Below are 72,089 nucleotides of genomic sequence, written 5' to 3' on the forward strand. Positions count from 1 at the left end.
ACAGATTCGAATATTCTTCTTTATCTCTCCAATACTTAGTATAGAAGTTGAGAACATTATGACGATTTCCATAAATTGATCATTTAAACATCTTAGTATATATATCTTTCTTGTGGTCTCTTGGTGTTACTGGATTTCACAATAAGAATTCAAATAATCAGGTGAAGCATCCAGCTTAGTGTAATAGTCAGTGTGGGTTAGCTATATCGAAAAGATCTTAGTTAAGCCGCGAATACTGTGTGATTTTTAACATTTTGTCAGGGTTTACTTGTAAGGAAAAGTATCCACAGGCCAGGTTGTCCTGACAACCCCCTGTACATAGAGCCCTTAAACTCTCGAGGACAGTATCAACTAAGCATTCGTATATATATATATATATATATATATATATATATATATGTGTGTGTGTGTGTGTGTGTTACGTACCCAATATTTAACATTTCTTTTCTTTTATTCTTTAATTTGTTTTTGTTTACAAAGGAGTCATTACTTATCAAGGCTTGGAGGCCACTCGAGGATAAGGGTTAATGAGTTAACAGTGATCAAGGGCAACATGTCATAATAACGTTAGTAGTGGAAATTTGGTAAATTGGATTACTTAAGGGGACGGTTAATCAATAATTTGTTTACGCTAGACTTGAAGACTATTAGCGGGAAAACAGGCATGCAGTTCAAACCGTATTGTAGTCAGCTGGAAAGCAGGAAAACGGAAGACAGTTCCACAGGCGTGCAGTTCTAAGAAAGAAGCTTTGTTCATAGAATCTAAGTTTAGGTTTAGTCACAGATAAAGAGTTAGGGAAATTATTGACAGTGGTTTCAGTTCGACGAGTGTTTTTCGTGAAAGTTTGGTGAGGAGGACCATAGACTGGAGCTCAGACGAGCACTTTCCATGAAAATAACGATAAAGCAGAGATAGCCTCGCAATGTCTCTTCAGTGAGGAAGTGGTTGCAAGGAAGTGAAGTTTTTAAGTATTTATTATAATCTACCATTATAAAGAAACTGTTATAACATTGGTTAAACGGTTACAAGGAAATCAGCTCACGGGGATAGAATAATGTATTAAATAAGATCACAGGGATAGAATATAAAAATGTATTAACAACAAAAATTTATTAAAAATAATATAAAAAATACATAAAAATGTATTAAAAATAATATAAAAAATGTATAAAAATGTATTAAATCAGATCACAGGGATAGAATATAAAAATCTATTAACAACAAAAATGTATTAAAAAACAATTAAAAAATGTATTAAAAATTATATAAAAAATACATAGAAATGTATTAAATAAGATCACGGGGATAGAATTAAAAATGTATTAACAACAAAAATGTATTAAAAATAATATAAAAATATGTAAAATGTTTTAAATAAGATCCTAAGGATAGAATATAAAAATGTATTAAAAATAATATAAAAAATACATAAAAATGTATTAATCAGATCACAGGGATAGAATATAAAAATGTATTAACAAGAAAAATGTATTAAAAATGACATAAAAATACAAAAAAATGTATTAAATCAGATTACGGGGATAGAATATAAAAATGTATTAACAAGAACATACTAAAAATGTTAGTCCGTTCGTTTAGCGCACGGACAAACTTTGTTGTCTTTCCGAATCTAGATCCACACATTAATGCCTTGTTTTCCTGTATTTGAGTGTGTGTGTGTGTGTGTGTGTGTGTATGTGTGTGTGTGAGTCCATTCGCTTGTAATTCCGCCACGACAGAGACAAAATGCTAGAGACGTAAATGAGGGTAATACATCACATATAAAACAAGAGTGTTAGGAGATAAAATGATATACAGTGACAGAGGGTGTGTGTGATAAATAAATAATAGTAAAATAAGATGCACATCTTATTCCAGACTAATCTAGATTTGATCTCTTTATCGCAATAGCAATAAATTGACTATGATTCTAATATATATCAATATAATTATAAAACTCTGTGAGCCATTCGGGCCTCCATCTTTGCTTGCTTGCTTGTTTGCTTGCTTGCTTGAATCTTGACATCGAAGATCGGGCGATTCCATCTTTTAAAAAGGAGTGATAGGTTAATATATATATATATATATATATATATATATATATATATATATATATATATTAGTGTTGGGACGATTAATCGGAATCGGTATCGGGAATCGAAACTTGGGGGGGGGGTATACGAATCGGTATCGAAATCGGTAAAATTTGTGCCTAATTTCCGATTCCAAAATGGATTTCTTAATATTCAAACTTAATTTTCCATTGCTTGTACTGATGATAAATCTTTATTGTTCTTAAACTATTAGTAAAAACTAAACTCCATAGATCATGATAACATCCAAATAAGTTGTAATTATTTTATTTGCGTGAAATAAACAAAACAAAACAAAATTTGAATGTTCCAGACAATTCACTAGGTAAACTGTACACGAAAGCAGATTATTTACAAGGTATCGAAAAAATTGTATAAAACTAAAGGCATATTTTGTCAAGAAAAATAATATCAAACATTATTGCTAATCAAATAAAAATGGCTTTAATCTTTAATTTATCCTTTTAATGCTTCCGTGTGAAAAACTTTTAGCATCAAATTTTTTGGATTTTACCGTTATCATTTACTTATGCTATGAAGGCCGGTCGAATGTTCAAGTATTTTTTCGCATCTACTTGCCAAATGTCTTGCTGATGCTTCACGGTGAGTTCACAGTTCAAACGAATGGGTAAGCTTTATTTTCTTGGCGCCGCTTTGTTTGATTACCGTGCCCTCTGAAATTGTTAATGTTTTATTGTATCGTTCTCTAAAAATAGTTCAAAATATACATAAATATCTCACAATAAATGCACCAAAGTCTTTGATAAAATCCACAAAAGGAAAAACATTTACATGTTTGTAAAATAAAAAAAAATATCTACATTTAAAATTAGCACCCCCCTAAATGATAATCTACTTTTTGGGGCGATATTTGTGAACTCACTAAAAACAAAATTATTTTACCATTTAGGGCAATTATTGAAAAAACATCGATTGAAAATAGGTCGTTGTACAAGAGTCTTTCTAAAAAGCGGCTTACCCTCCCCCAAATTATATTTGAAAATATATCTTAAAATGTTAAAGGTTCTTTAAAACCAAATAAAATCGATTTTTATCATTTATGAAAATGCTTTGTACTGCTGTTCTCATATGGAGTGTTCCTATTTACTTGCCTCCCCTAGAGGGTAAAGTTAGATACAAGGTCGTTTTTTTTTAATGTGGGGAATATCCAGCTCCAACAAGGGGCATTTTGAGTCGGAACAAAAATTAAAATCGCCTCAGTCTAGAAGAAATTTTCCTTCATTGAAAGAAAAGGTGAAGTGTAACACCAAAACACATATTACATTTTGTTAACGTTTCGATCGATGTAACCTCCGACTGAAATTCTGTGCAGATTCTCGAGTTTAAGAGAAAATTTTCCGAGTTTGAGAACACAAAACAGAACAATTAGTATATTAATATTTTCTTTCTAATTTGAGTGAGGGGGGCTCTTCTTAAAACAATTTCTCCCGCAAGAACTATTCTAAAATTTATTTTCAATCGACATTTAATCAGTAATTGCCCTATTTTCCAAGCTGGCCAAAATGGGCGTGTTTCTGTTTCCCTTCCTACTCTTGCCCCTTTTTCCGTTGCTTAATTTTCCTAAATTCATAAATTAAACGTAAAATGATCACCCGTCTCCAAGCCATTCTAATTATTTGCAAGCAGTTAACTAAATATTTTACCAATGACCCAAAAGCCCAATCGGCAAAATAATAAAACCCTAAATAATCGCTTTATTTTTCGTATTATCATCCGGACTTTGGGTTAGTAGTAGGAAGGGGTCTTCTCTTTTATGACTTTTTACAATGGAATATTTTATACTAGAGTTTGATCAGGAACATGAACACGGCCAAAATAAATAACAAACAAAATCCGTTACAATGGCGAATTGAATTTTCATTTTCGCAACAAAAAGTTATAACAATTGGCAAACAATTAAAACGGAAGAAAAAATTAACGATAATTTTATGAGAATACAATATTTACATGCACCCTTTTACACGTAGCTGTTAAAAATCAAATACAAACATTGCCTACAGGGTGACCCCCCCCAAAAAAGGGCCCCAACTCTAATTAGGCCCCGTTTCTTAGTGTTTTGTCCGAATGACATGAAATTTTGGTCATAACTAGTTCATTATATTTAAAACATCACATTAAAACACTAGGGTCTTTGGCCTTTTTTTTCCGTTCTACAGCATATGTTCTAGATGGCCTCCATTTAGCTCCGTGCATTTCTTGAGGTGCATCACAAAGTTGTCCATGACGTTCTTACAGACCGAATTGGTAATGGCTCTCATCTACTCCCTGATGGCTTCCTTGAGTTCCGTGATGGTTCTGGGCTTCCCTGCGTAGACTCTGTCCTTAACATAGCCCCAAAGAAAAAAAATCTGGGGGGCTTAGGTCGGGGCTATGAGATGCCCACTCCAAATCAGTCTTGAGACTGATCACTCGGCCTCCAAAGTTCTCTTTCACCCAATCTCGGGACAGGTTTGAGGTATGAGAGCTTGTTCCGTCCTACTGGAACCAAAACTTGCTCATGAGCGACGGGTAGATGGTCTTGAGCTCACTCTTGAAGATTTTGAGGACCTCCACATACCGCTCATTGGTGACTGGCACTGCTGCGCCAGATTCTTCGATGAAGATTGGTTCGATGATGCCTCTGGCCGAGATTGCAGCCCACACCGTGCACGTAGGGGAGTGCAGAGGCTAGGTGGCTACTTCATTGGGTCTGGATGACCCCCCAGAAGACACTTGTCTTGGAGTTCGCCTTTCCATCAAGATGGAAGTGGGCTTCATCTGAGGTCCAAAGGGGCTTAAGGAAACTTGGTGTCTCACCGATCTTCTCGAGCATCTTAACTGCCATAGACATCCTCTGCTTCTTGTCTGAGGCTGTAAGGGTCTGCAGTGTCTGTATTCTGTATGGGTGAGCTTCACCAGCACTCTCCTGCAAGTCTCACGGGACATGCTGAGGGACTGACTTCGCTTACGTACATAGCGTTTCGGACTCTGCTGGAGAGACTCTCTCACTCTTTGGACCAGTTCGGCTGTTCGCTTCTTGAGACGTCCCGAGTGGCTTTGACGGTTCTCCCTGGCAGCGTTGAGGTTCTCCACGGTCCCATACTTCTCGAAGTGGTACACCCAGTTCGGAATTCTGCTTTTGGATGGAGTCTTTTCACATTCGAACTGACGCATGAAACTGTCCTGGGGTTTCTTAAACAAGCCTGTCTTGTAGTAAAATTTAACACAGTGTATTCTTTGTCCCAACTTCCACTGGGGTCATGGTGTACTCACGGTATTTGATTCTACCATGTCCTTTAAAATAAGGGCAATCGGTGAATAAATAATGGAGATATCACATAAAGTGTACACGGGACCCGTTTTTTTTGGTCACTCATAATTATAAACAATAAATATAAAACGATTTAAGAATTTAAAGTGCAGGATCACTTTCACACATAAATTTAACGTAAAACAAGTGTGTTTTTCTAAAACATTCTAGTGTGTTATGGCTGTTTACTAAAAGTAAAATATTTTTTCTATTAGGGATAAATTATATGCGTTTATTTGGGGGATGCCTAGTGTTTTTTTAAAAACAATTACGCATGGTTTTACATCGTTGTCAATTGAACTTTAGTTAGTGGTAAAAGTAAAAGAATTAGAATGGCCCAGAAATTATGATTATTTTACGTTAAATTTACATCCTATTTACATTCTAAACTGAGCTCCCACTCTAAATACTAAAATGATAGCTTTTCTTTCGGTCAAGTGTCTCACGTAATCACCTCTAAAAGTATTAATCTACAGTTATTATTATTATTATTATTATTATTATTATTATTATTATTATTATTATTATTTATTTATTTATTTTTGCTGCACTTTTCTTTATTTAGGCACGCATTTACCAGGAAAAAAACGAATTACTATTTTATGATCCTTCTTACGAATGCAAAATTGTTATTTCTAGTATTTTTCGCATGCGTACCTGCTCGAATTACTATTTCGAGTTCTCCTGACCATTGTGTCTCCCAAGCTTTAGTCTGCTAAAATTTAAATCACGTAATTACGGCGTAGTGATAATAAAATAAACCATTCATTTAATTGTCGCTTGTTATGTTACCGGACTGGCGACTATTTTGTAACTATTATTATTATTATTATTATTATTATTATTATTATTGTTATTGTTATTGTTATTATTACTATTATTATTATTATTACCATTATTATTACTATTATTATTATTATTATTATTGTTATTATTATTACTATTATTATTATTGTTATTATTATCGTTATTATTATTATTACTATTATTATTATTGTTATTATTATTACTATTATTATTACTATTATTATTATTAGTATTAGGATTATTATTATTATTACTGTTATTATTATTATTACTATTATTATCAATATTATTATTACTATTATTTCTATTATTATTATTATTATTATTATTACTATTATTATTACTATTATTATTACTATTATTATTATTACTGTTATTATTATTACTATTATTATCAATATTATTATTTCTATTATTATTATTATTATTATTATTATTATTATTATTATTATTATTATTATTATTATTATTATTATTATATGCATCTCGATTTTATTTATTTTTTATTACAGCAAAGCAAATCAATTTAATAACCCAATTTTCATTTCATATATAGAGAGAAGACACCGAATAGTTAAAAAAAACACGCCTCTCCATGTTGAAAATGCCTTTCTAAAGAGTAACATTATTATGTAGAAATTCTTTCATAAAATGGGATGGGGCGTCGTGTAATATTTTCTTCTTAAATCGTTTTCTTAAATGGGTGGGGGGGGCAAATGCTGAAGTTAGATTTTTTTATGCCTTGTTCACTGTGCACTCACGGGGGACCATGCATTCTTCACTTCTTGTAATATGAAATTCACAATTCAGGACAGCATTTTAGATTTGGGATTAAAGTCAATCCAAATAGTTCATCAATAGAAGTTTTTCTCGAAGAAAAAGCTATTCGTTTCAAATGGAACCCAAAAATATAGATACGAGATTTGGTGGTGAAAAGAACTGTGCTTGATTAAAATATGTGTTAAATGTAGTCGTTAACCAGACATGATAAACCCGTGACATTTTTTTTTATTTTTACAAAGGAATCACCACTTATTAAGGCCACTCGAGGATAAGGCTTAAAGAGTTCACAGTAGTCACATAGGCAATATCATAGTAAACGTTATAAGTGGAAATTTGGTAAATTGGATTACTTAAGAGGAACGGCTCATCAAGAACTTGTTTACGTTAGACTTGAAGACAACCGTATTGTACTCAGCTTGAATGCAGGCAAGCGGAAGAGCGTTCCACAGGTGTGCGGTTCTAAGAAAGAAGCTTTATACATGGATTCTACATTTAGGTTGAGGCACAGATAAAGAGTGGGGAAAACTATTGACAATGGTTACAACTAAACAAATGTTTCTCGTGAATGTTTGGCGAGGGGGGCATGGATTGGAGCTCAGTCGAGTACTTGCCATGAAAATAACGATAAAGCAGAGACAGGCTCGTAACGTCACTTCTGTGATAAAGAGGTTGAAGGGAAGAGAAAAGGGCACCCCCCACTAGGCTACGAAGTCTATTTTGTACTCTGACAAGGCAGGATAGGCTGTTTTTAGCAGCTCCTGCCCAGATGTGGCAACAGTACTCCATCTTTGGACGTACCTGGCTCTTATATTTGTAGAGAATTGTATCATCAGTGAGATATCTACTGGATTGCTAGAAGGATGCCATCATTTTTACAGCGGCTTTGGCAACGGATTTAATGTACATGTTCTATTTTAAATCAGGAGTAAAGATCAAACCCAGAAGCTTGTCAAAACATGAAGCCTCTCCAAGACGAGAGGCATTCTTTTCAATTGATGGCATACGGGGATAAGAACGTTTATAATGTAAAAATAGAAGATTGGTTTTAAATGCATAAAAAGCAACCAGCGACTTTTTCCCCATTGTACACCATGCTCCAGATAGTACCACATGCTGGGATGAATATTTTACTTGGTTCGTTAATACCTTATTGTAATACGGCTTATTTGAACTCAAGCTGGATCATTTACATCAGGAAAGCTAACTTAGTATAGACAGTAGCTACTTTATAAAAAATGTAAGCTTTTAGGACTTTATTCCTGGTGACCGTTTTGCTCATAAGCAGAAATTAGTCTCTTCTGGATTAAAACCAATAGGCACTTCCTCTCTTTGCGATCATCATCTTTAGTTTTTAGGTTTTTACATTAAGTGGCTTCATGCAGTGTCTAGAGTAACTTCCATAAAAAAAGAAATAATGTCATGCCGAACTAAGTAATAATATTTGTAATTATTTCTCAATATATACATATATATATATATATATATATATATATATATATATATATATATATACATATATATATCAAAGAGAAACAACAAACGATAGAATATTTTGTCATATATGATTATTTTTACTTAAAAATTGCATATGATTTTCACGAAATCTTGAAAAACATGTTGGCCGATGTAACATTCCACCTTTTTTCAGGTATACATTTTGGAAAAAGGGAATTTTTCTGTCGAAACCTGGGATGTGTACGGATTATTAAAAGGAACCCTATTTTTAATTCACGAGGTAGCATGCTTTTGTTATGTCAGCCATGACCGGATAGAAGTTCTATGTAATTTTCAGTTGTATTCATTGTATCGCCCGTATTGAAGATTAAACCCTCAACCTCCAGAAAAGTGTCGCCCAGGACTGAATTGTATTAGAACTTTATCCGTTATGACACATGATCCCTGCATATTCTCGAATTTGACAGAAAAATTTTTTCTAGTCCTACAAGATACAATTGAAGAAAGTCAAAGGTTACATCGGTAGTAACATTATGATAACAAGACTGAAGATGAGAACGCAATTTCTATCTAATCCTAATGATACAAATTATCAAGCCTAATCTAAAAACAAAAATTAGAAACATCCTATATAACATTCATAGCAACGAATCATTGTATGTATGTAAACTATTCATGAGATTAGATTCTCTCACCGGCGAATCAATACGAGGATCAATTTCGTAATTCAGAATACGCTTGAACCAGAAGAATCAATTATTCTTTTTATTACGCCTTGTACGCATGCCTCAATATACCGCTTATCAGACAACCGGAAGTCGTAAATAGCCGCCATTGTACGTAATAAAGTATACTTTTCTCAGTGCCATCAGGATTCTGTTTAGTGTTTCCCGTAAGCAACCAAGCGAGAGCTGAACAATACAAACGAGGCAGATCAAAATGAACCAACAGAATCTTGCTTCCTGTTACTGATGCTCGACTGTTTATTGCTCGCTTGCTGAGGTCGACATGTTGGATTAGTCTCTGCTTTGCAAGAAGCCATATAGATTTAAGGGTATTACCCATCTTGTAGTATTGGATTTACAGCCCATTTTTATTATTCTTTGAGGTTTAATTATACACAACCAACATGGAACAAAAATATTTTGACAGTCAAATTTTACTGACAGAATTGCAACTATAGAATTCAATTAACGTTTTATAATTTCTAAGTCACACGATAACACGTTAGGTCGTATTAAATTCATATCGTTCTTAAGTATGTTGCGTATCTATGTGAATTACAGATTTTGTGCATTTTAAGATTTATGCGAATTATCCATTATTATGTAAATTTTATCGCAATAAAGTAATACAGTAATTATTAAGCAAAACTCGTCTCATGATTTCTAATTTTTTTAGATCATCATTGATAATTTGATAATCCTTATCTAGACCCCGGAGACTTGTTCCAAATTCCGTACATATTCTCGTGTTCAACAGGACACACCTAAAAACAAATGGAGATTGCATCGGCTGAAAGGTTTTGTGAATAACATCAAAGATGAAAAGAGTAATCCTAATAATTCAAAGTATATAATTTGTTCTAAGTTTGTTTTTCTTCGGATTCAAGTGATTTAAATGGCAATCATCTATTTCTATAGTGACATAAGATAACATACTTTTGTTTAGTTTTCTTTTTCAAGCTCCTCAAATATCTCCTAGACATCTGCTCTCTATATATTACAAAACCCTGGTTAGATTTTATATTTTATCTTAGTATTAACAAAGTCCTGACCTTAACATTTGACCATAACCATAAAAAATAGTGTTCACCATCCCTAGTCGGAGACCATTATCATGTCAAGTTTGGTTTTGATCGGTTCAGTGTAGGAGAGTATAATTACATAGGCTATAAACTTTGACCTTAACCTTGAAAAATGGTGTGCACCACCTCTAGGTAAGGAACCATCATCATGCCAGGTTTGCTTATGATCGGTCCAGTGATGTGGGCTATAGAAGAGTATATATACAAAGGCTATAACCTTGACCTTTGACATTAACCTTGAAAAGTGGTATGCAGTATCCCTAGGTCAGAGACCATCATCATGTCAGGCTTGATCATAGTCGATCCAATCGTGTGGGCTGTAGGAGAATATATATATACAGGCTATGACCTTGACCTTAATCTAGAAAAATGGTGTGTCCAGTCCCTAGGTGGGGGACCATCATTATACTAGGTTTGGTCCTGATCGGTTCAGTGGTTTGGGCTGTAGGAGAGTTGTACACACACACACACACACACACACATATGAAAGCTACTTCTTTATATATATATATATATATATATATATATATATATATATATATATATATATTCCCTTGGAATCCATTAGAGATAATTTAGCACTTTGTTGTTTCTGACTATAGTGGTGGACTATACTAAACTACGTATTTGAATATTCCTTGTCTAGCTCCGAACGTGTGACATCAATCACCTGTTTTTCCTAAACTAAAGACTACGTACATGCTCACTTACTGTTCTCCTTGAGGAGCATGAGGCATCTCATCGACGAACACCTTTTGGCATTTAGCCAACATCCAAATACCTGTAATGCATGTGTTGCTGATCATATTTCTCCAAACTTTCCCTGAGAAAGAGAGAGAGTAAGATAGAGAAGAGGGTTTTGCAAACTAGATTTCATAGCCAGTTTTGAACCCTTTCAAGGTACAACACGGTACTCTTGACAGCTCATTCCTAGATGTAGCAACAGTTCTGAATGTTAGGGTGTACTCGATTCTTCAATAACAATATGTTGTGAAGCTGAGGAGAGAAACGTCGTAGGAAAGACAACTAATTCCCCGGAGGAACAACCGATTAAACGATATCAGACGATAGAAACACCAATGGGTCGATATGGCGTCGGCTATAACCCGCTGGCATGTCTTGTCATCGTTGAGTCTTCATTGCGTCGTTAATGACAGGCATTCATCATGACAAGGACCGCTTATCTGTTGCTGAAAATTAATGTTTGTACAAAACAGCGAACAACGGCATTATTTATAACGATATAATTCTTTTATTTAACACTGGAGGAGCATATTTAGTTAAGACCTGTTGAGACCCGACGCGTGCCATCAATCATGTTTGCAGCCAAATTAGTATGCGTCTGTGTCATTCAGAGTGTCAGCTTCAACTATTTAAAACAATACAATTATAATATAATTCCTCTCTCGTTCAATGAAGGGAGAAACACAGAAAGACATAGATAGCTAGCTAGATAGATAGATAGAGAGGGAGAGAGAGAAAGAGAGAGAAATATATAATACAATTGAAATGGATGGCTCTCGTCTTGGGGAGGCTCCATGTTTTGACAAGCTTCTGGGATTGACCTTTACTTCTGATCTGGAATGGAACACGTACATCAAATCTGTTGCCAAGGTAGCTGGAAAAATGGTAGGATCCTTCTACTGCTCCAGAAGATATCTCACTGCTGATGCAATTCTCTATCTATATAAAAGCCAAGTACGTCCAAGGATGGAGTACTGTTGCCATATCTGGGCAGGAGCTGCTAAAAAAGCCTATCCTGCCTTGACAGAGTACAAAATAGACTTCACAGCCTAATGGGGGATGCCCTTTTCTCTTCTTATACAACCTCTCTCCCATAGAAGAGACGTTGCTGGCCTGTCTTTGTCTTATCGTTATTTTCATGGCAAGTGCTTGTCTGAGCTCCAATCTCTGCCCCCCCTTGCCAATCTTTCACTAAAAATACCCGTCTAGCTGAAACCACTGTCAGTAATTTTCCCCACTCTTTATCTGTGCCTAAATCAAAACATAGATTCCATGAACAAAGCTTCTTTCTTAGAAGTGTATGCCTGTTGAACTCTCTTCCCTTTGTCTGTTTCTCACCTGACTACAACTTGGATGTCTTCAAGTCCAGCATAAACAAGTTCCTGATAAACCGCCCCCTTAAGTAAGACATTTAATCAGATCTCCATTACTAACGATTACTACGATATTGTCCCATTGATTACTGTACACGCAATAACCCTTATCCCCGAGTGGCCGCCGGGCCTTGATAAGTGGCGATTTCCATGTAAAAAAAACAAACTTGTACATTGTTTAGTTTTTGTAGGCCTTGATGACGAGTTCTTTTACGTTTTGCCGTTCGCATTCTGGGTCTTAGATCGTTTTGACACAACCGAGCCAGTCAAACCTGATTGATATATTCTAACGTTTTGAAAATTACACAGCAACTCTCCACAATGTGCATAACTAGTTGTGCACAATGTAGACGCCCTCAGCTCCACTAAAAGGGTGCTTCTTCATTGTGCCACACTTACACAGATAGAAAATTACGTAAGGAGTGATATACTTTCTGGGGCAATAGAATGATCTAACTGTTTTCCATTGGAAAAGGATCTGACGTAAGTGAAAAAGAAAACAAAGAAAACGTATGGACAGGTTAGAAAGGTCCTGTCAACCTTTTTGAAGAGTAGACATTATTACTTTTTACGGTTTGATTATAACGGAAAACAAACAGGTCAATCTCTAAAGATTTTTACCCTTCTAATGTTTAGTGTCTTTTCTATAATGGTTTTCAAATTGTAAATTGCTATAGAAATTTCCGAGACTAAATTTGGATTCTTTGTCAAAATACCAAAATCACTTTCACTACAACTATCGAATCTCTCCCTCTCTATCTGTCTGTCTGTCTGTCTGTCTGTCTCTCTCTCTCTCTCTCTCTCTCTCTCTATATATATATATATATATATATATATACGTATGTAACAAATACTGACTCAACAATTCAGGTGCTATAATTTCTTAATTTTGCCCTTGTTTAGACAATGCTTAGACCATTTTTACAAAGCAAACAGAAAAACATTGGGGTGAAAAAAATACAACATATAATGTTACCAAAAGCAAGACAAGGTACTCCTCCACCAATCACGGCAAGTCCGCTGTGTTTTAACCGACTCAAAAACGTTTATTGTCCTGAAAAGAATAGCAGTTCCAAGTCTGCCGAGTTAGAACGAAAAAAAAAAATGGCGACCCACTTTCTCCTGAATTGTCTCACTTAGAGCCAGTGGTGGAATGGGGAAAATGTAGTTTGTTGCTTTTCATGCCTCTAAAAGTAAGACTCCATCTTTTTACAACCAACACTTGGATCTGAACTTATTTCCAGTCCAAATAAATGTTTCTCTCTTCAAGTTTCCCCTTGTTGATAAGCTTTTAGGATTCACTTACACCCTGGACCTAACATGGAAGTCTTAAATCGAATCTACTGGAAAAAAATGCTCGATTAATTTTATCTGTAATAAAAGTACCTAGTTCCTGATGCGGTCCTATACCGATATAAATTCCTTTTTAGATAGAGTACTGCTGTCATATATTTGAATGCCTCATCGGACACATTCTTTCTTGTCGTGGCAGAGTAAAAAATTGACTTAGCAATTTAGTGAGAGATGATCTTTTTCTCGTCGCTATGCCCCCTTTCTGACATAATAGATGCTGTTAATATCTCTCTGGTGTATCGTTATTGTTAGTATGTGTGCTTTTCGGAGCTCTAGTCCATGCCCCAGTAAAACATTCATTACAAGACTTAACCCAGCCTTTTCTTTTCTCATTTTTTATACCAAAATTTCTAGCGGAAATTCTGTTGTATATTTTTATGAGAATATATTATCTAGTGTGTGTGCGTGCGTGTGTGTGTGTGTGTACGTGTGTGTATGTGTGTAGATATATATGATGATTTAGTGATGAGATTATGGACAGGACATGCAACATAAAAATAGTACAGTTCACTTTAGGCGGTTTACATCGGCCAACGGGGAAACATACCTGGTCCATCTTTGCTCTTGTTTGACGGGAAGTTGCAAACACGTTTCATCCCAATAAATCGACTAATCTCGTGTCGTCTTTTCACCAATTTTATTCCGGATTTTTTTTTTCCATTTGAAAAGCTGTAACGCTGGTCGTCAATTTTTACTATCGACAGTTTCTGTCAGCCTTCCCTTTCTCGGAGCCATTACAGTCCACAGGAAGTCTTTCCTTCTGACTACCGACTGTCAAATTTCTTTTCTGACTGCAAACTCTTGATTCTTCTCTGTGCCTCTCAAATTATCCCGTTACATAATTAACTGCAGGTGATCAAAAAAACAAATTGAATGATTCACCATTTTCGTATTTTGTTAATGCTAGTGAAAATTCTTTTCATCATGTTATCATTTTTGGGAACTATTTTAATATAAAGGTTTTTATCTGTAAATAACTTTCGCCTTGATAACATTTTGTTTCTATTTTTAGAAATAGCAATAATCATCATAATAATAATCATTCAGCTTACTTGGCGTTGACCGAACCTTCTACGTGATATTCAACAAACAAATGTTTTCATTACACATAGATTCTGTGGAAGAAGTCCATTGTCTACTTCCCTGCTGACGAGAGCATGGTCGTCTTAATATCTAATGTGAACAAAATGCATGTCAACCTATCTTGTAAAAGTTTCATAAGTAATCTTATGCCTATTCCACTTTTGTTTCCAATTCATTTTTGACAGCGATCATCGTCCAACTAATAATCCTTTTAAACCTCACCCTCCAATTGTCCCGGTTTTGATAACTGATAATCAATCAGTATATAAAAATTACCGTGTACATTTGCTAAAGTAGAAAGCTGTGATTCGCTTATCTCCCGATCAAAGAAAAATAACTATCACCCTTGCCACATTATTTACAGGTGCTTGTCTTGAGTTTACACATTGAATTAATCTAATACCACACTTATGTTCCGATCTAACTTGAGACGGCTTAATACACATTCAGTTAACAAAGATGCTGTCCCAATATTATATACAGGGTGTCCACAAAGTCACGCACGAATGTTAATTAAAAAAGTTAAAAAATTAAAAAAGTTATAGTAGTAACATTTATTCAAATTCAAAGTTCTGTACAAGGATTACAATTGCTCGATGTGTTCGGCGTTTGCAGCTATGCACGAGCCAATACGAAGTTCAAAGTTTCTGTAGACATGATTCAGTAAATCAGCATCACTATCAATTTGAAGACAAGCATCAATAATACGATTCTTTAGATGATCCAAATCACGAATCTTCGTTAAATAAACAATTTGCTTAATGTGACACCAGAAATTAAAAAAATTATATTAATAAAAAATAAATATTAATATTGGTGCGTGACTTTGTGGCCACCCTGTATTACTGGCGAGGCCTGTGTAAATTCCACAGTTCTATCCTCCTTTGATGCATATTGCGACCGTATTTTAAAATATTTCGATTCGATGCACGTGGAGACGATATTATTGGGCCACCTTCGTTCAAACTTAAATATACTCATCTGAGTACTTTGCTTTATATAGTTTCGGAATGTCTTTGATTATGTAGATCGATCCTCTAAACTCCTGCAAAAGTTTATAACTTTTACTCTATGGATATTCCATGTGGCGCAAACCACACGATATAATTGCCAATTGCCGCTTATTATGCCAGAGCATAAACTATATTTTGATACAAGTGCACAAGCCATACACGTTTGTTTTAGGTCGAGTTTCATGTTCAGCATAACAGTAGTGAGTTGAGAACGTGAGTCCGCCAAGTTCGAATCAAAATTAGAGAAACACTTTCACTTAGGGACGTTGGAAGCCTTCACTTGGTTTCCTCCGTAAGTATCCGATATTCTACTAGAAACGCCAATAAAATCATCTTTATGAATTATGTCAAAAACAACAACATCACCAACAAAATAAAACGAAATAAAATATATGCTTTTATTTATTACGTCTTCAACGATTAAAATACAACATATCTTAAAAAAGAGGTGGAGAGCTATACTGCCTGTAATTGTTTCAACGTTTTATTATATTAATGGTAGTCTGTATCGCCATTATTCGCCAGTTGTTACAGTAGACATTTTAGACAAATCAAACAGGCCTGAAGAACTTAAAACATCGAATATCTTACCAAAATGACCGGATTCGTTGGTAAATAACCCGAAAATGGTGGATATACCTTTAAAACTAAACAATAAAGCCAAATCAATCAATCTGTATAATAAATTTAACATAGCAATAATTTCACGAATAAAAAAATCATCTGTACTTTTATGTATCAACTGTATCATATACCAAATTATTTGTTACTGACGAATTCAGAAATATGAGAGGAATGTATAATTGATAATTTATGAGATGGAGACTGATAACTTGTATTAGATTATTCGACCTACAATTCTCCAATTATTTTGTATAGTCATAATGTTTCGATTGATGTAAGTTCGGCTCTTCTCCACTTGCATTTTTACGAATAAACTCGAATCAAGAGAGAATATTAAAGTCGAACTAAAGATCAGTGCGGAAGGTCGTATTAGGTCCTTTATTAAATCTGTCACAGAGTTCTAGAAGTCGATGCGTGACCCTTACTTCAGGCAAAAATAACCAAGTATAACACCTATTTTTAATGAAGTTATGCCCCACGGAACGACAGCAATCGACCAATGGAGTAAAATAATGAGTATTGTAAAAATGTGCATAGAAATTTCCGAATTCGGCATAAATGCTGTCAACTTTTAAAAGATGTAAATATTGTTAGGAATACTTACAGACTAAGCGGATGGAATCTATGGTTTCTCTTAATAAAAACAACGTTCTAATCTCCGTAACTATCTGATGATCATTGTAATTTCCTTATGTGGTATATTTTTTTCAAGCAACACCGTTTTCAATACCGTCTCTATTGCACATTGATATTGGCCATCCAAGTGCTAAATAGCGTCTATTAAATTCTAATTATAGATGGCAAAGAGTGCCGTTCATATGTGGTGGATACGAATAAATACTATTCTTCCAGGATGCACTAGTTTTTTTTTTTCGCGCGAGCATGTTTTTAATGCCAGGAAGAGAGGAATAGTTTTTGGCAGAGTTAAAATAAGTCGTGGTTATTTTCATCACTCGATTCAGAGTTCTGGCTAATAACGTCTGCCATATATACCGATAGAGATGTAACATTATACACTTTTTTAACGGCATTGTAAAATTTTAGCAGACTCAACACGTCATAGACTCAGTCGCAATGAAACAGAAGAAAGGAAATAAAAACTCAATGTACTTTTTTTTTTGAAAGCCTTTATATCTGGTATTTCCAACGACTCATTTTTTTTCTAAATATTTAAGCAATTCACTTCTTCTTCCGCCGTGTGTGACTTTTCGTCCCAGCTGTAACGCCACCCTCACTTCAAACACGTGCTACACTCGTGACGTCACGAACACCACTTCTTTGAACACCTGTACCCTTTTATCTCTGCTGTGACGTCGCCTCGCGCAACCGGCTTTGTCATTTGCATACTCTATGCAGATAGATAGATAGAAAGAGAAAGAGACATACAGACAGACAAAGACGCAGAAAGAGTGAACATTAACAGGGAAAAAGCGGAATACGCTAAAAAATAATACGTACGAAGAGTGTATCAATTTCATCCACAAACTGTTTAATCATTGGCACTTCTCATTGTTCACATTTATTGATCAAATCTCCTGTGCTTTCACCTCACCTTTTTGCTGCAAAAACGATTTCAAAATTAAAGAAAGGAGAAATAAAATTAAAAAAAAAAGATATGAAATAACGGAAAAGTATATAAACAACAAAACAAACAACTCTGTATCGACGAACATATTTTACTTTTTAGACAAACATAAAAAGCCAGACGAAACGTAAATTTCTAAAATATGAAAGAAACCAACATTCACCATTTACAAAGAAATCACGTCAAAAACGAAAAACATTAAATGAATAAACTAAGTGAAAAAAGTAAATAAAAAAAAAACAGATAACACAAAAGAATGATAGTGCCTGCATTTCTAAATATCTTTTCACGCTGGAAAGTTGAATGAAAATAGCCATTAAATATATAGTACACATTTAAATTTATCCCAGTCTTATTAATATATATATATACCTATATTTAGCAAAGTAATATAGTTAGATAACAGCAGGGTGAAAAGTATTATCTATCTATCTATCTATCTATCTATCTATCTATCTATCTATCTATCTATCCATCCATCCATCTATCTATCTATCTATCTATCTAGTGATGAGTGGACAAAACCAGTAACCTTGCTTGGCTAAGAATATAAATATTCTTTTGGTAAAACAAATTCAGCTGAAAGTTAATTATGTAAAGTAAAGTGCTATGTTCATAGATATATCTGTAATTAGCTAAAATAATAAATTTTTCTTAGAACTGCACGCCTTTGGAACTCTGTTCCGTCTGCCTGCTTCCCACCGGACTACAACTTGGATGTCTTCAAGTCCAATGTTAACAAATTCCTAATGAATCGCCCCCTTAATTAAACACTTCATCAAATCTCCACACTAACGTAATGTACTTGCAATAACCCTTATCCCTGAGTGGCTTCCGGGCCTTGATAAGCGGTAATCACTGTGTAAAAAAAAAAGCTATAAACATAAGAATTTAGCAATCCAAAGCAATAATTGATAAGTGACACTATACACGCCATATTTCGACAGGTGACCGGAGGTCATGCTAAGAAGACGTGTCTTTAAATCGTCTAAGACACCAGTACTGACAGGTTAAAGCGATTAGAGCAGAGAGTTTGGGTTTTGTCACCAAGGTGTGCAGACCTGTTCCAAGAAGGCTGGGAAGCGTGGCTAGACAAACAGTGTGAAGACACTGAAGCATCCGAAATAAATTTATATTTATAAAATATAAAGTTTTTCTCTCGTGGTTCACAAAAGAAAAAAAGTCAATTATGTCTCAATCGTCTAATTGTGTCAACACAGCGCCCGGTATCAGGAAGACAGATTATCTCCGGATAGAAAGTATGAAGCATGATTCTTCTTCCATTTATATCATTCCCGCCATGTAATAATATTGTTCGTATTATTTGGATTCATCGGACTACTGTTCTCATCTTGAATTCGGGTTTCACAACGTTTACGAGTCCATGCGGACGTGTCGCAGTGGTTAGAGTACTTGGAAAAAATCAATTGTAAGAAGTGATAATCTCTTGAAGGTTGAAGGTCCAATCCCCGGTGTGGACGACCGAAAAATACAATTGCGAATGACTTAGAACCTCTATTCAGTCATGGTTGAGGGAAGAAGAGCATGCTATCCCCGTGATGTAAATAAAGGGTTTTGCTCGAAATTCGGTCCAAATTCCCGAGTTCGATGGATATATTACCGCGTTTGACAAGATATACCTGAAAAAGGTCGTGGATACATCAACCGAAACGTTGAGAAAATCAAACTCATGATGAGAACAGTAGTCTGATGAATTCAAACAATGCGAATAACTAATCCTCAACTCCAAAATTCGGAAACATCAAATAATAATGTTTATTAAAAAGTGCAGAGTTTCTGTTTTTTTGTTGGTTTCTATGAAAAAGCACTTTGCCAAATCATCTTAAAAATTATCTGAATATTCCTAATATTAAAAATTATCTGTATATTCTTAATACTAAAAATTATCTGTATATTCTTATCTGTATATTGTTAATATTAAAAATTATCTGTATATTGTTAATATTAAAAATTATCTGTATATTCTTAATATTACAAACTATCTGCATATTCTTAATATTAAACATTATCTGTATATTCTTAATATTAAAAATTATCTGAATATTCTTAATATTAAAAATTATCTGCATATTGTTAATATTAAAAATTATCTGAATATTCTTAATATTAAAAATTATCTGTATATTGTAAATATTAAAAATTATCTGAATATTCTAAATATTAAACATTATCTGCATATTGTTAATATTAAAAATTATCTGAATATTCTTAATATTAAAAATTATCTGTATATTGTTAATATTAAAAATTATCTGAATATTCTTAATATTTAAAATTATCTGTATATTGTTAATATTAAAAATTATCTATATATTCTTAATATAAAAAACTATCTGCATATTCTTAATATTAAATATTATCTGTATATTGTTAATATTAGAAATTATCTGTATATTCTTAATATCAAAAATTCTCTGTATATTCTTAATATTAGAAATTATCTGTATATTGTTAATATTAAATATTATCTGTATATTCTTAATATTAAAAATTATCTGTATATTGTTAATATTAAATATTATCTGTATATTCTTAATATCAAAAAATCTCTGTATATTCTTAATATTAAAAATTCTCTGTATATTCTTAATATTAAAAATTATCTGTATATTCTTATCTGTATATTTTTAATATTAAAAATTATCTGTATATTCTTAATATTAAAAATTATCTGTATATTCTTAATATTAGAAATTATCTGTATATTGTTAATATTAAATATTATCTGTATATTCTTAATATTAAAAATTATCTGTATATTCTTAATATTCAAAAGTATCTGTATATTCTTAATATTAAAAATTCTGTGTATATTCTTGATATTAAAAATTATCTGTATATTCTTAATATTAGAAATTATCTGTATATTCTTAATATTAAAAATTATCTGTATATTCTTAATATTAAAAATTATCTGTATATTCTTATCTGTATATTTTTAATATTAAAAATTATCTGTATATTCTTAATATAAAAAATTATCTGTATATTCTTAATATTAAAAATTATCTGTATATTCTTAATATTAAAAATTATCTGTATATTCTTAATATTAGAAATTATCTGTATATTCTTAATATTAAAAATTATCTGTATATTCTTAATATCAAAAATTCTCTGTATATTCTTAATATTAGAAATTATCTGTATATTGTTAATATAAAAAATTCTCTGTATATTCTTTATATTAGAAATTATCTGTATATTCTTAATACTAAATATTATCTGTATATTCTTATCTGTGTATTCTTAATATTAGAAATTATCTGTATATTCTTAATATAAAAAATTATCTGTATATTCTTAATATTAGAAATTATTTGTATATTCTTAATATTAAAATTATCTGTATATTCTTAATATTAAAAATTATCTGTATATTCTTAATATTAAAAATTATCTGTATATTCTTAATACTAAGAATTATCTGTATATTCTTAATATTTAAAATTATCTGTATATTCTATATATTAGAAATTATCTGTATATTCTTAATATAAAAATTATCTGAATATTCTTAATATTAAAAATTATCTGTATATTCTTTATATTGAAAATTATGTAAATATTCCTTATATTAGAAATTATCTATATAATCTTAATATTAGAAAATTTAAAACTTCGCAAGTAGTTCCACATATGATATCATGTTTAGCTGAAGACATTGCTGCCGTCAAATGCCGTATTTAAAATATTTCGATTCAATGGACATGCGGACGATATTATTGGTAAACCTTTGTTCAAACTTAAATATACTTACATAAGTACTCTGTTTTGTATTGTTTCGGAATGTCTTTGATTATGTAGTTCGATCTTTAAAACTCTTGTTAATGACTTTTACTCTTTGGATGTCCAGTGTGGCGAAATCCTACGATATAATTGCCAATTGCCGCTAATTGTGCCGGAACAGAAACTATATGTGGATACAAGCGCAAAAGCCATACAAGTTTGTTTTAGTTCGAATTTCACGTTCAACACAACTGTAGTTAGTTGAGAACGTGGTTCCGCCAAATTCAAATCTAGTTCGATCAAAGAAAACCTTTCACTTAGGGACGGTGGACGCCTTCACATGGTTTCTCCCGTAAGTATGCGACATCCTACTAGAAACGCCATTAAAATCATCTTTATGAATTATGTCAAAAACGACAACAGCAGCACCAACAACAAGCGACATAAAAAATATGCTTTTATTTATGACATCTTAATTCTATTTTTAAACATTTATTTTTACGCATCTAAACCTAAATTTAGCTACATGTAAAGGTCAAAGGTCATATTTATATAGTTTGTATCATTTATCAGATTTCCAATATTTACTTCACCTACTTAGTATGAATATTCTTAATATTAATATTACTTAATAAATAAAATAAAATTGCAATGTTTTAATCACAGAATTCGGGAATTATTTCATATGCCGAAAAAACAAACAAAGTGACAAACAAATGATAACGAATGCGATTTTAATACGACATTAGTAAAAACGCAAATATACTTAAAAAAACATCAACTGAATTTTTAAAGTTCGTAATTTCAGAAATAAAAAGACAAGCTTATAAACTTATCGATTTCCTTGTATATCTGCAACAGTACATTTGAACATTTCTATAGCAAAACAAGTAAAAAGTCACTCATCATGTAAAGTATTGATGACACGCAGTAGTAGTAGTATTACGTCTAGCAATGATGTTTTTATTAATATCTAGCAGGAAAACACGACGTTGCTCGGGATTGAGTGACGATTACTACGTTTTCATTATGTTCATGTTGCACTGTTACTTTCTTTGTTTTATTGCACCTTCTATCCGTATTGTTCCATTGATAGAAAAAGTTGAAATACTGGAAAACTCTCAAGATTAATGCTTACCTATGTATGGCTTAAATTTGATGAAAGTCGGTTTTAAAGTTTTAAGGGAATTGTGTCCCCATGAGTTACTTAGGAATGAGGCCAAAGAGTAGGGAGAGAATGATATATATATATATATATATATATATATATATATATATATATATATAGAGAGAGAGAGAGAGAGAGAGAGAGAGAGAGAAAGAGAGGAGGCAGGGAGCATGCGTTGTTATCTCAAACCCAACGTTTTATTTAGCAATCCAGAATGAAGTGAAAGATTTCATCAGTTCCTTTATTACGAATCGTAAGCTATTTTATGTCTGTAAAGTGACATTCTGAAAACGTAGCTTTGATTCAATTTTTTATTGGAGTTTTGCAATTTTTCTTACTTTCATCTCATGCGGCGAATTCTATTTTTAACATAATTTTTACGCATCTGAACCTCAATTTAGATATATGTAAAGGTCAATGTTGAAGGAAACGTTTAGAATTAACTTAATTGGAACTGGCTGTTAATCCTAGAACGGTTTTTAAATCTATTATTTTGTATACAGTATGTAACCTTATGCAGAGTCCTTATAAGTATATCTGCTGAAAGTTTTCATTTTAGCTGAAATCAATTTCATTGTATTTTCCAGTGAAAGATAAAATGCTAGAGATTTCTAAAAATTAAAAAAATAAAAGAAAACTTTAAAAGAAAAACTCAAGTTGGAAATAAAAACCGATATCAAATGTGCAAATAAAAACCGACATCAAATGTGTCATTCTCATGCGTCTACAAAATAGGAGAAAAATTCGAAAGTGAAGCAGAAAAAAAGAAGAACGAGAGTACTCACAGACCGGGAGAATTCTTCTTTTTTTTTCTTTCTTCGGGTCTTCCGTCTTTGTTCTGTTCGGTTGCCTCATTCAATCGCTTTCGAAAGTACCTCATTCCTTATGGATTCCTCAAGCTACTTATATATTCCAAAATAGAGTACTTCTACTAAGTTGGTGCAAAAACAATATAGTTTTCTCACATATGTTAATTTTATATATGATTTCTGAATTAATTCATAGGTATATATAGCTATGTTATATATCAATTTGAAGCGTGTTTTTTTTTTCGCTCGTTCGAATCGTGTTATTCTTTACCGTTCTTAATCTGTTCATTCATTTTTTTTGCAGGCTTCTCGAGAGTACGGATAAAATTTAAATCCGCCCGATTTTCTTGCTCCAGTTCAAACTAGACCAAAAAGTTACCGACACAACTCGTGATATCAATGATGCGTGTGGCACAGCGGTGTTTCAAGAAATTTTGCTATGGTGACGAGAGGCCCGAAGATGAAAATGGTCGCGGCCGACCGACTGCGGTTGATAATGAACATTTTAAAGCCTTAATTTAAGCCGATCCTCGCAATACCACACTAGAAGTTGCTGTTGAAGTCGATGTCGATCACTAAACAGTCGTTCGCCATTTTAAGCAAATAGGGAAATTACAAAAGTTGGATAAATGGGTGCTGCATGAATTGAACTATAATCAAAAACTCGTCGTTTTCAGGGGCTTTCTACGCCCCTTCTGCGCGACAAAAGTGACCCATTTCTCGAACAGATTGTGACGTGTGATGAGAAGGGGATTCTCTACGACCACCGTGGACGTTCGCCAAAGTGGTTGGATGCAGCAAAAGCTCCACAACACTTCCCGGAGCTGAAATTCCACCAGAAAAAGGTTATGGTGACTGTTTGGTGGTCTGCGACCGGTCTCATCAATCACAGCTTCTTGAATCTCGGCGAAACAATTATAGCGGAGAAGTACTAACGAAAATTTGATGAAATGCCTAATTTACCCTGCAAAATCTAAACGAATTGGGCTACGAGACTTTGCCTCATCCGCCATATTCACCGGACCTCTCGCCGACCGATTATCACTTTTTCAAGCATCTCGACAACTTCCTGTGCGAAAAATGCTTCAAAAGTCGAAATGATACCGAATCGGTCTACAATGACTTCATCGCTTCCAGAACTCCGGATTTCTATGCTAATGAGATAAATAAACTTGCTTAACTACTACCATTACACATAACTTGTTTTCTGCCTCTGTATACCTAATACCAAAGAATGACTTCCAATCACCGTTTTTCTTTGTGTAACGTTGTCGGTAATCTTCTTTAACAGTGTCGTTACATTTTAATACTCGGACACAACACCTTGTGTCAGAGATAGTTGCAAAAGAAAAAATAAAGAAATTCGACGCAGCTTTTATTTCTACTTGAAATAAAAGGCATTTTATTAAATGGACTTTCTAACAACACATTATATCTTGCTTTAAAAGTCTCTTAGTTTGCCATGTAGTTGATAAAATTCTGCTGTGTCATTCTCATGCGTCTACAAAATAGGAGAAAAATTCGAAAGTGAAGCAGAAAAAAAGAAGAACGAGAGTACTCACAGACCGGGAGAATTCTTCTTTTTTTTTCTTTCTTCAGGTCTTCCGTCTTTGTTCTGTTCGGTACTTCTTCCTTTCTTTCCGACCGCATTCTCTTCAGGGTGACCCTAAATATTTTCTTCTTTTTTTCTTTATTTTGAACTCGTTTTTTGTGAAAAAGCCTGATCTGACGGCACTAATAATGTTTTGCAACGTTGTCATAACATTCTTACATATGTGTAGATATACATATTGTTTTAAATCGCTATTAAGAAGATCGCTATTTCTTTTTCTTGTACTCGAGCAAGTAGTATATGAAGGTTCTCTTTAGTGCTCATTATATCATCCCTCCCTAACGGGTTAAACTTTTGTGGCCCTACTAGAAAAGGAATGGTTTACAACCGATCGCTTGATACGCCCTCAACCGAAGAATACCAACAGCTCCAATTCAATAATTATGTGCATTGCTAACAGTCGTACGTGTTTTTCCTGTTTCAATCGCATATTAGGCTTGGCGTTGTGTCACGTCTGATCCTCAGCATGAGGTTTGCAAGCCGAACCTCATTTTCTATTTCGGTAGAAATTGCAAACCTGTGGTGAAATAATCGCTAGGATTAAAAGACAAATTCTTATCGAAAACTGAAAATGCATAGCGTGCTAATTTTGCAAGCGAACAACCGTTATTCTTTAAATAAATATATTTAGCTTTAGTTGAGTTCGCCTTGCGGTATAAAGCACCCAAGACAGATAAAGGCTTCCGATATCATCGAGGTCACAGTAGGTTCGCATGCCCCAAACCAAACACCGCAGTTCATATCGCATCATCTTACAGGTTTACGTAAGAACCTGCTTATTTACAAAAACAGTAACATCCGTAAGATGCGTTCATTTGATTTATGCGTTTATTGCTCAAAATGTTATTTAAAGCTTAAACATTACCGACAGAATGATTAACGGATGTACGGAACCCCTTGACGAGTAAACGCGCTTTCAAGTAAATGCATTAATAAAATATCATTTTACATTTAAGTGTGACAAACGATCGGATAAGACGACTGATTGATGGACGATTTGTAGAACTTCTTACATTAAGAACGATAAAAAATTTTAAATATTTTTTTATTAAATAATAAATATGATTAAAAGCATCTCCGATCAATCTGAGAACTATACGATATTCAGTATTTAATCTTACTTTTTACATTAATCCACTTTCTATTATTTATTCGCTGTCCAGTATATTTATGCGAGATCCAGAATTTATCAGGTATCCAGTATTTATATCTTTTGTATTAATGCAATTTCTAGCATTTATTAGACTTTTAGTATTTATCCGAACCCAGTATGGATGTGATTTCCAGCATTTATCAGATTTCCAGCATTTATCAGATTTCCAATATTTATTTCACGCTAGTAGTCATGTGATTTCCAACATTTATCAGATTTCCAGCATTTATCATGATTTCAAATATTTATTTCATCGCGAGTGTTGATGTGATTTCCAGCATTTATCAAATTTCCAGTATTTATCAGATTTCCAGTATTTATCTGCCCCCAGTATTAATGTGATTTCCATCATTTATAAGATTTCCATCATTTATAAGATTTCCATCATTTATAAGATTTCCATCATTTATAACATTTCCAGTATTTATCAGATTTTCAATATTTATTTTCTCGTCATTATTAATATGATTTCCATCATTTATCATGTTTTTCAATATTCATTTTATCACCAGTATTAATGTGATTTCCAGCGTTACAAGATTTCCAGCATTTATCAGATTTCCTATATTTATTTCATCGTCCGTATTTATATAATTTCCATCATTTATCATGATTTCCAATATTTTTTCATCGCAAGTATTTATGCGATTTCTAGCATTTATAGTTGTTCAGCATTTATCAGATTTCCAATATTTATCCGACTCAAGTACTTATACGATTTCAAACATTTATCAGATGTCCCGTGTTTATTTCATCTATAGAATTATCCTGTCGATTCTTGGAGCGTGTTGTGGTAAGACTCCTAGAAACTAGATATTTAAATCGATTTTTCTTAAAAGCTATGATCTCTTAATTCAGTTGACTGGATTATAAATTTAGATCCACCGATATTACATTATGCAAGAGACAATATTTATATGCACTAATGATAGATCGGAAACAATGATATACGCACGCACACACACAGACACAGACACAGACACACACACACAGACACAGACACACACACATATATATATATATATACATATATATATATATATATATATAAGTGGAAGTGTTTGTCTATCTGTGTGTCTGCCTGGCTGTGTACATTTCCCAATTTTTAAAAACTTTACCCCATATTATGGCCCCCTAATATTTATTATTTCGGGCTCAAATCAAGTTATTAAGTTAGATCCATGTCCAAGGAACCCATATATAAAATTTCAAGTGTTTAGACCCAAGATTGGTGGATGAGTTTAGTAGGATTCTCAAAGGTCAAATCGTTGAACTTTAACCCCTTAACAGCGAAAGTCTGGCCGAAAACGGATTACAAAGATTTACCAAATCTCAATACCCTGTATATCAAATTTCGAGTCTGTAGACTGAAAATTGGCAGAGTTATTGCGTAGGGAATGTACACAGACAGACAGACAGACAGACAGATAACCACTTTCATTTTATATATATATTTATATATATGCATGTATATATACAACTTAGAAATGTATTTCTGGCAAGTTATTGAAATTGTTAAAACAAAACGATTTTTATATATTCTAAACATTAAGGTACAAGATTCCATTTGAAATTTATTAGCATTCGAAATACCATTTGGTAATTTTTACAAACTAAGGTATAAAAATGTAATTTTAATTGAATTTAAAATTCATCTTGGATTTATTCTCCGCTATTTACATTTTCTTGCTCTTTAAAAGATTCAATTTATCTATTACTAGCATGTGACCCGGCGTTGCCCGGGTGTTTGTAGGTGGCTGAGCAAAACAAAAAGGTCAATTTTTTAAACTTTGACCACTATTATGACCCCTTAACATCTATTGTTTTGGGCTCAAATCAAGTCATTATGTTAGATCCATGTCCAAGAAACCTATATCTAAAATGACAAGTGTTTAAACCCAAAATTGTTTGATGAGTTTGGTAGAGTTCTCAAAGGTCAAATCGTTTGAATTTGACCCCTTAACAGCCACATTTCTAGCCAAAAATCCGATCGCATAGATTTTCCAAAATTTCATCACCCTGTATATCAAATTTTGAGTCTATAGACTAAAAATTGACAGAGTTATTGCGTAGGGAAATGTAGACAGACAGACACACAGACACGTTCTCTTTTATAGATATAATAGATTTAACAATTAACGACACAGAAATATGATTTCCAACTGAAATTTTAAGTGCAACAAAACGTACATAACATGTCTGCACAACTTGGCCCTCGGGACAAGATCAAAGTATAGTATCTGTTCTGATGCTACACTTCACCTTTTCTGTCCTCGCTCAGTGGAGTGGAAGTCTTTCATGACTGAGGCAATTTTTATTTTTGTTCCTATCCAGAGTGCCTCATTTTGGGGAGCTGTGTTTTCCCCACATTAAAAATCAACCTCATGTCTAACTCTTTTAAAATTCAATTTAAATTAAATTCTCATATTTTTCTTTGTAAAGTTTTTGAAAATGCACTTTGGATATTCATAAATTTCAAATTAAATTTTGTATCTTAATTTTTAAAGTTTATAAAAAAAACATTTTGTTTATATTATTCATGCCTTGCATAAAAAACTTTTCTCAAATGTATTTAATCTTTTTAGATTGTATTTTACTTAAAATTTTTAAAGGTAAAATTAAAAAGATTCTTTTGTGTGCCTATAAGTTGAAATTATTTTTTGTTTCCATATTCTACTTCAGTGAAAAAACAAAGTTTTCCATGATAACAACCGATTAAAATCTGATAAGAAAAACATAAAAAGTAAAAAAAAAAAAGGAAAAAAAACATATACAATTAAATCTACGGTACTTTTGCATGACAGTACCGTGAGGCGAATGAGACGAGTTATCGACTCCTGTCCTATGAAGCTCAAATATAAACAAGTGTCTCCGATAACGCAAAAATATATAATAACAAAATAAATAATACAAAAATATAGGAAAAAGCGAAATATTTGTTGAATAAAAAATATATTTTCAATGTTTAAATATTATTTCTTTTAAATGAGTGATTTATAAGTGAAAATAGAAAAAAATGTTAAAAACATTTTATAGATTGCTTTTAGAATTTTGTGTTTTTTTCTGTACAATTGCATAAAATGTAACAATATATAATTATTTCTTTTTTTTCACAATAAAATTGTATAAAAATGTAGCAAAATATAATTTTAAAAAACTATAAACATTTTTAGAGGTTTAAGAATATTTTTTTACTTTTTTTTTAATTTTATTTTTTTAGATTGTTTTTTTTCACAGTAAGATTGTATAAACATATATCAAAATATAATTTTAATATAGAAGTTATATTTATTTATTTATAAAATATAGAAATTTTTAGTAATATTATTATTATTATTATTATTATTATTAATAATAATAATAATAATAATAATAATAATAATAATAATAATAATATATATTCAATGATTGATACGATTTATCAACCCCTGTTCGACTGATATACACCCTCTATCGGCCGTTCTTGAAACAAAACTACACACATTCTTCTCATGGCACTGTCATGCAGAAGTGCCAAATCTACTCTTTTCACCTTCCACCTCTCTTATTTAGTTATATTTCTCCTTTGTATTTCTATTTTCTCTCTCTCCCTCTCCCTCTCTCTCTCTCTCTCTTCTGTTAGTATATTCGATCTAGGTTATTAACACTGTTCAATACAACATACGACTTTTAGTATTTACATTTGGATTCAGCATCTACCACGTTCCATGTGACACGTAAGTAAGTAATAATGTTTATACCTAAAAATCAATGGTTTGAAGATCTAATCTACTCAAAGAGGCCTCCGAAGCACTTATGAAACCATGTTTTCAACCAGACCCCAATGTGTTCTATTAGTATTAAAATATGTCTTTAAACTACATAACAAACAGTCACAGAAATAGTATATATATTTTTTTATTACATTTTCACCCCAAACAAGGCACATTGCCACTTGGATGTAGGGGGCTACTATCAGGGACATAAGCTACAGGGGTACTAGGTGGGGAGTTGGGCAGCAAGATGTCGGTTCACGTTACACTTGAACTTTTGTATGTCAGTACAGTTGGGGAAGCAGGGACTCGGAAGGGGATTCCAAAGTCTAGCGGTCCTGGAGAAGAAACTACTGGAGTAGAAGGCTCTCTTACATCTAGGGATCTCTATTGTAGAGGGGGTGGGATTTAGTTGCTTGTTGGGTTTGCCGGGGTATTTACGTCGAGGGGAGTACAAGTGCTTGCAGTTCGTCGGAGCATTCGCCGTTAAAGTACTTATAGAACAGGCATAGGGATGCTATATTTCGTCGATGGGACAGAGGCTGAAGCTTAGATGACAGTTCATGATCTATCAGGTTGGCGATTCTCTTTTTAACCCTGAGCGAGAGACTAGTAGCAGATGCACCATCCCAAATATGACAACAATACTCCATACATGGGCGAATGGTGGCCTTATAGAGGTACAGGATACTTTCGGGCGTTAGTAGCTTTCTAGCACGGTAGAAAGAGCCTACCTTCTTTGCAGCGGTTCTGACAATGCTCTCAATGTAATTGTTCCAACTCATGTTTCCTGTGAAAGTTAGACCAAGGAGTTTAAAAGATGTACTTTCAGATAAAGTCTTTGGCTATTGCTATTGGCGGTAGAGAAGGTTTCTATTTCTATTATAATAGCGTAAATAGTTGTTTCTCACTCTCTCTTAGTATACACGTATCTCTCCCTATCTCTTCTTATATACGACTCCTCCTCCCTGTAACTGTGTAACGATTTCATTGTATGTAATGTCTTAGAAAAGAAATCTGAAAATTTTGAAACAGAAAATTTTAAATAACTTTTTTCAGAGGCAGAATCTTTAAATCCTCTTAGAGAAGAAGTGTTAAAAATATATATATAAAAGTAGCAGACCGTTCATAAGTGCCATTAACAAATATTTGGTACATAACAAGAAAAACCGAGATAAAAATTCAAAACATCGAAAAGCAATAGAACTTCAAGACTCAACTAATTATGTCCTCGCAAGCGAAAGCGCCTATAATTCAGACAGACATAAGTAGTAGAAAACATTTTATGTTCTGCGCTTTCGCACAAGTACGATATAGGTGCTTCTATACAACAACAACAACAACAACAACAACAACAACAACAACAAATATGTTAGCTTATTTAAGTTGCTAGAAGTTTAAACAGTAAAAATCCTAATACTTGAAGTCGGCTACCGGAAGTCTTCTTTGTAGGCAGTATATACCCAAGTGATAATAGCCTTTCTCAATATCTAACGGACAGGAACAAGAGAGAGCGTCAACGTTTTTCTTTGTAGATTTCTACAAGTTCTCTGCAAATCCCGAGTGGAGTTTTTAAAAGATTCAGTTAAAATTAGTATGCTCAATAGTATGCCACAACCCCCCAAAAACCCCATAAAAACACCATTGTGCCTGCTCTTTAAAAAGAGGAAAGAAATATCAATGTTTACGATTGCAAAATACCCACTTCAAAACTTACACAATCTCCGAATGACTGAAATAACTATTTGCTGATAAAAGTTTTTTTTATTTAACTACTATCGTGTTCTCTGATTGGCTGCCATAAATTTTTAGTTGATAAAAGCGTTTGCCGTTTTGGTCAGATTTAAATCAACCATATTGACTGAAGTTAGTCGTTGTTGACCATATAAAAATTCATCTTTGTGTTTATAAAAAAATGTGCAACTTTCTCTCTCTTTGTGCTTGTTAATATCTCCATTTCTTACAACATGAAGACTCTAATCTCTCCTAAGACTGTCTATCACTCTAGACTTTCTAATACAAACAAGAACACTAAATAAGAACTCACGTAACATACACGCAAAAGTGGTACCTTCTTATAATAAAATAATAACACACTACGTAACATAAGTACATCGAGGGAGCACAAGTACTACGAGTTTGTCCAACATATTCCATTGACGTACTTGTAAAGCAGAATCAAGGATGCAACATTGCGGCAATGAGACAGGGTTTTGGAACTTAGTTGATAGTGTAAGATCTTATAGGTTTGGAACCATATTTTGAAGCCTGTCTAAGATGGAGAAACTAGCGGTAGATGCACCAGCCCATATGTGGCAACAATACTCAACGCAAGGTCGAATGATAACTTTTTAGAGATACATTGACCGTCACGTTTTAGAAGTTTTCAAGTACGGTAAATGAAGTCTGTCTTCTTTGCAGCAAACTTGGCAATGTATATACTGTATCTGTTTCAATTCATGTTATACACACAAACTGGATCCAGGCCCATTAAAACATGTTCATGGCATATCGCTATCCTGGATTTTCTCTCCGTTGATGTTTGTATTAAATGCTATTAGGTTAGTATTAATTATTATGTCAGTATTAGTTATTATTGTTAGTATTAGTTATTATTGAAACTCGACTGAACACATGGAAATGAATAACTACAACACAAAAGTAAAATAGCACAGACACATTGAGAGCAAGAAAGTATATATAATTTTACATAGAGTCCATTGGTATAGTCATGGGAAGACCATCCCTGAAGAAGGTGTCGGTTGGGTGGTCGTCGATTCTCGATCTCGTTGCCTCTCTGAGTCTCTCGTTAGGTCTCTCGTTGGGTCTCGCCTGTCTTTACGATATCAACCATATTTATATAGGTCACACTCCACGTATGCTAATTAGGTGGATCCTACCACAAGAGTTTTATGTTAGTATTATTTACTGTTAGTATTGGTTATTATGTTAGTATTAGTTGTAATGTTAGTATTATTTATTATTGTTAGTATTAGTTATTATGTTAGTATTAGTTATTATTGTTATTAGTATTACGTGTTGTTAATATTACGTATTATTGTTAGTATTAGTTATGATGTTACTATTACTTGTTGTTAGTATTAGTTATGATGTTACTATTACTTGTTGTTAGTATTAGTTATTACTGTTTGTATTAGGTACAATGTTAGTATTAATTATGTTAGTATCATTTATTATTGTTAGTATCAGTTATTATGTTAGTATTATTTATTATTTTTCGTATTAATTGCAATGTTGGTATTAGTTATCATGTTAGTTTAGTTATTATTGTTAGTATTGATGAACAGTTTCAGTCAGGCATTTTTTGAAAGGGTAAGATATCATTCTGATACACAATGAAATGGTTCACGCGCTTAAAAAGGTTGAGTAACCACCGTCTTAGAAGATATGTCATAGTTTATAGATTTTCGAATAAAACCAAAGTATTAATAAATTGTGGTTATGACCTAACGAGTCAAGGGTACGCCTAGTAGTTTTTTTACAAAAATGTTTTGTTTTGTAGTAGTATCTTCTGTTGTAATCAATGTCCCGGTCTTAACGCAATGTGACTTGGGTGTATTTTTTACTCCGCAAAAGGCGCCAACAATTTAGTGAAGGTCTGAACCTGTAGAGGGCAGGAGTAAGATGCAGCAATTGAGACGCATTGGAAATGTTTCCGTCTTTTATTTTTGTTGTTTTCCCTTCTTTACGTGGCTTTTCACACATTCGAATTCTACAGAGATTTGCGTTCAAAACATACCCAAAAAGAAAATCGACTTACCGATGTCAATCAGCGACTGGCAATGTTTTGTTTGGGATAAAGGGAATAAATAAATAAATACACATAATTGGAAAACGGACAGACTTCAGATGGGTTGACCCCAAATAACGCGAGGAAACCTGAAAACTGTGCGTCTTTAAATATGGGTTAGATTCATTTATTTTACGGCATATCAAACCTATTTTTGATATTTAATATCGATATGTATTACATATACTAAACCAGAGAGTGAAAGGTCTTTTTTATCTATAGCTTAGGGAATGTACTAATCCGATTTAAATATGGGAAGTGTTCAACTGAACTTTGAACTTTAATCTCCTTAGTTCACGTTAAAAGCTCATCTAGAAAATTTCCCCTTTCCAACGTAACTAATAACAAGCAGAAGTTACATAAACATGTTTCTAGAACTTCTTATGTATGAAAGCACCCTTTAAAAGATGATTCCTAGAGAGATGCTAATGGTCATCTTCAAATTTAATGTCAATGAATATTGCGTTTCTGAATTTTTGAGATGAGGATGGGTTATACGTATTATTTGGATCATTCAAAATACTTTTCTCATCTCGAGTATCAATGCTTTTCTCGAACTCGGGAATCTGAACAGAATTTAAGAAGGGGGCCCTTCACGAGGATAAATAAAGTAAATAAAGAGTTCCGTTCGAAATTCCGTTCAGATTCCCGAGTTTGACGAAAACATCTGATGGCGGAAGTTACATCGACCAAACTGTTGTGAAAATTAGACAATAAAGATGAGAACAGTCGTTCGAAGAATCCAAATAACATTTATTACTTTTAAATCCTCCCATAATATTCATCATTTATTATCAATATACTCATTTCACTACATTTAAGTGACTTTTAGCCTTATTATAAAACAAAAAACAAACAATCATACCATAGCTTCGATTTTATAGAACGCGTTCATATCAATTACACTATTCGTTTTTCACATTCTTTACATTTTTCCTATTTACAATGCCTCCCTACGGGACAGAGTAAGACACCAGGGTCGTTTTTTTAATGCAGAGCAAAGGAACAAAAATTAAAATTGTCTCAGTTGTGAAGGATTTCTCCTCCATTGACAGAGAACAAGAAATTGAAGTGCAGCATCTGAAGAACAGATACTACACTTTGATTTTAACCCGAAGGCCAGGTATTTATTTGCCTTCCCCCACCGAGCAAATTAGGCACAAGGCCGATTTTTAATGTGAGGAGTAAAGGGGAAATGGGGACCAACTCCCCGGGGAATAGGTGAGCTGGGTAGTGACAATTGGTATAAAGGGTTGCCCCTACATTGACCAAGGTCTTATCTGTGGGGTCGCCCCCGCATAGGGTCTTTGCTTGCAGTATCTGCCGGAACAGATACTACACTTTGATTGGATTTATTTGCTTCCCCACTGAGAAAATTAGGCACAAGGCCGTTTTTTAATGTGGAGATGGAGGGAGGGGGAGGGAAAGGGGGACCATCTCCCGAGAGGTGGGAAATGGGAGCTGGATTAGAAACTGTTGATATGAAGGGTTGCCCCTTCAGTGACCAAGGTCAGATATGTGGGGTTACCCCCACATATGGTCTTTGCTAGTCATAGCTTGCAGTATCTGTCGGAACAGATACTACACTTTGATACTATTTATTTGCTCCCCCACCGAGCAAATTAGGCACAAGGCCAATTTTTAATGTGAGGAGTGAAGGGAGGGGGAAGGGAAAAAGGGGACCAGCTCCCGAGAGGTGGGAAATGGGAGCTGGTTAAAGGTCAGATATGGGGGGGGTTGCCCCCACAACTGGTCTTTGCTTGCAGTATCTGCCGGAACAGATACTACACTTTGAGGTATTTATTTGCTCTCCCACTGAGCAAATTTTAAAAGTAAGGAGTGAAGGGGAAATGGGGACCAACTCCCCGGGGAGTAGGGGAGCTGGATAGTGACACTTGGTATGAAGGGTTGCCCCTACATTGACCAAGGTCTTATATGTGGTGTCGCCCCCATATATGGTCTTTGCTTGCAGTATCTGCCGGAACAGATGGTATTTATTTGCTCCCCCACCGAGCAAATAAGGCACAAGGTCGATTTTTAATGTGAGGAATGAAGGGAGGGGGAAGGGAAAAAGGGGACCAGCTCCCGAGAGGTGGGAAATGGGAGCTGGTTAAAGGTCAGGCATGTGGGGTTGCCCCCACATCTGGTCTTTGCTAGTCATAGCTAGTCATAGCTTGCAGTATCTGCCGGAACAGATGGTATTTATTTGCTCCCCCACCGAGCAAATTAGGCACGAGGCCGATTTTTAATGTGAGGAGTGAAGGGAGGGGAAAGGGAAAAAGGGGACCAGCTCCCGATAGGTGGGAAATGGGAGCTGGTTATTGGTCAGGCATGTGGGGTTGCCCCCACATCTGGTCTTTGCTAGTCATAGCTAGTGATAGCTAGTCATAGCTTGCAGTATCTGCCGGAACAGATGGTATTTATTTGCTCCCCCACCGAGCAAATTAGGCACAAGGCCGATTTTTAATGTGAGGAGTGAAGGGAGGGGGAAGGGAAAAAGGGGACCAGCTCCCGATAGGTGGGAAATGGGAGCTGGTTAAAGGTCAGGCATGTGGGGTTGCCCCCACATCTGGTCTTTGCTTGCAGTATCTGCCGGAACAGATGGTATTTATTTGCTCCCCCACCGAGAAAATTAGGCACAAGGCCGATTTTTAATGTGAGGAGTGAAGGGAGAGGGAAGGGAAAAAGGGGACCAGCTCCCGAGAGGTGGGAAATGGGAGCTGGTTAAAGGTCAGGCATGTGGGGTTGCCCCCACATCTGGTCTTTGCTAGTCACAGCTAGTCATAGCCAGTCATAGCCTGCAGCATCTGCCGGAGCAGATACTACACTTTAATCCCGGCCCGAAGGCAAAGAAAATCTTTACATTGTTACGATGTAGTGAGCATTATAATGTTGACACGGGAGGTTGATAGTTGCAACAAAAATATCGCGACTGTTTTGCTTAGTAGAATTGGTTCTGGTTATTCGCCCTCAAGCGTTTTTAGCAATGAGAAGAACGGTTCCAAGATACGTGACTGTAAAAAAGACGTGGCGTTTCTTTTTTATATTCTTTTCTTTCCTAAAAAAATATTGAACTTTTATAAAATAATCCTTTGTAAACTGAATAATGAACACATCAATTGTCAAAGAAAAAAACAAAACAAAGTAAACATCTCATTCATTTCATAGAAGTGTTTAGAATTTAAGTTTAAATAAAATATATGGTGTAATGGCCAAATTCATAATTTGGCGCCGTGAATCCGATTATAAAAAACGAAGTCGTAAATATTTGTTATGGAAATCACTCCAGACATAGCATGAAGCCACGCAATGTAATAAGGTAAAAAAAAAATAAAAATGCAACTTCAATAGAAAAAAATATTAACCAACGAGAGATGTTAGATGATCCACGAAAACAGAAATTTCATCTTTGTCAGAAATATAACTTATGGAATGTGAGGACTAAAGAAACAATATATGCAAAGTGGGCGTATCGAGGCTGCCGAAAGAAAAACTGAGATCAATATATAAACTCATGAATCCAATATAAAGAAATATTCTCACCTGACACGTCTTTGTTTGCCACACACAGATACAGAGACGACCTGAGGTCAACGGATCCTGATGACGACTTATAGATTTTCACCAGAGCCGTGTCAGCCGAGATGCAATACTAATAATATTTGATGCCAAACCTAACCGCCATGGGCAGTCCTGAAATAAGTAGAAAGTTGGGCTGGTATAGCTCTAAGACAAGTACGCCTATGTTTCTCCTACCACGACAAAGAAGGGTTAAATTTTTGATTTTGAAATATATGAAAAACATTATTTCTAGCAAGAATGTTTATCAAGAAATTATTTAATCTTATTTCGAGTCTAACATTTTCAGACGAGGCGCACATAGTTTCTTAGAACGTTTTGATAATTATAAAAGTGTTATTTAAAATTCGACCCTTAAAATCGCCGAGGTTACTTCTTAGCAATGTTCTTATTTGCAATATATGATAATACATAAATAGGTGAAAGATATAGTTTATCAATTAAAGATGACCATTCTAAGTAGAAAAAGCTGTAGGACACATACACAGTAATAATGAAAAATAATCTGCGTCGCGCTCCTGTGCAATAACGAACACGCAGTATATCTTTTCGCGCGTAAGTTGTGAATGGACAGCCAAGGAGATTTATCTTCATTAAGTTTACAGTTATTTCCTGTATCTCGGATAGTTTGTTTTAGTGAGGACATCAATACCTTAAATATTTATATGACCTATAAAATTATTAGGGTCCCTCGATTTCAACACCTCCTGCCTATTAATCAATAATAATGTTAGTATCGATTTATACAAATGGTTACCGACCGTGCGGTTTTGATGGACGTAGTAGATTAATTTTATAAGGTTGTCATGTATATTGGATTCCGACCTAATTTCTGTTGAAATTCCTTAACGAAACGTGTATAAAATAATAAATGACTTTCTGTCAGACAGAGTTTCCGAACGAATCGCCCAGGAGACGAGTAGAAGGATTGGTGCCGCCACACCGGGGACCATCGTGAATTTATTCTACTTTTATAAATTTTTTTCGCCGTAAACAAGATATATTTCTACTGAAAGCGTAAAAAGCTAATGTGATAGGCGCCAGATTTATAGGGTGCCAATATGAGTGGTGCATTGGGTTACAATATGGCAGGGACAGTAACAAAGGACGGACATAGAATTCTACCAAGTTGAATGAGTAGAGGTTATTTGTGTTTGTGGGGCTAAAATGTAGTTAATTCATCAGAAAAGATTTCAGAGTAAGTATTTATAATGTATCAGCATGTTTACATGTACAATGTTCGTTCGAAAAAGTAAAGCGTTTTATCTTTTATTACCCAAAAAGTCGAAAAGCTACGAAGACGGGACTAGTACCATTAAAACGAGCAACCGTTTTGTGTTCCAGAATATTTTTTTTTTATGTCGTCACTATTATTCTCAATGCACTTTTGCTAACGATTAACGATGACTGTGCGTGGACGTCCGGAGCGCGTTTTGTACTAGGGCGTTCCAAAACTAAAGCTTCTTTTAAAACTCCAAATGTTTAACAGCTACAAAGCCTCGAGTGACAGCATAAACACGAACGATAATTTGTGCCCCAGAATTTATTTTCTGCATACACTTTAATGTACTTTTGCCAGGAATTCAATGACGCACGTTTATAAGCAGTCTTGACTTTCTTAGAGTTTCACTCCATCACTATCCATAACAGAGAGATGAAACTTTCAGATCGTAAATGCATAAATTCAGTCATCATAACAATACAATTTGTAATGCCTTGTGATCAGTGCGAGCGGAATAAGAAAATAGGAAGCATTACTTTTGGACCCTCCCCTCGGCAATGTAAAATGTGTCGCTGATGAGCACACTTTCTTGAGCCTGTTCTCGGCCTATTAAGTGAGCAAGATATCCAATTAAACTTGCTTGTGGTGCGAATAAATAATTTTTGTATGTAATGGTTGAAAAGCAATATTCATAGGCTTTTAAATTTAAATCGAATATTCAGACATCTTTCAAATATTAAATTATCTATTTATTGAATAAAATTGGCGAATACAAAAGTTATTACAATTCCTGTTTATTTATATAAGAAACATCCAGTGAGTCGTTATTGATTATATATATATATATATATATATATATATATATATATATATATATATATATATATATATATATAAAGTGTTACATAATAAATGAAACTATTTAGACTATATGAACTGTGTTATTTATACACATATTATTTGTGTACACATTTTCAGTTTCAGCGAAAGCCATGATTAGTCAGATTTCTTCATGCCAACAAAATTTTTCTTGTGACTTCATTTGTTTCAACCTAATCAATACATTTGTGTAGCCAAGTATTCGAATCGTTCGACTGGTAGTAATCGTGACACCCTGCACTGAAGAATCCCGAAAGGATGAAACACTAGTGTCTGTAGGTATTTAATTATTATAGTAAAAAAATAATTATGACAGCCCCTTTGAGAAATTCGTTTCTTATCGTTGAGCACTTTCAGTTGAATTAAAAGTCGGTCAATTTAGCTCTTATGCGTAGATCATCGTATAACGATTTGATCACTGTTTGTCTGACGTAATGAACATTTAAATTAAAATGATTAAAATTCAACGCTATTTCACACGGTTAATGGTAGCCGAATGGATACGGCCTCCGCTAATCGAGCCAGAGATGTCTCGTGTCGCGGGGTTCGAATCGTTCGACTGGTAGTAATCGTGACACCCTGCACTGAAGAATCCCGAAAGGACGAAACACTAGTGTCTGTAGGTATTTAATTGTTATAGTAAAAAAATAATTATATATATATATATAATCTAATATACAAACCGCTATATGTCTCTCCGTCTGTCAGACTGGCTGTCTGTCTGTCTGTCTCTCTTACAATTTGCAAACTGCATCTCCTCCGGAATTATAAGTTGAAGAGCGGCGCTAGGGGCCTCAAATGATTGGATATTTTATAAGCCGTTCTTTTATGAGTCTTTAGCCAGTAAAAATTGTTTTTAAGTGGTCAAAATTAGGTAAAAATTCACAAAAATCGTTACATCTTTGGTACATTCATCTTAGTTTATTTTTAATTTTTAATTTTGAACGAGTTTATATGGGTGTCACGTCGGTACAGTAGTAACGTTATCAGCTTTGAATACTGCGGATTCAGTTTCGATTCTAGCCCGCTTCTGCATTTAAATACTTCTTTTTATTTTTTGAAATCACAATTGCATAATAATATGTACGAAATCTGGACGAATTAAAATATCATTTAAGCATAGTTTACGTCCATGCAAAGCCGGGCAAAGCCAGGCACCACCTACCCTGCTAGTACACACGCACACACACACACACACACACACACACACATATATATATATATTACTAGATATATAGATACATAGAGAGAGAGAGAGAGAGAGAGAGAGAGAGAGAGAGAGAGAGAGAGAGAGAGGAAGAAATCGATAAATAGCAGTATAGATATATTTATATAGACAGACACACACACATATATACAGGGTGACCCCCCCCAAAAAACGGGCCCCAACGCTAATTAGGCCCCGTTTCTTAGTGTTTTGTACGAATGAAATGAACCTCTGGCCATAACTAGTTTATTATATTCAAAGCATCGCATTAAAGCACTAGGGTCTTTTGCGTTTTTTTCTCCGTTGACTGTAAAATGCTCAGAAAAACAATAAAATGTCCTCTGTCTTTTTTGGGTCACCCTATATATATATATATATATATATATATATATATATATATATATATATATATATATAGATAGATAGATAGTGAGAGAGAAAGAGAAGGAGAAACACACACACAACGAGGGATTTTCTTGTGGCTATTTTCTGATTTTTTAAGTTTTTCTGATTTTTTAATTTTAGGTTATTTTGAATAACTGAGTATTTTTTTATTAATATTTGATCGTCTCTGAAGTAAAAATAAACACGATGATAGTAGAAAAGGAAAAGTCCTTTTTTTGTCACGTATATGAAGCCAACCAACACACACACATATAGTGTTATAAAATATATATGGCAATTAAGCTACACAGAATAATCCGCGTTTCATCAATGCTATGATTTATCAGGCTTATGCCTGAGATCCTAGCGTACATGAAACGCGGAATATTCTTGTGGCTTTATTGCCATATATATTTTATAACTTACTACCTAGCTCTACCTACGTATTAAGCACTATTGAAGTAAATACTTAAAGTTACGCATAAATTTAAACTTTCGTATATTAATTTATGTGATTAAATGAAGTAGTCATATATATATATATATATATATATATATATATATATATATATATATATAGTAATTCATAAAATATATATGGCGATTAAGCTACACTGAATAATCCGCGTTTCATCCACTCTAGGATTCTTCAGGCTTATGCGAATTTTGTGGTTGTCTGTCGTTTTTATATACGCACCTTCTATTGAGATTTTAGTTAGCCAATCAGCTTTCTAGTATCCACCCTATCAGCCAATACTTAAAGTTTACTTAAAGTTTTACTCATAAATTTATACTTTTGTATATTAAGTTTATGTGAGTAAATGAAGTATATATATATATATATATATATATATATATATATATATATATATATATATATATATATATATATATATATGCTGGTTGACTTCATCCCAGTGACAAAAGAAAAATAACTCTTTCACAATCGTAATGTTTATTTAATAGTTATTTTCGTAAATAATTATCTCAAACTCTTTAAGAAACTCGTTTCTTATCGGTGAGCACTTTCAGTTGAATTATAGTCGGTCAATTTACCTCTTATGCGCATATCATCATGTAACGATTAGATCACCCTGGCAGGCGTTAAAAAGATTAAAAAAAAAACAAATGCCTTAATTCTACAGCATTTTCTCACGGTTAATGGTAGCCAAATTGATTAAATGCTTGCTAATGAAGCCAGGGATGGCATCTCTCCCCGGGTTTAAATCTAACGATTGGTGTAAATCGTGACACCCTGCACTGATCATTCCCGAAAAGATGAAAAACTAGTGCCTGTAGGTATTTAATAATTATTAAAGTAAATAATTATGTCAGCCAATTCAAGAAACTCGTTTCTTATCGTTGAGCACTTTCAGTTTAATTAAAGTCGGTCAATTTAGCTCTTATGCGCAAATCATCATAAAATGTGTAGATCTGTCACACGTTAACAATCATTTTAAAAATAATTGTTTAAATTCAACAGCATTTTCTCGCGGTTAACTGTATCCGAATGGCAATAAGGCAATTAATACATACCTGATTTATCTTCTTTGTGAACAACAGATCCTTGCTAAGGGTGGCTTCTGTCGCCGAGTTCGAATCTATCGACTCATGTTAATAGTGACACCCTGCACTGATTATCACCGAAAGGATGAAACACTAGTGTCCGTAGGTATTTAATAATTATTATGGTACATAATTATATATATATATATATATATATATATATATATATATATATATATATATATATATATATATATATATATATATTCCGCTTTTAAACGAAACCGGTGTGAGACATACTACATAAATATATGAATAAATTACTGTTAGTGTGAAATAGATGCATCTAGTTTTGTAATAAAAACTAAGATATCTATCCGTCTAGCCATCTACCTATCCCTATATATATCTTTATATTTTTCTATCTCCATTTTAATATTGCTCTCTCCATAGCGCTTGCACTTTCTATCTCTACATCACTTTATACACCTATCTCTCCTCCTCTTCGCACGTTCCTATCCACATTGTTTTTCCATTACTTTCATTTTTGAACAAGGTTACAAAAACATTCTAAGAAAGACAAACTATCAACTTGATTTCATGCAGACTTCAAATTAAAATAAAAGAAAGTCGGTTTTATCAAAGTAGAAAATGTGACATGCCCTCTACACTGCACCCTATCGCCTCTAAACTTATAAACATAAGAATGACGCTTTTATATAACCGGTTCTGTTGATGTAAAAGTTGAAAGTGTATCATGTATTGCGATTGACATTTTAATAGAAAATGCGACTGTTTTTTTTTTGTTTTTGTAAATTGATTTATATTATTGTATTTTATTTTTCTTAGAATATTCAACGTTGTCTTGAATAAAACTTTTGTCGGTGTATATGTTTCTGTGCTTGTGTCGTTGTGTATATATGTTGCATAGTGGGGAATGATACATAGAAGAAGAAGATGCTTCACACCTTTCTGTCCGGAGATCCTTTGTCTGCCTGCGGCTAGGCGCTGTGATGACTGCCCACCATATAGGTCAGCAACTTTTTTATATAAATTTATTTCAGATGTCCTAGTCCTAGGAGTCTGCTACGACTACATGTTGTGTTTGTCTAGCCTCGCTTCCCCGACTTTTGAGTACGTCTGCATATTTTGGTAACCAAATCCAAACTCTCTGCTCTAATCTATTTGACCCGTCAGTTCCAGTGACGTAGTCGATCAAAGGACACGCCTCTTTAATGTGACCTCCGGTCACCTATCTAAATGTAGTGTGAACAGTGTCATTTATTAATTATTGCTTTGGATTTCTAACTTCTTATGTTTATAGCTAAGTACAGCTGGATCTATAAACATATGACTTAATAATTTACATAATTAACTTTGAGCTAAACTTATTTTACCACAACAATGTTTCTATTCTTAGTTTAGCAAGATCACAGGTTATACCACTATCAGCCGGTCACTGAAGTGTGACCGACAGACGTGTTATAGTAAATGTCTTAAAGCGGTCTCATGAAGATATGAAGATGGGCCAGTCATTAGGGTCTGTGTAGTAAGAAGAAAAGCATACCTGAGATGTTGGATCTGGGTGTGGCTCCTTTCTTTTCTCAAGATGATCTCTTCACCCTGGTGGCATTCTGGTGGGAATCTTCATCTCTTTGTCCTCAGGGCCGCCTTTCGACTTCAGACATTTATGAAGGCATTCATGGCAGACACAAGAAAAATGACACGCGACACAATTGTAATATACGTAAGGTATAACTAACTATTTTATTTTACAAAATATATATTACAATACATATTACAATTAATATTTACAATTAAAACTGGACAATAGGCTTTTCAAAACTAACTACCGTAACTAGTGTTGAGGGAGGGGGTGGCCCCCCTCATTTACGGAGAGACAAAATATGCGTCTTCACATCATGGTGGTCGTGCAGGAAAGAGACAGAAAGATAGCAAGGGAATTATGGGAAGGGATTTCTTTGTATCTCTACGCTCATGGACAATTTACCACCCGTCCATGCTGCAGAGTGTGTTAGAAACAGTGGCACAAGGAAATAGTGCCACAAGGTGTTGTCCACTTATCACTTGATAGAGATAGATAGGTAGATAGATGGATAGATAATAAACCCTGCTATTATTTAGCATACGTAATTATGCGTGCTTGCTGTGTATGCACGCGCGTGTATGTGTATGTGGTGTTTGTTTATTTGTCATTTTTTTTCTATTCGATACTTGATATTCACCTACTATTTAAGATACTCTAACCGAGAGATCTTTTGTAGGATTCTAATTGTCTCTTTAAGTACAATTTATTGTTTTTCTTTTGTACTTGATTCACCGGACTATATCCGCATGGTAGTTTTCAAAATTATTTTTAAATTTTTTTATTTTTTATTTTCTTCCTTTAAAGATTGTAACGCTGGATATGGGGCAGCCAAACCAGCTGTCAACATTGTCCTGCTTTTCATTGGAACCAACAAAGAGCTTTTTTAGTATCCTCATTGTTCCCCTAAGTGCAATTGTCTGGATCTCATTTGCACTTGGTTCACAAGGAATGGCAGCCCCTGTGATTATTGGAATGGTAGAGATCTTCCTAAGATTTAAATTTCGTTTCATGTCGTAAATAAAATTTACCTCGGTATTCCCTTATTTTTATCCCCCTCCCTCTCTCTCCCTCTCTCTCTTACTCGTTTCTCTCACTTTCTCTCTGTAATAAAACGATTCAGAGTATCTGAAAGTTTATTCTTCGTTTTTATATTTTGTTTTGCTTATTAAAAATGTTTATTTCCTTTCAACGGCAATGCAGCAATGGAATACCTATTTTTAAATGTATTCGAAGACATCTAATCGTTCGGTTGGTGGAGGGCTGATTGAAACACAACACGAACCAAAAAGAAGCAGGCTATATCATTTGATGTGTCACCGGTTAGCTAATACTACGTAAGCTAAACTTTCCGAGAGCGGAAATTTGGGATCCCTTTTGTAGACCAGCAGGAACTGAATCTCTAAGAACTGGCGTCTTCAAATGCAGTTGCGTGCAGAGATTTTGGTTATGGTTAGGAGGGTTAAATAATTTGGTGTTTCGCTGGTGATTCCTGGGGTCAACTTGTTAATTGTATTCCCCAAAGGCTCAAGTCCTAGTGCTGATGAAATATTCATATTTGCTTGCCTCCTCACGAGGTCTGAGTAAAACACCAATGTTGGTTTTTAATATGGGGGAAGGAACAAAAATATAAATTGTCTTAGTCATGAAGGATTTCTCCTCCACTAACTGAGAACAAACAATTGAAGTGTAGCATCAGAACCGGAAGCAAATAAGATACAAGGTCGTTTTTCAATGTGGGGGAAAACCAGCCCCCCCAAAAAAAAAGAGGGCTCTCTGGCAGTGTCCAAATAACTAGTAATTTTCTCGGTATGAAGAGTCTCCCCTACATCGACCAAGGCCTAATTAGCTTAAATAATAATTGTCTCAGTATGAAGTGTTTCCCATACATTGACCAAGGACCAATTACTGAAGTAAAACATTAGAACAGATACTACACCGTGATCTTGGACCAAATTCCAAAAATATAACAACTGCTTGAATGTTCGCCTCTAAATTTGGATCCCCATTGCCTGACTCTTTTTAAAAGATGTGGCTTTTGCTTTTATTGTTGGAATGTAATCGTGCGTTTTATACATCGGATTGTATCGAGACTCACATACGAACATGTGTTTATATTGTCAACTTATTGTGAAATTAAAATTTCAATAAATTCAGAAACGTCTCTACCTTTCTATAGAGTGTGCACAGATGTTGGGTCTTGAGGGAGAACATGAAACTAGTTTTATATACCTGAAATAATTTAAATTAGAAAATGAAAAAAATATTGATTTTTATTATTGCATTAATATATTGACGGCGAAAATTAAGGTACACTTTGCTTTATATTATTCTTACACCCTCCGGCTGTGAACACACACACACACAAACATATTTGTCTAGAGGCAGATCAAAGTAATATCATATTATAATTTAATGTAAATGTCGAAAAGCAAAATTTTTTCTCACTGTCTGTCAGTCTGTCTGTCTATCTGTTGGATAATTAAGATTGTTAAAAGTTAATTAGTTATTATCGATCCATTTGTCTATCTATCTATTTATCTATCTATTCAATGATATTCTTAAAATAGTTTTTATTGGGAGTTATTTATTGTTTATAGAATAAAGTATAGTAATGTGTTTTTGCTGAAGATGTTTGCATAAATTAGCTAGGTTAAATATAACAAAATAACATTGAGCAGCCGGCGTACGTGGCGGGGAGGTCACGTTAAGGATACGTGTCTTTTAATTGGTTACGTCACCGGAACTGAGGTTAAGAGGTCGGGAAGTTTAGAGTCGAGAGTTTGAGTTTAGTCACGCTAGTGAACAGACGTACTTGAAGCCAGGAAGCGAGGCTGGTAAGAATAAGCATGTAGATGAAGTGCAGACTTTGTGAAGGCCATTTGAGACAACTTAAATAAATTTATATTATAAAAATATAAAGGGTTGTTCTGTGGTTTCACAAAAGAAGGAAAAACAGCGGTCTCCATTTGTTATGGTTGGTCGTTTCATGTTCCATCAGCATGAAGATAAAAAAACTCTTAAACGAAGAAAGGTATGAGGCATATATTCTTCTTCTTATAAAAAATCATACCTTATGTAAATATGAACTGTAATATATACACATGTGATAACTCTCTAATAAAACATGATTCAGTTTATACGTCGATATCATATCCCATGACTAAACAACATAATACAATTTAAAAGTTTATAACGGGTGATATAAGAACAATGTCTCGCGCCACACTTAACACAATATAACTGTTTTAATATCTCGTGCCAATCCACATCCCTATGCAACATACCTATCTATCTATCTATCTATCTATCTATCTATCTATCTATCTATCTATCTATCTATCTTTATCTATATATGCATATATACTATTATATAAATGTCACGTTGTGTGTGTGTGAGCTCCTTCCCCATATGTTACAAAACGGGTGGGCCTACCTTGGGCAAATTTCACACGAAGGTAATTTATATGTCTGGCAGTCCTTTTAGATATGTTTTGTACAGAAATTCATCCGATAATTTTGAAAATAGAAAAAATCTGATACTCAAAACAAGAAACACACTTCTGCTGTCGATGATGATGATGATGGCAAATTTCAAACATTATTTTACAAATAAATCGACGTAGAAATCAAAAAAAAATAAATATCCTACTAAACTCCTGAACTTCTTTTTTAATATATATATATATATATATATATATATATATATATATATATATATATATATATATAGTCATCCACATACAGTACTGTTTCGCTGTTTCACAGCTCATCAGTGCGGCTAGACAGGCAACCACCTCAAGCCAGGATTGAAACCCGACTGTCTGTATGGCAGTCAAGGCTCCTAACCATTACGCTATTGGCGGCCGCTGAACGAGTAGTGAATTTAACGATGTTCTAACATCGTCCGAAATACCGCCGCTCGATAATAGTATATGTATATATATATATATATATATATATATATATATATAAACATAAATATACATTCTACAGGCTAATGTCCATTATATATATATATATATATATATATATATATATATATATATATATATATATATGTGTGTGTGTGTACATAAGGCATTAGCCTAACGAATATATATATATATATACCAATATACACAGGATTGACTGATCAATGTGTTGCCCTATTAAAACAACAATACAGCTTTATTTTAAAACTTTTATTGAATAAATCTATTCAGATGACTTGATTATGTAGTTGAGCTGACATCTATTTAATGTACCGACTTTCAGTCTACATCACCGCCTCGAGACGGGTCCGAAACTGTCGTTTTTACAAGCGCCAGCGGGAGCTTGGCAAATACTCGGCAGACGACAGCGATCAAGCTGACTTCTGTGTTGTGGGAAGTCACGTTGGTAATGTTCTCGAGCTATGACAAAAAAAAGTTGTCCAGCGTTCAGGCCGGAGGGGAGAGGAGATCAGTGAGATAAGGGTACACAATCGTAGCGCTCCTTCTGAAGCTAAGCCCATGTCTCTGGATTTGTGTGCCGGCCCCGAGTTTTGCTGCCACATTTAGGGTCTGCTACGGCCACCTGATTGCAACAACGGGATCATCACACTCTTCTTCACATCCAGGTACACTTTGGTGTTGACTTTCAAAAAGACTTCAAAGATGTGAGTTGGCATGATGTGACCTTGATTTGAAACCGCACCAAAGATCATAACTGTGACCAGAAACTTTGTTTTTATCACACGTTCCTGAATTACCTGGCAATCCGACGATGCATTTTGGAGGATGCTGGCAATGGTCCTGTTTTCATAACTTGGATTGGTAGAGAGCATGACTAGTACAGCGCGCATCTCTGATCTCCGCTGTTGAACCTTGTGTCACTTTCAAACATGATAGAAGGCTCTATCACTCTCTGGATTTATACATAATTGGCCAACTAGCAGATGGCCCGCAAAAAAAAAAAAAGAAAAAAGAAAAAAGAAAAGAAAACCTGTTTTAAGCAAAATGAAATGGAATCATGTCTTTACAATAGCGACAGTTTTATTGTTCCAACGGGTGTGCGTATATATATATATATATATATATATATATATAAATATAAAATATATTTTAGTCATCGACATACAGACCTGTTTCGTTGTATCACAACTCATCAGTGCCGCTAGACTAACACCTCTCCCAAGCCGAGGATCGAACCTAGAACCGTCGTGATGACAGTCGGCAGTCCTACCCCCTTGACTACGGAATCGGTGGCCGAAATTAACCTGTCCGAACGATTATTTAAATAAACATTCGTCCGCTACTCGTAGAGGGCTCAAACGTTTGTTTGTAAACAAATCGCGAGCTTCGCATTATTTCAGCTAAATTAAGTAGCGAGTAAGATAATTTACGAGAGTGCTCTACCAAAGAGGGGAGCTTTATAAATATAAAATATATTTTAGTCATCGACATACAGACCTGTTTCGTTGTATCACAACTCATCAGTGCCGCTAGACTAACACCTCTCCCAAGCCGAGGATCGAACCTAGAACCGTCGTGATGACAGTCGGCAGTCCTACCCCCTTGACTACGGAATCGGTGGCCGAAATTAACCTGTCCGAACGATTATTTAAATAAACATTCGTCCGCTACTCGTAGAGGGCTCAAACGTTTGTTTGTAAACAAATCGCGAGCTTCGCATTATTTCAGCTAAATTAAGTAGCGAGTAAGATAATTTACGAGAGTGCTCTACCAAAGAGGGGAGCTTTATAAATATAAAATATATTTTAGTCATCGACATACAGACCTGTTTCGTTGTATCACAACTCATCAGTGCCGCTAGACTAACACCTCTCCCAAGCCGAGGATCGAACCTAGAACCGTCGTGATGACAGTCGGCAGTCCTACCCCCTTGACTACGGAATCGGTGGCCGAAATTAACCTGTCCGAACGATTATTTAAATAAACATTCGTCCGCTACTCGTAGAGGGCTCAAACGTTTGTTTGTAAACAAATCGCGAGCTTCGCATTATTTCAGCTAAATTAAGTAGCGAGTAAGATAATTTACGAGAGTGCTCTACCAAAGAGGGGAGCTTTATAAATATAAAATATATTTTAGTCATCGACATACAGACCTGTTTCGTTGTATCACAACTCATCAGTGCCGCTAGACTAACACCTCTCCCAAGCCGAGGATCGAACCTAGAACCGTCGTGATGACAGTCGGCAGTCCTACCCCCTTGACTACGGAATCGGTGGCCGAAATTAACCTGTCCGAACGATTATTTAAATAAACATTCGTCCGCTACTCGTAGAGGGCTTAAACGTTTGTTTGTAAACAAATCGCGAGCTTCGCATTATTTCAGCTAAATTAAGTAGCGAGTAAGGTAATTTACGAGAGTGCTCTACCAAAGAGGGGAGCTTTATAAATATAAAATATATTTTAGTCATCGACATACAGACCTGTTTCGTTGTATCACAACTCATCAGTGCCGCTAGACTAACACCTCTCCCAAGCCGAGGATCGAACCTAGAACCGTCGTGATGACAGTCGGCAGTCCTACCCCCTTGACTACGGAATCGGTGGCCGAAATTAACCTGTCCGAACGATTATTTAAATAAACATTCGTCCGCTACTCGTAGAGGGCTCAAACGTTTGTTTGTAAACAAATCGCGAGCTTCGCATTATTTCAGCTAAATTAAGTAGCGAGTAAGATAATTTACGAGAGTGCTCTACCAAAGAGGGGAGCTTTATAAATATAAAATATATTTTAGTCATCGACATACAGACCTGTTTCGTTGTATCACAACTCATCAGTGCCGCTAGACTAACACCTCTCCCAAGCCGAGGATCGAACCTAGAACCGTCGTGATGACAGTCGGCAGTCCTACCCCCTTGACTACGGAATCGGTGGCCGAAATTAACCTGTCCGAACGATTATTTAAATAAACATTCGTCCGCTACTCGTAGAGGGCTCAAACGTTTGTTTGTAAACAAATCGCGAGCTTCGCATTATTTCAGCTAAATTAAGTAGCGAGTAAGATAATTTACGAGAGTGCTCTACCAAAGAGGGGAGCTTTATAAATATAAAATATATTTTAGTCATCGACATACAGACCTGTTTCGTTGTATCACAACTCATCAGTGCCGCTAGACTAACACCTCTCCCAAGCCGAGGATCGAACCTAGAACCGTCGTGATGACAGTCGGCAGTCCTACCCCCTTGACTACGGAATCGGTGGCCGAAATTAACCTGTCCGAACGATTATTTAAATAAACATTCGTCCGCTACTCGTAGAGGGCTCAAACGTTTGTTTGTAAACAAATCGCGAGCTTCGCATTATTTCAGCTAAATTAAGTAGCGAGTAAGATAATTTACGAGAGTGCTCTACCAAAGAGGGGAGCTTTATAAATATAAAATATATTTTAGTCATCGACATACAGACCTGTTTCGTTGTATCACAACTCATCAGTGCCGCTAGACTAACACCTCTCCCAAGCCGAGGATCGAACCTAGAACCGTCGTGATGACAGTCGGCAGTCCTACCCCCTTGACTACGGAATCGGTGGCCGAAATTAACCTGTCCGAACGATTATTTAAATAAACATTCGTCCGCTACTCGTAGAGGGCTCAAACGTTTGTTTGTAAACAAATCGCGAGCTTCGCATTATTTCAGCTAAATTAAGTAGCGAGTAAGATAATTTACGAGAGTGCTCTACCAAAGAGGGGAGCTTTATAAATATAAAATATATTTTAGTCATCGACATACAGACCTGTTTCGTTGTATCACAACTCATCAGTGCCGCTAGACTAACACCTCTCCCAAGCCGAGGATCGAACCTAGAACCGTCGTGATGACAGTCGGCAGTCCTACCCCCTTGACTACGGAATCGGTGGCCGAAATTAACCTGTCCGAACGATTATTTAAATAAACATTCGTCCGCTACTCGTAGAGGGCTCAAACGTTTGTTTGTAAACAAATCGCGAGCTTCGCATTATTTCAGCTAAATTAAGTAGCGAGTAAGATAATTTACGAGAGTGCTCTACCAAAGAGGGGAGCTTTATAAATATAAAATATATTTTAGTCATCGACATACAGACCTGTTTCGTTGTATCACAACTCATCAGTGCCGCTAGACTAACACCTCTCCCAAGCCGAGGATCGAACCTAGAACCGTCGTGATGACAGTCGGCAGTCCTACCCCCTTGACTACGGAATCGGTGGCCGAAATTAACCTGTCCGAACGATTATTTAAATAAACATTCGTCCGCTACTCGTAGAGGGCTCAAACGTTTGTTTGTAAACAAATCGCGAGCTTCGCATTATTTCAGCTAAATTAAGTAGCGAGTAAGATAATTTACGAGAGTGCTCTACCAAAGAGGGGAGCTTTATAAATATAAAATATATTTTAGTCATCGACATACAGACCTGTTTCGTTGTATCACAACTCATCAGTGCCGCTAGACTAACACCTCTCCCAAGCCGAGGATCGAACCTAGAACCGTCGTGATGACAGTCGGCAGTCCTACCCCCTTGACTACGGAAATATATATATATATATATATATATATATATATATATATATATATATATATATATATGTGTGTGTGTGTGTGTGTGTGTGTGTGTGTAACGTGTTAATTTTTCTTATAGTACTATAATTTTTGCTTCAATTGACATTAGTTAATGTATATGTAATTAATAGTTATTTTATCCAATGTGATTTTCTAATATTATTACAGTAGCCGCCTACATTTTTTAATGTCTGTATAGAATAAAATCGGTCAAAGAGTAAAATTGCCGGTCTATGTGTGTACATTTCCCTACCAACCTACTCTTGTAATTTTCAGTCTACAGACGCGTGATTTAGCATAAAGGATGCTAAGATTAAGGAAACTCTTTTTAATCGGGTTTAGGCCAGGAATTTGGCTTTCAATGAGATCAAAGTTCAACAATTTAATTTTGGACACCCTACCAAACACTTTCGCTAATTTTGGGTCAAAACACGTGAAATTTTAGATGTTGGTTACTTGGACATTCATATAACTTTTTAATTTGATTGAGCTCGAAACAATAAATGTTAAGACGTCAAAATTTGCCTCTGCGCTCTCTACCAAATTAACTAGCTAATTTATGGTCTAAACTTTTAAAATTTTACATAAAGTGTATTCAGACATAGGGCAAGCTTTTTCATCGATATTTAGCCAAAAATGAGCTACCAAGAAGTAAAAATTCAAATTATCTAACCTTTGCTGCCTCTAGCAAACTATTCAGCTAATTTTGTGTCGAAACATTTGCAATTGTATATAAAGGATATTTAAAGATGACGCAAGCTGTTTAATCCGTTTTGGGGGCGAAAAAGTTAAAACTGTTTACCTTTTCAGATTCTACCAAACTCCTCCGCCAATTTTTTTGGGTCTAAACACTTGAAATTTCAGATGTAGGTTATATGGACATGAGTCAAATTATATATATATATATATATATATATATATATATATATATATATATATATATATATATATATATATATATATGTTCATAATAAATCTACTGGTGTGCAAATCCAGTGATTATCTGCCTTAATATTACAAAATATTATTGAAAGTAATATTTTATATAAGACTATCCGAGCTAAATAAACTTGCTCAATTTATATATATATATATATATATATATATATATATATATATATATATATATATATATATATATATATATATATATATCAAAGAGAGATAGATAGAGATAGACAGAGAGAGAGAAAGAGAGAGAGAAAGAAAGAGAGAGGCAGAGAGGGGCGACAAATTAGAGTAATATATATATATCATGATTATCATCGTCTACAGAATCAATTTCCGATGAAAATCAAACAATATACTGCGGAAAGTTTATTCAAAGAAATAAAAACAACATTCCAGTTTTAGACGTTTCTTTCCTTTCTAATTTCCTTATTTTTCAACTACACTGATTTAGATGTTATTAAATCTGCATACGCTTATTACTACGCGCACTGATGGGGGATAATGAACAAAAGCAGTTGTTGGTGCTGTTCAAACAGAGTTCGTACTTCAACAACCGCATAGAAAGAAGGTCGAGATTTACATTGGTCGTTTTATGTTGTGGACTTTGTTTTGTTTTAAATTAATTATTTCTGTTGTTTTTTAATGCGGAATCCAGTAGTTTTGTAAAACATGTTTTGATACTTAAAATTCTTTATATTTTTTAATATTTAATTATGTTGTTTACTTTGGTTATTTTGTTTTACGGCATATCAACCATTTTTGGATCATTAATGCCGAATACGTTAATTTCGGAAAAATGTTTTCATGCTTACGTTTCTGTATATCTTCAAAGATCTATTCATAGTATTTGTTTTTGTTTTTGTATGTTTCTTTTTTTCTGTATAGTTTTGTCTTTTCTTTCGTGCTTGGTTGCTTCCGTTCTATATTTGCACCAACTGTATCCATTTTCACCGTCTTGGTGGCGTAATTGTTAGTGATTGCCGTAATGAGAGCAACTTTCACCCGTACATCAAATAAAATATTCGATTAGAAAATACTTTTTCATTCCCTAGTACGAGTTATAGTTCGTAGGTCCGCATTTACATCAGTAGAAACGTCGTTATAGCAACACGCAACATGAAAACAGTAAAGAAACGGAGTGACAGAGAGAGAGAGAGAGAGAGAGAGAGAGAGAGAGAGAGAGAGAGAGGGAGGTAGAGAGAGACAGGCAGACAGGGATAAAGAGTGAGACAAACAGACAGATAGAGATATATAGAGAGATAGAGCGAGAGAGAAAGATTTTAAAATCATCGTATCGGCAACCAGAGGTAGAAACACAGAGAGATAGAGAGATTAGAGAAAGAGAGGTAGAGAGACAGGCTAAGAGAGAGATAGAACGAGAGAGAGAGAGAGAGAAAGAGAGAGAGTTTAAAATCATCGGATCGGAAAACAGAGAGAGCGAGAAAGAGAGAGAGAGAGTGAGTGAGTGAGTGAGTGAGTGAGAGAGAGATTAAATTATCGTTTCAGCACAAAGAGAGAGAAATACAGAGGGGGTTATTAAACCAACGGTACATTTGTATTCCGTGACTCATCGCCGTTTAACCTATAAAAATATGAAGTTCTGCTTTTTTGCCCACATTTTTATAAATTATATGAAAGCAAAACTTTTCATAATAACTTAAAATTTAACTTATTAGAGTGGGGGATCACTTTCCTATATGAGTTTATCGTAAAATGCGCACACTTTTGTTGCCCACCTAGTGTTCAACAAGACAAACACCCTTACCATTTCTTTAATGTTTGGTGATTAAAGAGGAGGGGTGGAGAAAGCAAAACATGACATTTTTTCTTTTTTGGGGGGGTCGACGGGGCAGGGGAAAGGTTTACATTTAAACCATAAAATAACGAAAAATTTAATTAATTCTTTTTGGGGCGGAAGGGGATCCGGGATTAAATTTCTTTATGAGACCATTATGTACTTTCACCTAACAATTTAATAAACAAAAATAACACAAAAATAGGACAAAGTAAATTGGGGTGGGTGGGAGGAATTACATTAGAAACATAGAAAAAACGAAAACTTTCTTTTTTTTGGGGGGGGGGGGTAAATGTGGCCTGGCCTGGTAGAGTTACAAACAACCTACCCTTAAAAAAATTACTTACATGAGAAGTTGTGGTGTCTATTCCGAAAGCCGTTCGTAACATTAGGAGGTTGGGAGGTGAGGAGCAACATCAGCAGCAGGGATAACAACGGTACTATAATTTTTTTTGCGAGTGGGGTACGCTTTCACCGGCGACGCCGATTAGCGGGTACTGCTAGTATATATATATATATATATATATATATATATATATATATATATATATATAGTTTTTTTACGTAAGAATCACCACTTATCAAGGCCCATAGACCACTCGATGATAATGGTTAAGAGTGTAGAGTAGTGAATTGGACAATATAGTAATCGTTAGTAATGGAAATTCGGTAAATTTGTTAACTTTAGTGGAACGGCTCATCAAAAACTTGTTAACGTTGGACTTGAAGACAATCAGATTGTAGTCAGCTATATATACATATATTATCACTTCTACCTCATATATATATATATATATATATATATATATATATATATATATATGAGACACAAGATACAATCAAAATAAATAGAATAGTAAAACAAAAATAAAACTTCCGGATAATATAATGGCAGGTAGCCTACGGGTAATGACCTATGTCTAATATTGAAATATATTTTAATCTTATAATAGTCTTATCCGTTCCCTTTTTACACTGTTTTTTTTTTCTTAGAAACGATATGGAACCAACGTGATTCAACCCCTTTAAGCACAGCGTACTTGTTAACCATTGCAATGCTCTCGGCGCTCTGTACTTAAAAGCTGGAACCCAACTCGATTTGATATTGCATTTCTTTTGTTATTTCAAACGGCGGCAACGTTTTGCTTTTAGCGGAAGTAGATCGCTTGATTATGGGTGCATTATATCATGCCAAGCAGAACAAGATGACTGTCGGTTTACACATGGACAAGTCTAGAGTCTAGAGAACCTGACAAAACCTGGCTCGCTAGAAGAGTCACACCGCGAAAGAAGCCATGGAGCGTGAATGTTTGATTGATTGCTTAAAAGCAAGCGTCAAGAAAATAACGCAACACGTTCAGCGTTTTTACTTTCTTCAACTCGGTGTGTGGAGTAAATTCTAAGTGCAACAATGTTTTAAAAACTTCGACGGACAAACTACTTTAGAAGGATGGTTGATTCTAGTTAAAGTGAATGAAATATTGTTCACTTAAATAATTTTTAACACTAAGACATCTTCGTGTTACAAGTTGATTATTAATAAACAATAATAATTAAATTCATCCATTTTATATGAATAAGATAGTTCTAATGTTGGCATTCCTATCCTCGATATCTTTGTAGTTAGAATTAATTCTAGTAAAACCATCGAGTATTCGTAGAAGAGACCAGATGTAAATTGCCAATATTATAAATGGAATTATTTCTTTGGAACGAACTGGATTCGACTTATTTGTCAGTCTGTGGCGTTAACCAAAGAGCAACCGGGTTTAAATGAAAAAGAAAAGAAAAAAGATAAAAATGATAAAAAATTTAATAAATGGTATTTGTGTGTGGATGGTGGCGTTGATAACGGCGCGTGGTGAAGATTTAGTGTGTCGTATTCAAGTCTTGCTGGTTGCGTAACCCCACGTTTCATTGGAGTGGCTGCTAACAATCCTATTGCGATTGTGTGATTCTATCGGGCACACAAATGACCACATAACATGGCCCTTTATAGAAAATTTCTGCCAATAATAAAAAAAAAATGTGTTTTACGTAAAAAAATACCTTCGGATATTTAAACTTGTTGGTGATCAACGAATATCTATTACAAATTTGACCATGACAAATATGAAAATTTTACTGTGAATGCATCACGCAGACTGCCTAATTTTTTAAAGTTGTTGGTTCGTATCTGCAATACAAATATATTTAAATAATTAAGAACTCCTTTATCGCTAACACCCCCATATATGCATACACCCCAAACATATATATATATATATATATATATATATATATATATATATATATATATATATATGTGTGTGTGTGTGTGTGTGTGTGTGTGTGTGTGTGTGTGTATTAAACAGAAAGCCATCCTATGCATATTAATACCTAATACAAATTAAACATTCGCTTATGAAAAAATAATGTTTTCGTTAATCGTACGTATATGTACATTTTATTCCATGGAAACAATTTTTATTTCGTGTTAGACGCACAGTGAAGAATGGCTGATTTTCAAAGAGTTTAGCCGAAGCTGAAAACCAAATATGCAAATTAGAAAGTAGACGCGAGTTGGCGCAACAGGAAAAAGAGAAAAAGAGACGACGTGTTCGGAGGAGAAGCAAAGTCGGCACCGAAGGAGGCGTGAAAAGCGAAAATAAGAATGGGCCGGCTTGCTCGGTATGCGGTCGGAGGAAGAAAAGTGTAAACCGGGAGAGATGGACGATGGCGAATCTTTTAAATGCTGTCAAAACCGGGAGGTGCAACTGCAATAATTGCTTGTGTTAAAAAAAAAAAAAATGCCGACACGAGCTTTATTTATTTCCAGTTTTATTTTTATGAATTACATAAGTAAAGTGTAACGGCCACGTTACACATATTTGTTTTGGTTTATTCGCTTTGATCTTGATTATGTCAACAAGAACATAAACTTACACATTTGAAGCCTGTGTTTTAATCTCTCTCTCACTCTTTCTATGCTTATATATATACCTGTTCACATAGACTTTTCGCGATTAAACTAGAACCCAGAATTAGATAGAATCGAGCAATTGCATCGACAACGGACAACACCAGACCAAAAGTGGGTTTTGATGTACTGCATCTCATCAGTGACGTGCTCCGACATAGGCGCGAACCCAGGTCGTCGAACGCATCAAGTGTGCAATACTGACGACCTAACCACGTGGGCCACGGCGCAATCTATTGGCCATGCCTCGATTTTTTAATTGTTATATTTTTTATCCAGTTCTACATTCTAGGATGTGACAAGCAACGCGTCCTATACAACTAAGATAGTTACTGCTGGTATGCAGGCGGTAGATATCACATCTACATACATTAACTGAAATTAGCTGACTCCCCAGGCACGATTTAGGAACAAACTATTTGCTCGATTCTATCTAATTCTGGGTTCTTACTTTATCATGAAAAGTGTATGTGAACGGGTATTCATATATCTATTTATAATCTCCTCTTAATGTCTAATATATATATATATATATATATATATATATATATATATATATATATACATATATATATATATATATATATATATATATATATATATATATATATATATATATAAATATATATGCATTTGCTACCGAAGCCACTTTAGGGTAAGTTTTTTCTATTGTAAGTAAGTCTTCTAATCACTATTTGTTAGCTTCTAAGAATTTACGCTAGTTTATATTTTTGTAGAGATAATTAGTTGTTTCAATGGAAAACTGCGCCGAGGGTATATATATATATATATATATATATATATATATATATATATATATGAATGGACATATATTGATAAAATGAACTTAAAATATTTTCTCTAAGAGTGTAATATGAGGGGCGTGCAATAAGTAATGCCCCTGGCACACTTCCCATAGCAGTAGAGCAACGAAACTTGGCACAGTTATTAGTCTTACTCTACATAGAAACCACACAGAGTTATGCATTTCTCCTATCGTTTGATGCAGCTATAGAGACCGTTTTTGTAAAACACCCCAGGTTGGTCCTCTAACCACGACGTGACTTCAGAAATCAAGACTGCATCATCTGGGAAACGGTTTCCTTTCAAAAACAACTTCATGGCTGGGAAGAGGTGAATGTCAGAGGGTGAAAGGTCAGGAGAGTAGGGAGGATGGGGTGGATTTCATAACCACACGCCGTACTTCTTATCTGGCGACATGCGAGTTGTGGACCGGAGCGCCTCTGGATTTTGATAACTTCCTTTAATTTCCTCAAGAGTGAAGCATAAGAGGCTCCTGTAATTGTTGTACCTTTTCCAGGAAATCTGTCATCACTACTCCGTTATGGTCCCAGAAGACTGTGAGCATGACGTTACCAGCGGAGGGCAGCACCCTTGCCTTCTTTGGAGGTTGTGAGTCCAAGTGCTTTCACTGCATTCACTGGGCTTTGGTCTCTGGATCATAGTGATGGACCCAGATTTCATTCTGTGTAATCAGTCTTTTGAAAAACTTTGACTCATCTTGACACATCTCCAAATTCATCCTCGAGCACTCAACGCGTTCTCACTTTTGGAATGGTGTGAGCAACCTAGGAATCCATCTGGCAGACACCTTATGCATATGCAAATGGTCATGAATGATAGTTTCCACAGACCCTGTACTAATCTTGACATCTTGGGCTATTTGTCGAATAGTAATGCGCCGATTTTCCAAAATGGCAGCCTCAACTTTACGGAGAAATGCCTCATCAATTGCAGAAGGGGGGCGACCAGGTCTGGGAACTCTTTCCACAGACTTCCGGTTCCATTTCAAACCTGGCTCAGTTCAAACACCTGTAAAAGAGAAACTACAATTAGTTCAGAGCTGTAATTTGCTACATAACCCGTAGAGACATAAATCATTGCACATGCAAAATTTCAGCTAGATCAGACAAATGGAAGTGGGCCAGGGGCATTACTTATTGCACGCCCCATATATATATATATATATATATTGTCTCGGCAGCCGAGTCTAACGCATATCTTATTTTTCTTTTAATGATATTATTGGAATTCTTTCCCCTTTTTCTTGTACCTATTTGTGAATTATCTCACGGATTTCGGCCTTTTGGATTATTTTGGACCATCTTCCAATTACGCGATTCCCTTGGATTTTACGTGTGCGAATGGAATTTAACTAACTTTCCTGGATTTGCATTTTTGGATTTTACCGTCATTGGATACTTTACCTTTTACCAGACTATCCATTTACGTGAAATCACATTTTTCTTCACCATATTCCCTCTGCTTAACTTTTTGTTATGAAGTAAGATCTTTGACTTTGCGGTTTCATCAAATACTCCGATCCCGCATTTTGCTAAATCCTATCCTCTGATTAGAAGGAACGTATTTCTTCGAAACTCCGCGGATTAAGTACTATCCACTTATTTAGTGTTTCCTTTTCAAATTGAATATGTTTTTAACTCTTTTACAAAGTGTTTTTTAACATGTTTTTTTTTTTTTTAACTATTTGCTATTATTATAAGCTCTATCTCCTATTTGGTTTTATCGAGTTTTACACCTGGTTGAGATTCCTTTATAAATATTAATTCTTTAATATTTATAATATATTTTAGCTTTACCATCTTGGATCATTTTGGTAAATTTAATTGTAATTATTATTTCATTATATAATATATATATATATATATATATATATATATATATATATAAATAAATAAATAATGAAAATAATGGAAATAGTATTCCGACAAAATAGTGAAAATAAAAGGAACAAACCGTATTATGTGTTCATCAACGTTTCGTCTTTTTTTCGAGACTTCCTCTGAATGAATGAGATTAACAAACAAAAGATAGAACTGCGTCACACTGTGCACGTGAAACATTTTAAAATATTTTGTACTGGTATTTTTTGTTTTTTAATCTCATTCATCCAGAGGAAGTCTCGAAATAAAGACGAAACGTTGATGAACAAATAATACGGTTTGTTCCTTTTTATTCTCTCTCTCTCTCTGTATATATATATATATATGCATGTTTAAACACACGCATATGAGTAAAAAGTATATATCGCTATACACATTCTCACATCGATGCAGGCATGCCTGTGGTGTATGTGACACGATTATTGTTAAGTTAAAGACCATAAAATACTTCGTATGCAACCACGCAGTCGAATAATATGCTGGCTTTAAAAACATGCTGACACCTATAAACTCTTAGTTGACATATTCAGACTCGTACACACACTCGTACGCAGATTTTTATAGATATATCAATTACAATATTGACGCACACATAAACATATTTTAACACAAACGCTCCTAGATTAAAACATAACGTATGCCACTACTGCAAAAACAAAAAAATAATAACAAATAAATAAATAAAATTATGAGGGTAGTCATAAATTCACTCTATTTCAGTATTCCGCCTGAATAGATCATAAGAGATTGCATGACTGACCTTTCACATATGCATTCACAATGCACTTTTGGCAGATATGAATGATGGCTGTATTGTAAGTGGGTCATTACGAAAGTAAATCACCCTATTTATTTTAACTCAAAAAGCTGAAGAGCTACGAAGATGAAAGTGATACCATTAAAACCAGCGACGTTTTATGCTCCAAAATTTATTTTTCTATATAGTCACCGCCATTAACAATGCACTTTCGCCATGAATTTAATGACGTATCTCTGCTTCTGACGAACGGCCATCACAACTTTATGGTTAAATATTTATAGATTTATAAAATAATATAATACGAATTCAAACACTAAGCAAAAAACAAAACAAAACAATTAAAACAAACACGCATAAATATAGGAATAAAATTATATAAAATTATATGATAATTGGAAAAAAAAAAACAAATAGGAAAAACTGGGGAAATTAAAACAAAAATAATTAATAAATAAAAATGCGAAAGTACGGGTTAAAACGGAAAACTATTTTTACATGACACCAAAAGATGGAGGAAGTAAGAAATCATGGCTGTGGAAATCTTTTTATCCGAATACGATCTCCAGCATGTAAAAAAGATACCATTTGTTGTAAAAATCTAATGAATAAACATCTGAAAAAGTTGGTGGGGACAGGATATTTTTACGGAAACATAAATCGTAAAATTGCCAACTCATTAATGAAACGGCTGTAATGGAAAATCCAGGAAATAAACGAAGGTTATAAAAAGAAAACGTGAGTCTTTGAATTTTGCACTGTATATATATATATTATCGATTCAGTATAAAATTCCCGATTATATATATATATATATATATATATATATATATATATATATATATATATATATATAATTTACAAAGAATCGGAATTGGAATCGGTAATTGTATCGGAATCGGGAATTTTATACGGAATCGATAATTGTATCGGAATCGGGAAAAAATATTGGAATAATAATGATAATGTCGTTCATCAAATTCTGTCTGTTTGTTTCCTAACACTACTCATAATACAATTTTTCATCCTCCCTGATCCATTTATGTGGAATGAAAATAGGAAGCATTACTATTAGAATGCTACACGTAAAAAAGACATTAACAAGCGAATAAAAAAAAAAATTGAAAAATTACCTATTGTCATAAAGTATATTAGATTCCATAGAAAACGATAAGGAAAAACTTTTCTGTTGTAATTATCAGGGATATTCAGGCAGAGGTGGAAAACCTTTTACTTTAAACAAAGATTTAGACATCCTACAATGCTTATGTCGTCGTTTTTTTTTAAATATGATCAGGCGCCGTTAGTTTGATGGATCAACTGTGTCTTTATTCCAGCCTTATTAAATTCACTTGTTTGCTAACTGAACGCTACCATGACTAAAATGCTGCACACAGAGGAGGTGATACTTTCACCGGCGTCCTCTCGCAGCACGAACTAGACAATGATACTGAAACATCGAGAACACCGAATGAAAACATCTCATTAATTTCTATGGAAAGAAAACCTGTTTATTTACTTCAGAGCCGACGTGATTGTCTTCTTGAACGTATTCACTCGATATATAAAAAAGCTATTCTCTGTGTTTTAAGTATGAAAAAAATAACTTGTGAAAAAATAAACTTGGAACCCAAGACACGAATATGAATGATAAGACTTAATCTGACGCATATTTTTCTTCAAAAGTTTCGTTTTCCTTAAAGCTAGGATTAGCGAATAAAAAAATGTTTATTCTTTCATTTAAATGGGCATTACAAAGATTTACTCTTACTATATATATATATATATATATATATATATATATATATATATTAGTATAACTCATAGTTTGAACATCCGCTTCGTTCAAATTAGAGGATGCTGTTCAAGTTTCGTGATAAAAAAATGTGCTGCAGTTACCTTTAATTTTTTAGAATTAAGAAATAGTAAATGAAATTCATCGCTATATGATACTTCAAGTATATATTAATTTGAGTTTACGATATATTGCAAGTAAGAATTGTTAAATATTATTACCAGGAACAAAAACATTGAAAATAAATTAAATCTACTCTTACTTGTTAGGTATTTATTACCTAAGTTATTATCTACAGAAATCATACAGTAAAATACAGTTTGTTTTTAGTTATTCATTGGTTGAGTCGCATTGCAGTTTCTATTTTCATCGATTGAGCTCTCGGGCGCTGCGATTGTATTGCGTAAGCGATCACAAAAATCTACAATTTCTTGGTTCTGTAGCTTCTTTATGATTATATCTCTTCGGAGTGACATTGCTCGCAAAACATAGTTGTCACTAAAGTAAGGACTTTCTTCTTGAAATTTTATAACCGTCTCCATAAACTTTTCTGCATCATCCAATGATATTGCTCCAGCAGAATGTTCTTGGTTATTTACATTAAGGTCAAGAGAATGGTAGCTGTCGCTATTTTCATCGCCATTACTGCCTTCAGGATACTGATCAGTAGTTTCCTCATCTTGTTCACCCACATTTCAACATCATTTGCATTAAGTGATTTAAGAACAGCGTGGTTGGTCGGTAACCAAACGAGAAACTTTGAAGAGAAAACGTTATTAAAACGCAAACCTTAGGACACAAGACTGTGGTCATTTCTGTCTAAAATTATTTCATCTTTGATATAGTAAGTGTTTGATATTAAAAGAGGATACTGTGTTTTTATTCATGTTTTCAAGGTTGATATCTGATCGCCTCTAGGAGAAAAGCTTGTTGTCACTCAGATTCCAGTAAACACCAACTGTTTTGCCAGTGAGCAATACCTATATATATATATATATATATATATATATATATATATATATATATATATATATATATATATACATATATTTATTTATCAATGGTGAAGAAAAAACGAACTAGAGTGCTCAATGTGTAGCCAGAGCAGTATATAGGAAATTTATTACTGTGAGTCCAGAATGAGTTTACATATTGTTTTAGCTAGGGGGAAATCCTCAAAAGAAGAGGAAATATCCGACTAGCTTCGTCAGAATTCATAGATGAACTCTACGAATTCTGATGAAGCTAGTCTTGTATTCGATAGATTAACGATTACAAAGGAGAACGGATGATAGAGATATATTAGGCAGGAAATTGCCTTACCTGACACATGTTTTCCTTTATTTTTATAAACTTGTTTTAAAGTAGCAACATTTCACTATAAACAAGACATGACTTCTGATCAGGGTTTTAGTTTTGTATTAATTATTATTTCATACACCATTTGCATACAAATAACATAACGTATATATTTGTTGGTTGAAGCGAGTATTGTCAAACTGACATTATGGTTGGGAGCTTAATCTATGTGATTGTATGCAAAAATAAAATAAGTTTGTTCAACGTGAAGTTCGTTGTCCTCAAGCTGGGATCAAAGTATAATTACTCTCATCTCTAAATAAGGTATGAGAATATCGTTAAGTATGCGTTGGAGCCGGTTGATCAGAGAATGTAAATATGTATTACAAGTATACTTGAGGATAGACATCCAGAATCAGAAGTAATCTTATAAATACATTAACGATTACAAAGGAGAACGGATGATAGAGATATATTAGGCAGGAAATTGCCTTACCTGACACATGTTTCCTTTATTTTTATTAACTTGATCTCGAACATGTAGTACAATGGGGAAAGGAGTGGCTGGTTACTTTTAATGCATCTAACACCAAGCTTCTCTCTTTACATCATCAACATTCTGATCCCCATCTGGCATCAATTGAAATGAATGGCTCTCGTCTTCAGGAGGCCTCAAGTTTTTAAAAGCTTCTGGGCTTGACCATTACTCCTGATCTTAAATGGAACACGTACATCAAATCTGTTGCCAAGGCCGCTGGAAAAATGGTGGGATCTTTCTATCGATCCGGTAAATATCTCACTGCTGATGCTATTCTCTATCTATATAAGAGCCAGGTACGTCCAAGGATGGAATACTGTTGCCACATCTGGGCAGGAGCTGCTAGAAAGGACTTGTCCTGCCTTGATAGAGTTCAAAATAGACTTCGTAGTCTATTGTCTCTGATGTATCGTTATTTTCATGGAAAGTGTTCGACTGAGCTTCAATCTATGGTCCTCCCTCGCAAAACTTTCACAAGAAACACTCGTCTAGCTGTAAGCACTATCAATAATCCCCCCACTCTTTATCTGTGCCTAAACCTAAACGTAGATATTTTATTAGAACTGCACGCCTGTGGAATTGTCTTCTGTTTTCCTGCTTTCTGGCTGACAACAATATGGTTGTCTTCAAGTCTAACGTAAATAAGTTCTTGATGAGCCGTTCTATAAAAGTTATCAAATTTACCAAATTTTCATTACTAATGATTATTATATTGTCCAATTTCTACTGTACACTCTTTAACCCTTATCCTCGAGTGGCCTCTTGGCCTTGATAATGTGTTAATACCTATGAAAAAAATAAAAAGAAAAAGTCCAATGTGAACAAGTTCTAATTGAATCGTCCCCCTAAGTAATCCAAGTTACAAAATTCCCACTGTTTACTATGCTAAAATCACAATGACTAATGTATACCTATTAACCCTTATCCTCGAGTGGCCTCTGGGCCTTGATAAGTGATGACACCCATGTAAAAAAAACCCAGTGTACCTACATAAGTAATTTCCAGTTTGAATAAAGGTGGTAGATGATGTTGTGGCATATGCGTTATGACCAGACATTTGTAAGGGCAGCAACATAAAGGTACACACTGTTGAATTTCCACGGGTCCCGCTAGTAAAAGAATCTAATTCGGATTGGCAAACATAAAATGCAAAATTATAACATACATCTCAGTAATACTTGCATGTAATATATATATATATATATATATATATATGTATATATATATATATATATATATATATATATATATATATATATATATATATATATATATATATATATATACAAAAGTACCCGTCGTTGACTGGGTTCAAAAAAAGCTTACAGAAAATGGACGCTGATTTATGATAGTATGATAGGTTATGAAAAGGAAGGGTTGTAAAGAGATAGCTTCGAATTTGTGGGCATCAAAACCAAAGCAAAATATGATGAAAGTAAAAATAAAATAGATAAACCCCATAATTTATTATACCATACCTGATCACACTGAAACACTTATCACAATATTCTGTGGATCTACATTAAAAAACCTTGTTAAACTTCGTGACATATTTCCATTCTATGGAGCTCGGGTTCGAACGAACACTCCATAATTTTATTACACCATATTTCTTCAAACTGAGACATAATTATCAAAGTATACTTACGTATATATATATATATATATATATATATATATATATATATATATATATATATATATATATATATATATATATATACGATTATTTACTATAATAATTATTAACTACTTACAAATACTAGTGTTTCATCCTTTCGGGAATCATTATTACACGGTGTCACGATTACCTCCAGTCGATAGATTCGAATCTGGCGACAGAAGCATCACTGACTTTATTAGAAAATGCCTAATCCATTCGGCTACAATTAATCACGAGAAATGCTGTCACATTTAAACATTTATTTTTTATTAATGCTTTTTAACGTCTGTCAGAGTTATCTAATCATTATATGATGATCTACGAGCTAAATTGACCGACTTTAATTAAACTATATATATACATATATATACTAACAGATTATCTGTCCGCGATAGTGTAAAAATGTTTCTTTGAATGAACAGTTTTGTTTTATTTATGTTACCTTATAAAGACTAATCTATCTACATATCTATAAAAACAGAGATGTGTGTGCCACAGACGATTTCGGATTGGTTAATCCAATAATCACATCTCCTAAAAAACTATAGTTCTTACGCTCTTAACTTTACCATAAAATATTTTGGTCTTATTTATTGTCCATCTTGGAAGGGTTTAATTTTTTTCTAACTTGCCATTTACAAATTACCAAAATACGAAACTTACACCAGACATCACAATCCAACCCCCGACTCAACGTCCGCCATTCTGGCGCTATCCGCACACACGTACAGACAACAGGAAAGCAAACGCTGGACAGATTATTATTATTATTAGTAGTAGTAGTACTACTACTACTAGTACTACTACTACTACCCAGCACAGGCGCACACACGCACACACACTCTTTATAACATGTTCTTTTGAAGAGACGATTTTTAAGCTGTTGACACACATGTTTTAAAAATCTAGCAAAAATTCATTTCCCTGAAATTTTTCAATATTTAAAAATAAATTATGTCGGCTGATAAAATTTTAAAACTTTTTTAAAGCTAGAAAGATAAAGTTAAAAAATACTTATATATATATATATATATATATATATATGAAACTAAACTAAAAAAAAACGCGCGTTCACTCGTGGTCTTTTCATTTCGGGTTTGTATTACTGTACACATAGATTCGAAAAAGTTGTCAAAACAAATATATAACAAATAAATGTTATCAAAGGCAAGATAAGTTACTTTTCTGCCAAAACTGGATATTTAAATTAAACACACGTGGTCTCAAAATGAATGACGACGCTCAAAGTGTATACACATTTTGACTCCTCCCTTTACTTAAAAATTCACCAAAATCAGGAAATTAACGAATTTTAATGAAAATTGCAGTACTTTTTCAAATAATGATCGCAGAATATAATGAACTAATTACTTTTTACTTAACTCTTAGTGAAAATGTTTTATTTTGTTTAAACAAAAAATACCTTTACTAAAGTTATGGTTTTCAATAGTAAATTAAAAACGCAAGAATTTATTTTCGCTTTTTTTAAAGCATCGTAATTTGTAACAATAAAAAATAATTTTTACAGTAACATTACGAAAAAAGCCCCTAAAGTCCGTATTATTGTATTCGATATAACTCGAAGAAAAATGAATTATCGGATACTATTCAGGAAATTAAAGATTCAATTAGATTCCTATTTCAGTCACCTAAATTATTTAGGATGAAATGAGTTTAGGAATTTATAGCCAAACCTAAATATTTTTTTTTTGGTAAATATCCAGATACGCTACTACAGAACACCGACCACTCTAATTTGTTTTGGGAGGGGGGAACAAATATATAACAAATAAATGTTATCAAAGGCAAGATAAGTTACTTTTCTGCCAAACTGGATATATTTTTCGTGTTTTTATTCAATGTAACATATTTATTCAGCTCGAAAAACATACAGTGTTTACCGATGTATTTGAAAATTACAGATGGCGTCTCACACCCTCTTTAACACCGTAAGTTTGGAAAAAGGTGTTATAAATAAAAAAAACTATACAAAATACGGGTTTGTATTACTGTACACATAGATTCGAAAAAGTTGTCAAAAAACAAATATATAACAAATAAATGTTATCAAAAGCAAGATAAGTTACTTTTCTACCAAACTGGATACATTTTTCGTGTTTTTATTCAATGTAACATATTTATTCAGCTCGAAAAACATACAGTGTTTACCGATGTATTGGAAAATTCAAGATGGCGCCTCACTTCCTCTTTAACACGGTAAGTATGGGAAAAGGTGTTATAAATAAAAAAACTAGAAAGAATACTATTAAAAACCCGCCGAATATATGTCAAGCTATGTCACGGTAACATATATTGCGCGAGTTTTTAACATTATTTTATCCAGTTTTTTATTTATAACACCTTTTCCCAAACTTACCGTGTTAAAGAGGGAGTCAGACGCCATCATGAATTTTCCAATACATCGGTAAAAACTGTATGGTTTTCGAGCTGAATAAACATGTTACATTGAATAAAAATACGAAAAATATATCCAGTTTGGTAGAAAAGTAACTTATCTTGCCTTTGATAACATTTATTTTTTATATATTTGTTTTTTGACAACTTTTTCGAATCTATGTGTACAGTAATACAAACCCAACATTTATTTTGATTTTAAAAAAATTCATTTTGATTAAAAAAAATAGTTTAATTTTAATATTTGTTTATTGTCTTAATTCATATCAAATGTTTTGCTTGTGTTCTGCTTCAAATATTCATAATCTTACATGCATAATTTTCATTTAATTATATTAAATAAACTTCAAGTTTACTACAAATCAAATCGTGTTCCTTCACTTTTTTAAAATGTAATTTATAAGTAATTAAAGAACGCATTCTAATCTTTAAAATCTATAATACAACGAAATATTCAATTGCTTATAATACTTAAACAAACTTGTGTTTTTTAAATTATTTTTTTATTATTAATATTAGATGAGTTTCAGTATAAATCACCGCGTTCTTTCTTTATTTCTTTCTTTTAATCCAATTTTGAAGTTTTGTAACGCTGTCTGTAAAAATTACTGTTGATTATTGACAGTCTAAGAGTTCCACATATCTTGCTTGTTGGGACCTCGGCGATGACATCATTTTTTCAGCTGGCCGGCCATCTTTATAACGAAAGCCACACCACCATCCCCCCACCAAAAGGGGAAGCCTGGAATTTTCTCACCCGAAAGGGGGGGAGCTTGGCAGTTTCTCCCCCAAAGGAGGGAGCCGGTGTCCCCCCACAAGGGTGGGGGGCGAAGAGGCCAGGAGGAGGTGACTTTTTTCTTTGGGGGGGGGGGAGAAGCCTCCAGGCACCCTCCTCCCTGAAGGTGGGGTTGGGGATTATCTCTCCCTGAAGGGGGGAGGCCGGCACCAAGCATGTAAATCCAGAGGGGTGACTTTTTGTTACCCCTCGGAGTGGGAAGGGGGCCGATCACCCAGGCAACGCCGGGTAACCCCTGCTAGTATACCTATAAAAGTGAGATTCTGTGCGTGTGTGTGAGAACAACTCTCAACCTATATGAGCTACGAATTTTTTCTCTACAGACTTAAAATTTGGTATATAGAGTACTCACACATGCGAAACAATTTATAATCGGTTATCACCCGAAAAAACAGCTGATATGGGGAAAAATTGAAAAATCATTACTTGCGTGTCATCGGATTTTTATTTGTCTGCAAACTGTTTTACGACTGCGCATTTGCAAATCGTGCACATGGCACGTTCCTTATGTTAAGAATAAAAAGGATTGAAAACAGTTTTTGAAGAACGTGACAAACTAGCGTAATGGTTATCGTACTTGACTCACTGTCTTAGGTTTTGGCTTCGATCTCAGTTTGAGTATTTTTTTTCTACCTTAATAAGTGAACTGTTTAGAAAAAAATACTCGCATGCACATGTTTCGGTTTTTTTCCGTTTTTTTATTTCAGTTTTTGTAAAGGAATTTTACGTTACGTTTTATACCGGCGAATGTCGGATGCATCTGCTGGTATATATATATATATATATATACATATATTGTTTACAAAATGTTTTAGATGAGATAAGTCATTAGTCGGTTTCAAACCCGATGATGATAACCGTTTTAGATACCCATAATACCGGTCCTTATTATCGGGTTTGAAACCGACGGTACCAATGATTAATCTCATCTGAAACTTTCTGTAAACAAAATATAAATAATACGCTCTTATATCGGATTTTCTTTATAATGGAGCACTCTGGTGAATTTCTTTAAAAAAAGCAAAAAAACAAATTATATATATATATAAATGTAATTCTTGGTTCGTTCAAAGTCCATAAAACCATATTTCTACATTACCAATTTAATTGAAATTTTCAGAAAAATTATGTGTAAAGTCAAGGAATGTTTGCATGTTGTTTAAATAAATTAAGATCGTTAAGATCGCAAATTATGAAAATATATTAAATAAAATAAAAATATTTTTCGTAACTGTGAGACTGTCCGCCATATTTCATTTCCGGTAGAAACGAGCCTTTCACGTGCACCACAGGTTGACGACTTTCGAATTACAACATTTAACTATCTAATTAATAGATGGGTAAAAAATGCCCGATTTTTTAAATTATATATATATATATATATATATATATATATATATATATATATATATATATA

The sequence above is a fragment of the Euprymna scolopes genome, chromosome 4 (assembly GCF_053919585.1).
Source record: "Euprymna scolopes isolate OS-2025 chromosome 4, ASM5391958v1, whole genome shotgun sequence".
Classification (NCBI taxonomy): Eukaryota; Metazoa; Mollusca; class Cephalopoda; order Sepiida; family Sepiolidae; genus Euprymna; species Euprymna scolopes.